Source organism: Macrobrachium rosenbergii, chromosome 8 (genome assembly GCF_040412425.1).
Source record: "Macrobrachium rosenbergii isolate ZJJX-2024 chromosome 8, ASM4041242v1, whole genome shotgun sequence".
Lineage (NCBI taxonomy): Eukaryota > Metazoa > Arthropoda > Malacostraca > Decapoda > Palaemonidae > Macrobrachium > Macrobrachium rosenbergii.
This window is the reverse complement of record NC_089748.1, coordinates 64,128,394-64,200,482: the sequence shown is the minus strand read 5'-3', so window position 1 is coordinate 64,200,482 and position 72,089 is coordinate 64,128,394. Positions and strand designations below refer to the sequence as shown.

The following is a 72,089-nucleotide window of genomic DNA, read 5'->3' as shown; positions in this document are numbered from 1 at the left end:
GCATAGCAACCTCCAAACCTCATTCACATATTCTCTTCAGAGATGTGTGTCTCAGCCATACGAAACTGTATAAACAGTTACAAAGTGAACTAGATAAAATATTTCACCTTTGATGACACAGAAACGAAGGAATTGTTACTGGGGATGTACTGGACGCACGCCCAGTTAAGCAATCACAGATTTCTCACTTTCTTGATCTAGATAGGAATGTCATTGAAGTCCCACTTCGAAGAGTTTAGTCATCATGTCTGTAGAGCTAGCATGATCAATTCTTACAAGCAGTCATAGAAAACTGTAATAAAAAGTTGGTATGGATACTGAGAATTAATACCTAAAAATTAGAGATATCCGTACCATGTGAACATTATTCCGTCTGTGACTGAACCAATCATAGATTAGTCTCCTAGTCCTAAGAACTGCAGCCAAGACATCAATATAACGAAATAAGAGAAAAAATACATAATCTTCATTATCATACAAGACTCAAAGGGAAGAAAGTGAATGATATAGTGAAAGGGCATGCAAAGTAAAATCCATCTATTATTAAAACAAATAGCTTATACCATACGATTACACTGGAATCTATATACAATCATAAAGCTGGTACCAACAAAGTAAGAATAATTAGGCCAAGAATCCTTCCTTGTCGTCCTGTTAACGGACTTTATTCTTTATTATATTGCCTCCCGTGTCGCAATTTCAACTATTGTTAAACGTTAGTTGAATTGAATATAGAATTTAGGCCAAAGACCAAACACAGGACCTACGAGGTCATTCAGCGCTGAATTGGAAATTGACAGTAAAAGGCCTGGTAGGTGTAACAAGAGGAAAACTTTGCAGTTGCACTATGAATCAATTGTTAGGAGAGGGTGGAATGTAAGATGGAAGAAAGATAATATGGAAGGAGGTACATTCGGAAACCACAACCTCCGACCCACCTAGGTCGTGCTCCGAGTTTATGAGCGGGGCCTTTCTGGACGGCGGGCAACGCCAACTATCACGGATTGCAACACACTCGAACACCTTTTGAACTCTTCCGGACTTTGCTTTGGGTATTTTTATTTTTGTGTTTTTTTAATGATTTTGCAGTATATAATGCAAAGTAGTCATGGTATGATTATATAGACAACACTGTGTTGTATCCTAAAACCTGTATAATATCGAAACGAAGAAAAAATGCCGAAGCTGCCGGGTTGTAGTTAGGAAAGGCGGGAGGGGGAGGGAAGGGTAGAATCTGTGTTGTGTGTGTGTGTGTGTGTGGAAATGACACAAGTGGACGAATCACAGCGCCGACCAAGCTAACGTAATGAGTAGGAGCTGGACTTGCCTTATCTTGGTTTAAATGTCTGCTGAAAAGGTAGTGTGCTCTGTCTGTCTGTCTGTCTGTCTGTCTGTCTGTCTGTCTGTCTGTCTGTCTGTCTGTCTGTCTGTCTGTCTGTCTGTCTGTCTGTCCTCCCTTACATCTTATGAGTGTTATGTATTTTTGTGGTCATTTAGAGAGAGATGATGATGATGATGATGATGATGATAATGATGTGAGAGAGAGAGAGAGAGAGAGAGAGAGAGAGAGAGAGAGAGAGATGATGATTATGATGATGATGATGATGGTGATGATGAGAGAGAGAGAGAGAGAGAGAGAGAGAGAGAGAGAGAGCCACCCACGCAGAGACCTTCCCTCCCCCTTTCCTAACTACAACCCGGCAGTTTCGGCATTTTTTATTCGTTTCGATATTATACAGATTGTAGAATTCAACAGTGTTCTATATAATCATACCATGACTGCTTTGCATTATATGCAGCAAAATCATAAAAAAAACACACAAGAAAACACTCAAAGCAAAATCCGGAAGAGTTCGAGTGTGTTTTAATCCGTGATAGTTGGCGTTGCCCGCCGTCCAGAAAGACCCGCTCAAAAACTCGGAGGACGACCTAGGTGGGTAGGAGATTGTGGTTTCCGAGTGCACAGTAAAAGGAACGAAAGGGGTTGCAGCTAGGGGCCAAAGGCTCGCTGCAAATAACCTTAAGCAATGCCTACAGTGCACCACATGAGGTGCACTGACGGCAGTACCCCCGTAAGGGGATATTAGTGCATATTATTTTATGTAGGTTAGACGCAGCCTCGGATATTATCCCATATAATACAGAATATGTTGACAGAGGTCATTTCAGTTTCTGTGAAACAGGTAATTTTTGAGTTAACTCAACACAAAATCTATTTCTAATTCAATCCGGTACTTCACATCAAATTCAGCATCACTTCACTATCATGTGGCCACTGTCCAGTAGTATTATCACCTTTATCATTATCTGGGCGTAAATTAGTCACATTCTTGGATATCATTACAGATGATCCAAGTTACTGTGTTGCTGGTCCTATTCACCTATCCTAATACAAGGCGTCATTGCTTCCCACGATCGTCACATATAATGACAGAATTAGCGCAGAAGAGAACCTAGTTAAGGTGATGCTCCACTCTCGAAAGCGTGGAAACGTTCTCCATGCATTTCATTTCTTGGAAAAAATCTTCAGGTTTCCACATGGTAATTAATGATATTCCTAACATTCGAGAACTCTTGAACTTACATCAAAGAGATATAACGAGTCCTTTATACTGAGCAGCACCGGTCGGTGGCCGGTAATAAAGTCACAGGAAAATAGTCATAGGAAAAAAGTCATAATTTTGTCTAGGAGAACAAGTCACATGTAAAAAAAAGTCACATTAATTTATGGTGGTAATTAAAGCAATTAAAGTTATAAAAAAATGATATTTTACATTTTTCCTAGATAGTGACCTCAAAGGGTTTTCGGAGGTCGTTATCTAGGAATAACATTTCTTAGGGGTCATTATCTTAATGATAATTATAGTCTTTATATTTTTACGGTAATTACCAACGGGCTTGTACTAAACACGCCGCAAAGGTGAAGACATACCGGGTTAAAACCCTTTGGTTGTCACTATCTAGAAAAGATTAATGTGATTTTTTCTCATGACTTTATTTCCTGGTTTCGTACCAGTCATGCCTCAAGCTATTACCATTCCACATGCATCCATTCAATTCTCTCTCACTACTGAAGCGAAACAGGTATGATGTCTTTAGCTATCAAGTAAATGGAAACTAAAATTGGTGCCAATGGTTTCTGAAAGGGAGGCACACAACATAATATAGATTTTTTCATAAAAAGAGAAATTTCTGTCAGCTGACTGACGTTTATAATGTTATCTGTGTAAGGTCCAGTAAAACTTTCACTGAAAGTTTACGTAAGGTCAACTGTGCGTGGTTCAGCATAACAGAAAAGCTAACTGGAGTAAATAGCAGAAATCAGTTTTTTTTATTCAGTTTATTCAAGATTGATAGAAAAGTAAGAAGATGAGAGAGAGAGAGAGAGAGAGAGAGAGAGAGAGAGAGAGAGAGAGAGAGAGAGAATCGAAACATTCCCCTTAGAGCTCTATTGCTTTAAAGACGTTCGAAAATTTCTACCATTATTAACAAAACTTCTGCTTTGAAAACGATCCATCCCACGTTTCCCCTTCAGGCAGGTCAGTTTCTTTGCTTGGAAAAGGAAATGAAATCGCACTACAAATAGGAAAATCAAATAGTATTTGAATGTCTCCTCACAGAATCGAGAACGTGTTCGGTGAAAATACATTGTATGTTTTTGCAGATCCATTTCATTTCTGTGTGTGTGTGTTTCAATGATAATATTAGCACATTTTATATTTACAAGTATTGTGAAAATGTATAGATCAAGGTAATTATTTACTTCCTTTGAAAGATGGCGAAAAATGAGACGAGTTTTCGTCTATTTACAGTGCTCAACATTTTTGGCAGTCATCGTTTTTTAATGGGCAAGAGTAAGACCGTGGTCAAAATTAAATTCTTCCATGAATGTATAGTTCCACAGCAAGATATGTTTCCTTCACCCTAAGGCATTCTCTAGCAAGGGAGGGGAGCAATTATCTTGGATTAACCTAGGTACTGGATTAACCTGGCTGAGACTGAGGACTTTAATAAGAATTACTGATAATCTTTGAGTTTCTTTTTTAAATCTCCATCGATCACCTCGTGATCACTTACGCCACAGGCTTCGCTGTATAAACTCATTTAAACACCCTTAGTTTAAATATCTATCACAATTAAAACAAGTAAAAATGCGCCGAAGTTTCGTTGGCGCAATCGAGTTTTCTGTACAGCCGCTACAGCCCAGGCTATAATCAAAGCCACCGAATACAGATCTATCTCTCGGTGGTTTCGGTATAATGCCGTATAGCCGCGGCCCATGAAACTTTAACCACGGCCCTCTGGTGGCCTATCCTATACCGTTACTAGAAACACGATTATGGCTAAGTAACCTTAAATAAAATGAAAACTACTGAGGCTAGAGGGCTGTAAGTCGGTATGTTTGATGACTGGTGGGTGGATGATCAACATACCAATTTGCAGCCCTCTAGCCTCAGTAGGTTTTAAGATCTGAGGGCGGATAGAAAAAGGGCGGACAGAGAAAGTGCGGATAGAAATAAGTGCGGACAGACTAAGGTGCGGACGGACAGAAAGCCGGCACAATCGTTTTCTTTTACAGAAAACTAAAAGGAAGAAACATTTTATCAACAGAAGAAAATTCTACAAAAGCTACAAAAATAATGGCCATAATGAAGTTTCAAAATAAATATGAAACTCGTCTACTGTAAGTGAATCAACTCAATTTCAGGAACAAGTTAGCTGTCCAACAAGAAACTTTAAAATTAAAACTTCAAAATTTTACCGATCAAACCTTTCGGTATCTTAACGTGCGAGGCAAGAGATTACTTTCATATGAAAATCATTATAGTATCTCTGTTTACTATAGAAGCCAAAGAAACAAGGTTTGAACGTTAGTTGTGTGAGGTACTTAATCCTTCTGGTCGGTCATTCGTTTATGAGATTGACTGTTCTACAATCGAATATTAAAGCCATGCAATTTCTTTAACTCCCTGTCTTTTCCCTGTCTTCAACAATGTCAGTTCCATCGCGAGGTCACTATATTTTCTCATGGTGACCATTTGCTTTATTCATGAGTAACCTATTACCAAGTTACCCTTGGGTGTAATTACTGTGATCTCCAAAGTACACCTAAGAAAGGAAAAAATAACGCCAAGTGACCACCTTTCTTCGAATAACTAAAAGCACTGCCAGAAATTACCTACTAATTCCCCTTTCCTACCATAAAATAATCCGCATTTTTTCCACGGGAAAAACGCAGCCGTGCTCTAGCTCGAGTCACAAGAAAGGACCTCGAAGGAAAAATTTTATTTTTGTATAGTTGACCATCAAAGGCTGGCGGAACTGAATCATTGGTACCACATTTCTTTTCTGAAATATTCTTTCTCCATTTTTCTAAGTTATTTACGCTTTTCCGACAGAAATCAAGGACTGAAGACAAACTTTTTCGTTCAGTACGACTAATTCTCAATGCACAATGTCATAGAGCTCTCTCTCTCTCTCTCTCTCTCTCTCTCTCTCTCTCTCTCTCTGGGCATTAGTCTCTTTCTCTTGGCATTAGTCTCTACACTATTTCTGCTTAAAAAAATGCATGGAAATGGCTTAATTTTTACCAGGTTTCCCGGAACACATTTGTCTCTGCAAAAGCTTTGTTTAATAAGATCTGCCGAACAATGCTTTAGTTAATAGTTAATGATTTTTACCTCGGCTTATCTGCTAGTTTCCATTTGACTTGGATTCTCTTCACTCAGTAACAAAGAACACTTATGGATATAGCGTCTAGATATCGAGCTACATTATTTGATTCTTAATTTTTTACTTGTTTTATGCCATAAGCTTTAGTTAATTTGAATTATATGTATGTTGTATTTATACATGTATGTTGTATTTAATATTTAATTAAAAGTTACATGATTTTTTTTCATAAAATTTACGCTTAACGATTTAAACGAATACAACGTTTGATATTTATAGAAAAATATTTTTTTATAAGGATGTGAAGACAAAAATTAATCAATAAATTCAAGCCACAACATTGCCAGCAGTGTTTTATGAATAGTTCGGCGATTGGCCCCGCCTCACTGGGTGTAGTGACACTACTTCAAATATTCTAAACCAAAACAGAGACGACTCCAAATGGAAAACCCGATTGTATATATAAAAAAACCACACCAGTTTGAAGATTTTGTGAACAAGATACACAATCATATGTGCTCGGTATGAAGCTCATTCAACCCCAAAACTGACAGAATTTGTAACTTTCCATGAAACTACAACGCCACCACTCACCAAAGTGAAATACTTCATTGGCATGGTGCTAGTAGAAAACCTGCAAGCCTAGTTCACTTTACTGGAGCAAGGTAATATGACATTTTAATAATAATTACAAAATTTACATGCCAAAAAATATGAGCAAGAATAACTACAAATACGTTTTAAGTACCAGGAATGAACAGCAGTACAGTATTAAATCTTTTAATACCCGGTTACCCAAGTCAGTGTGAATGCAAACAAACCATTTCCACTGCTATCCTGAGTAGTTGCTGATAAATCCCGTATACGCCATGAAATCATCACTGAAAACTAATTATGCCTTTAACTTTACCAAATATATTGGCCTATAGTTATATTTGGCCTATAGTTATATCTAAAGATGTTCTTCAAAATGAAATTTAAAAGAAGTTTGAATACATGCATAGATTATTCGATCATTCGTTCAGCTCTTACCGATAAGTCAGAAAATCACTTGTTAAAAATCGAATTATCTTAACCAGTTGTAGGGAAAAAAATACAAACAGCAGCTTCAAATCAAAACCAGTAACAACCTTTATCCAAAAGGATTTCTACAGTTTCCTCAAATTTAACTGAGAATTTTTCATTAGCCTTGAAAGTTTACACTTTACTTAACCCAAGACAACATTTTAATTTCCTGTAAGTTGCAATCATCAGCCAAGGACTTTACCATGACCGAACACTACGAAATTACATCATTTTGGTATACCTAATCGCACGTTTAAAACTAAATCAGGAAATAAAAGTGAAAAAAAACCGCGGTTTTTAATTTTATTCTAAAGACAAAGATACCAACTTGCAATACAGTTTTTCGAGGTAATCAGGGAATAGCAATAACTTGTAAAGTGATGGCACTAACCCCAGTGAAGAACGCAATAATTAATATTTTCGTATTTTGTTTCTCATTCGAGGTAATCAGGGACTACCAATAACTTGTCGAGTGATAGCACTAACTCGAATGAAGAACGCAGTAATTGATATTTTTGTATCATGTTTCTCATTCGTAGTAGACATTTATCGTAACGGCAGGCATAGCAGAATCAGTGCAGCTTTTGATGTTTGTATTAATCAATCGAGATTTTAAAATTTTCTTCTAAGTTCTGTTGGGGGAAATCGAAATTAAAAGCTTAATTACATTTCAGCCTTCATTTACTATTCAAGATTCATTTACTATTAAAGAATCTTTTTAAATACAGACATGCCCTACTGACTTAGCAGAAAGTACGTTTTCTAGGTTTTGCTTTTTTTGAAGAGCTACATCTGAAAGCCTAATTATTTACAATGTACATAATTTTGGCTTCATTAGCTCATTTGTTTACGGCTATCATGAGCATGAATAAATTAACCTATTGGAAGTCAAAATTTCAAACTTTATTTTTAAAGTATAAAATCATTTTCTAACTTCACGTACATGGAGTAATTTGTCTATATCTACTAGGCAGCAAAATACCATTCCCATTTTCAATTACTGCTATATTATGTCCAACATTTAATTTTATATTATTAAAGAACGCTTTCCTTACGCAGTTAAAATCCATACACACTTACCATAAAGATACTACAGCCTTCATCAGTTCCATAAATAAGACTAAAATTAACCTACTACAATAACAGATTCATCTAACACAGCTAGTTATACAGTTCTCTTAAGAGAAAATGGTTAACAGGACAAACTTTCTCCACGGTCGTACACTAACAAAAATAACCAATCTACTACAGCTCGGCGCCACTCACCCTTCACAAGTCCACATTAACAGCAGCATGACAACCATGTAGTCATTCTCAATTTATGGTCCACTAAAATTACACGCTTCCTACATTACCTCGTGCCAATCGCCCCGAGCCCCGCCGCCCCCCGCCCCCCCGTGATTAAGCTATACTTCCAAGAAACCACTAATTACTTGCTGTTCAAGAAAATTCTTTAAAGAGATCTCACAAAAACTGGTAGGGGAAAAAAAATTCGATCCATCTATACAAATCATTATTCAGTTTTTCTACAGATTCCCCCTCAACATAACGCAACAATACAGATACAACCACTTCTTGGAGGTAATGACGCGCCTTGGCATTCCTTGGAAATCAGGCCTAATTTACTGCCTACCTTTGTCTTTCTTCAGGATCACGGCTATAGGAATATGCCTTAACCTTCTTTGAGGCATCATAGACCTGGGAATTCCATCAACATTTCTTGGAATGGGAATTTAAAATTTAGGCCAAAAGCCTAACCCTGGGATCTATGAGGTCATTCAGCACTGAAAGGGAAATCGAGATTAATGGAGGATTTAAAGGTGCAACAGGAGGAAAACCTAGCAGTTGCACTATAGGAGAAGGTGGAAAGTAAGATGCAAGAACTGAACAGAGTAAAAGGAATTTAAAGGGTTGCAGCTAGTGGCAGAAGATAAGCTGCAAATAACCTTAAGTAATGCCTACAATGATCCGTGCGAGGTGCACTGACGGCACTAACCCATTATGGGGCTCAACATTCCTTGATCAAGGACCTAAGGATTCTCTCTCAAACTTCATTTGGGATCAGAGACAAAATTCCCTCACCTGGAGACTTTCTTAATGATCACTATTTCACGTCAGAAAAAAAAATAAAAACTAGGCAATCAGACTCAATTAGTTGCCGCAGATTTCCCTGGAGATCAAACCTAATGAAAACTGGCTAAAGGAACACAGACTTCCTCAGACAAGCTTAGGGATCATTAACGCAAGACTTTACCATCTGGTTTCCTTTGGGGCACAAGCATAAGACTTCATCCCAAAACCCTTAGGAAACACAAAAACTATATATCACTAAGACCCCCGTAGGACCACAACCAACCTTGACTTAGGGGGACCACAGACATGTCCTCATTTTACACTTCCTTGTGGATCACAGAACAATTACTGGAATTATACCTGAATCAGATGTTACACGAGTAAGTTTGGTTGTTTTTTAACGTGCTATACATGGCAGAATGTCTGCCATGTATAGACCTTGGGCCACCTTTGCTAGAGCAGCACTGCCACCCTAACAAAGGTGGTCCCATTAAGATATGGAAGGGTTTTAAGGTTTAGCTTCAAGATTATATTAACTCAAACAAATATCGTGAGAATATTTAAATTACATATAATAAATATTCTTCAAAAATATTTCTTGTCGGGAAAATCATTTAAAATTAGGTGAATCTAAACTAAGTTACGTACTAACGTAAATAAAATGCTTCCTATTTTCCTCCCTGTCAACATTTTTAAATGTAAATCGTAAAATATAAGATGCCAAGGGAAATAAGTTACTGGTAAGGTGACCAAGAAATTTTAGGCCGGTTAAGGACCTGTTTACTATTTAAACTGATTTATCCTATATTTACTAAAAGGCACTATTTTTTCCCCCAGTCTAGACAGTTCTAGATGTTGTAAACATGTTTTGTAAATGTAGGTTGCCAAAAGCCATAAAAAGATCATGGTTACTTAATATCTAACTGGAGTAAGGCGAAGTGCTGTAAGTAAGCAGATGAAGTAAAACTGAGTGATAAAATGAGTCAAACTGTGTATAATAGCTGACTTATGCTAATTTATCTGGCAGAAGATGGCGTAATATTTAAACGGCGGATTTTGAAAGTAACTAAAAGATGAGAAAGCTGCATTCCAGAGTACAATCATATTATGGCAAAATAAAAACTAAAAATGTTTCAAAACAAGATAAAAGGTACATGGGTCAGTGCGCATGGAGATTCGTCGAGCTGTAAATGAACCCCCTGGGGGGTAAATGGGTCAGCGCATGTACTGGGATTCGTCCGCTTGTTTATGGACCTCCTGCGCAAGTGTATAGCGATTTTACTAATCAAAATATTTCTGAGACTCAACTGCTATTAGTACGGAGAAGCTGTGATTGTCATCTTGTCTTTTCTCATGGAACATGGGCAGGAAAATGCGCTTAATGTTGAATAAAACAAATAAAACCAGGGTCCCAACGAACTAAAATCCTTACCTCACTCAGTGATTTACCCTCAGCCTTGTTGGGAAAGGTTAGTTACATGCAAGACCAATGCCAAACCACATACAGAAGTCATGGGCAGTTTTCAAGGACGTCATTCGCTCACCTGAAACCAAATTTTACATTAACATTTTAACTACCAAGTTCATCTAACTAACTGCCTGTGAGTATCTTCTGTGAAACTTGCTCTGCATACAGTCAGGCTATGCTTCCTTTGTTGTTATAAAGGACCTCAAAACTTCCCGCGTAAAAGAGAAAACTACTCAGCCCTGGCAGAAACTGGCGTTTATTAAGCAGTTCTCAAAAATCAATGAAAGTGCAGAACCAATGAAATACACTGAAAACTTCTGGTCTTCGTGCCATAAAGTTCTATGCAAAAATACTACGAAGACCTAATAAAACCTACTTTCGACAAAATATCAGGATTAAAGTAGACTGTTAAGGGTTGAACACGCTTATTACTTTAGCTAAAATCAAAAATAAATTCACTGTAAAATAGCACTAACCTTACAACCAACGGCGAATAGCACAGGAGGGAATAAAGGTAAACAGGAAGCACAAAACAAAATCACCAAAACACTCGCGACAAAATGAACACTGAACAGAAGTATACCTCCGCTACCTCCGCTAGCGGAGAAAACTTCCGTATTCACAATTTCTTTCAAGTCAAGGATTCGGCAGTTAAGTACATACAGGTCCTGGCATAGTAATACCCAGTAACGCTAAAACGAAAGAAAACACTGAAAACTTTTATTGTTTCAGAAGAACTCTCACTTTTAGGAAATCTGTTCATGTTACAGAAAACGTGGAATAGGAACCACGAATAAACTGATTTTAAGGGAACAAAGGCTCAGAAAATCTCTCTCTCTCTCTCTCTCTCTCTCTCTCTCTCTCTCTCTCTCTCTCTCTCTCTCTCTCTCTCTCTCTCTCCATACAGGTGCACTGCATTAGATTTAACTCAGAAGGAGACAAGTGAAAAGAGAATTAATTCGTGAAGGCTAAACTGATTTACTAAACGCAAAAACATTTTGGTACCAATTCTTATCGAATATGTAGAAAGTGGTGGCTTGATCGTTGGTACGTGGCTGCCGGAGTAAGAACAAAGAGAACATTAAGAGACGCTGCATTTGTTCATTGTTTGGTGAACGTATGTGCTTCCCTGTTTAATTAGGATAAAAAAAGTGACTGAAGTATTGTTGCACCTATTCCTATAAAAGCAATGGAAGATTTATAAAAATAGCAGTTTAACATAAGTTAATTTAGTGGAATATAAAATAAAATAATACAAAGATAAAATTACACTGTAGTGGACGGGCGACAGGAAAAACCGTCTTGGTAACTTGATCAACTTTCAACTTGTACGAGTTTCTCACTAAACGACTCCACTGAACCCATGTATGGTTATAACTAATATTATAACTTAGTTATAATATTAGTTATAACTTTCTTTCCGTTTTTAATAAACGTCCTGCGAATCCTCGAACTTTTTAATAGAACAAGTATCAAAAGAAGTTTGATTTTTGTTTTAGACTATATTTAGTCATTTATAGATATCAAGAAGAGAAGAAAAAATGCAAGAACATCACTTCCTTTCTGTAATGTTTATAAATCTCTAGCTATGTGAAATACGGCAACTAAAAAAAGAAAATGCATCTCTCGGAAATGATATATATTACCAGCAGCATCATTAGCATATTTTTTTTTTTATCTCTGCAGTTATTTTATTTAGAAACAAGACAGCATCTAAGACCATGATCACTCTCCTCCCGACAAATGTGCGCAAGATCAAAATATTCCAAGGTTTTCGTAACTGAAATGTCTTTAGGAATGACTGAACTGAGTCGAGATGAGTGTCCATTTGATCTCACTATGCTTGTAGTAGTCTGCTTTGCCATGTAGGACGCGAACTCGGCTTGTAATAATAATAATAATAATAATAATAATAATAATAATAATAATAATAATAATAATAATAATAATAATAATAATAATAATAATAATAAAATTCAGTGGAATTAGTATAACAAAGGTATACTGCTATACATTGTTATGTTTTTAAACAATAGGGAAAATGTATAATAATAGTAATATATATATATATATATATATATATATATATATATATATATATATATATATACTCTCTCTCTCTCTCTCTCTCTCTCTCTCTCTCTCTCTCTCTCTCTCTCTCTCTCTCCAATATCATGTTTTCAAGCAAATGAAGATGCATTACTTCCGAAATTCGTAATAGCGGAATCAAACTAATTTATTCTCAGCTATTTATCTAGAAAAAGAATAATATCACACTATAGTGTTAGTAAAATAATGTAAAAGGTTGTACTATCTTAAAAAATTTGAGTCTCTTGAGTTACCTAATATGGCTATTACTTCCCGAAGCCACCAATATATGGCATAAGTGAGGTCTTTTGGCCTAAAATCAATAAAAAAAATAATAATTTCAAGGCACACATTCACGGCGCATCACATGGTTGCCTGAGGCAATGCAAGATGGTAAGAAACTGGTTTGAACTAATCCGTAAACTATTCAAGTATTTTTGACAAATAAACGAGCTGTTAGCCTGTTGTATACACTGAGGGTAAGGTTCACACAAACATACACACACACACATTATATATATATATATATATATATATATATATATATATATATATATATATATATATATATATATATATATATATATATATATATATATATATATATATATATATATATATATATATATATATATATATATATATATATATATGTGTGTGTGTGTGTGTGTGTGTGTGTGTGTGTGTGTTTATCGTACGGAAGACAGTGATATGATCACATGATAAAACGAGGCGGTGTTCGAAATGGAAATTGCAAAATCCCTTATTTTCAATCTCAGAGGGGATTGGACTCTCCCAGTACTGGCCTCTCTGGTCACAGAAATTTGAATGAAAATGAACAATTTGAGTGAATTGGTGCTGCGATGTCTTAACATCCTGGTGCAATATAAGGATCTAGAAATGTGGTGACGCTGTTAACGATGGATGGCAAAACTTCACCTAAAGGAATGTGTACAGCTATAATTAGCGAACAAAAGAATACTCAAGCTTAAATGGCAAACCCAGAAATATTAGCTGTTCATAGGACTATCCTTGTCAGCATTAAGATCTGAGCAGACAGCAGTAGCTCGCTCTTATAAGATTCCTCCTTAAAAAAAAATAAATAAATAAATAAAAATTTGGCATTGAAAAGATGGAATGGGAGATTGGGTGCTCAGTACAGCATTTTTCAAATGCCTCTGAGTAGATAATTTAGCCAACAAGCTTTACTCGATGTCGGTCTCTCTCTCTCTCTCTCTCTCTCTCTCTCTCTCTCTCTCTCTCTCTCACTCCACACATACATACACACATACACCGCTGCATGAGTATATCTCCATGGATATGAATATGGCAGTCTTTTGTAGTTATCATAATCACAGAATACTTGTCAAATCTCTCTCTCTCTCTCTCTCTCTCTCTCTCTCTCTCTCTCTCTCTCTCTCTCTCACCCACACATACATACACACATACACCGCTGCATGAGTATATCTCCATGGATATGAATATGGCAGTCTTTTGTAGTTATCATAATCACAGAATACTTGTCAACTCTCTCTATCTCTCTCTCTCTCTCTCTCTCTCTCTCTCTCTCTCTCTCTCTCTCTCTCTTGGGAGGAGTGAAAACTTCAACGTCAAATAATTTGTTTCTTGAAATATTTTCTGTGTATAGTAACCATAATAAATTCAGGAAGGCCACAATCCTCCCTCTTTTCTCTTTCGTTTTAATCCTTCACTCGACCTTCTGGGGAATCAACTAAGTCGCTATTCAGCTCATATCTCTCCTAACAAAGCTTTTAGACAATAGGTTATTTAACTCTTCCCCTTCGTCCAACCGCAATACAATGGCCGACATGATATAACCGATTTCCAATATATTTTTGAATGGGTTCTGGTAAAGACTTCGTTTCCCTTACATGAAAGAATTCTACTGAAGCCTAAGTAATTCTTCAGTACAACATTCGCTTATTTTCTTATTTAACACCCAAGAAATTTTGAACACTGAAGTGAAAAGTAGTAGATATTCATTTGGTTGCTTTGCATGGAATAAATAACAATTATTTTCGCTCAGTATCTAACGAACTAAAAGTTTTCAGACACACGTTACTTAATAACCGTGTTTATTTGCCTCACTGCACATATAATAAAATGTGTACATTTGCGAAGGGGTTGTTAGATAAAAGATGAAAAATCACAATTTTATGCCAACGATGGTGGTCTAAAACCACGCAGTGACAAGCATTTTGTAATAACAATTTTCAAAACATGATCCAGCTGATGTTTACTACGTCAGTCATACGTCATCAACATTCATATAAACCTTCGGATAATCATTTATATGTTTGTAAATTCGTCAGTTATTGACGGGATTTACCACAGTGTCTATTCAGATGCCGACACTCTTGCTCACGTTCTTACGTCACAGTTTTGTAGATAAGAAAGTTTTCCATGATAAAATCAGATTAAGGCCATTTATTGTCTACCCGTTCACGCTCTTCGTATGTCAAAGTTTCAGTCAACATTTCGAGTTTATACAAACAGCTGTTTTAGAGCTTCGCAGTAGTGTGTCGTCTGTAGGTATTTTATTACAAATTAAATGAGATTTTATTATCACGCAAATGTACACATGCCGTTTCTGTATAGAACAGCGCTTTATTTTATATATATATATATATATATATATATATATATATATATATATATATATATATATATATATATATATATATATATATATATATATATATATATATATATATATATAGAATGGTGAGTGTAAATCGAGGGGATCTTAGTCATTCTGTAATGAAAGTTTTCCCATGTCCAGAGTAAAACATAAAGTAAAATAATGCTGCGTAAAGTAATAAGCAATTTTCAAGAATGAAATCAGAAAATATATTTGAAATGGAAAGATAAATACAGATGTAGAGGTTAAACAAACAATGAGATCTTGAAAACACCTAAACGAAATCAACTGAGGAACAGACAGACGGACGGATCATCACATAAGCATTGAGATAAACCAAGAGGTAATGTTAGAGGAGAAAATATTTTCCCTCAAAAGTATATAAACATATTCCACTCACACGTCCTAAGAGACAGAGAGAGAGAGAGAGAGAGTTAATTAAGTATATCTTAGTTTAACCAGACCACTGAGCTGATTAACAGCTCTCCTAGGGCTGGCCCGAAGGATTAGATTTATTTTACGTGGCTAAAAAGCAACTGGTTACCTAGCAACGGGACCTACAGCTTATTGTGGGATCCGAACCACATCATGACGAGAAATGAATTTCTATCACCAGAAATAAATTCCTCTAATTCTTCATTAGCCGGGTAGGAGAGTCGAACGCTGGGCCAACAGCGTGCCAGGCGACAGCTCTATCCACCCCTCCAAAGAAGAACTGACAGAGAGAGAGAGAGAGAGAGAGAGAGAGAGAGAGAGGTAAAGACTAAGAGGGAAAGACATAGTCTAATAAAAGGAAGGTCATCAAATGTCAGGCACTCCAGCAGAAATATTGAAAGAGCATAATGCTTTCCTATTTCTCTAGACGGAATCACTACAATAATATATTTTGAAAAGGTCCTTACAAATAACAACTATTTCCCACTTGTTTTTGTGAACGATATCACAGACGATTTTTGTCCAGGAAAGTATTTGATTGTATTCTCACTTTCATCAATTCATGAAAATTAATACTACAGCATGGTCCAATAGACACAGTTAATATGCACTCAAAACACACGACTTTTTGCAAAAACACTGCTAATATGCACTCAAAACACATTACTTTTTGCAAAAATCAGCATCTGTATAGATGTTTCTTTAACACTGAATTATTGTACTTCCTTTTATCCGCTTACTATTAAAAATAAAAAAAAGAACACTATTCGTATCGTACCTTTAACGGCGACCAATTATCTTATTAAACAAGTAGAAACCTTTTGTCTTATCTCCTAATGTTAATAGATTTTGGTTTACAGTGTCGTATATCATTTGCATATAATTTATACCCTAACGCAATCCTCACCAACATTTCGTGTTTATGTAAAATGTCGAAACATCACGAAGATACTGGAAAAATTCACGAACAACAATGTATAAGACAGTAAAAGAATATTACCAGTGATTAAGTGGAGTGCCAAAAAAAATAATTTGAATTTCCATTTCACTTCCAAAGTTAAAGTTAATTAGATGGAGAAAATTCTTCCTCTCCTCACGCTACTTGCAGTTGGGTTGATGGAGTGCTCGTGATCATTAAGAAACAATAAGTTCTGACGTAATGTTTAATACAGAGAAACTTCAGAAGTAATAAATTATGGTATAATATAATACAATAGAAGATATTAGCCAGATCCTCTGCAGTCTGGAGGAGGGAAACAAAAATCTTATGGAGAGAACAACACCATAAAATTCAAGAAAAGGGAAGAAATAGAACAACACCAGTTGAATTTAAAACCAGGTCATAAACTCTGGGCAATTACTGAAGAAAACAAAGAAAATTACTCTCAGAGAAATTGTAAGATAGACAGTATACCTGTAATGATTTACATATGACAATAAAGAGGTGATATATACAGTATAAATATGTATATATATATATATATATATATATATATATATATATATATATATATATATATATATATATATATGTACCATTATAATTGCCCGGCGTTATTCCCTCCGCGAATCATTTGTTTCCTGAAAGCTGCAACAGAAGACAGTATATTGTATTTGAATAAAAATATTTTATAATGTAAAAATTAATATCGTAATTAGAAAGTAGCTTATTTTATGACTCCTTTGCTTTAACTTTTTTATTAAGAATATCTGTCGTTCCTTTCATTTCTCAGGTTTTCGTTTGCAGCTACGTTATTTAGTTTTTCTACTACTAAACTCCACAAATAAGAAATAATATGCAGTTTATCTAGCTAACGGGATATTCATTTCTAATTAGTTAAAAATAGCTCATTTCAGGTAGTAAAACGTGATCATCTAACCATTTCGTACCTCTAAAAACAACTCATGATATCAAATTTTACATTTATGTATTCAATACAATTAGCAATAAAAAATGTAAAATTACAAGTGACACAACAATTACGCAAAGGAGCTTGAATAATATTATTTGAATGTCAATAAAAACACTGTAACTGAATAAAGGGCTATATTTTGCTTGGTAATAAAACCTGAACGACAAAGAATAAGATAAATCATGAAAGAAAATATAAGACCAGGAACCACAATTCATTCACTTCTGCAAAAAAAACTCCGTTTTACTTGCATACAAAAGTGTTTATAGAATCAGGATAAAGGAAAACCATTAAGGAATAGACATGATGCCAGTATAAGTTATTAGGCAGGAGATTTAGATATTCAGATAATAGAACAACTATGAATATACAGAAAATACATTATTCTTCTCCTCACAGAGATTAAAAAAATAATCTTTCTCCCCTGAATTACGGGAATAGGATTAGTCACCCTTCCTGTTAAACCTCTAAATTTTTTTGGGTGATTGTTATTAAAAAAAAAATTAATAAAACTTTGCTCACTCCTCATTCTATTATTAATTTTTCTATTTGGGAATCAAGATTTTATGTTTCAACTCTATACATTTCCTTCACTACTTATTTTTTTTTTTTTTTAGTGTGGTCTTTTTCTTTCTGATAGCAATTCCAGGGCTTAGGCCTATGTTACGTAAATTATTCCTTGTCATCATCGATGTAAAAATTACTCTGTAGGAACTGAACGAATGAATGAGGCTACTTACATTATGATACCCAGGACTTAAACATATCATCAGAAAACGAAATAGATAGATAGATAGATAGATAGATAGATCATCAGTTTTGTGAGAAGTACTAAAAATGTTCATGCTGTAATTAATTGTGTGTGTGTATATATATATATATATATATATATATATATATATATATATATATATATATATATATATATATATGTAATTAATGTGTGTATATATATATATATATATATATATATATATATATATATATATATATAATATATCTTCTTCATCTTTTAACGTGTTTTTATTCCCATTTTTGTATGGGGTAAGCACGATGCCTTCTTTTGAAGGACTTTTGATTTGGCTTTACCAGGGGTAGACCTGTGGTCTCGATCGGCTGCCCTGCCTGACATCGCTTAGACCCCGGTACGTATGCTTCATGTATCATACCCAACCCAACGCCCTTTCTTCCCAGCAGCGAGAAGTCATTGCGAGGGTATGGCGAGAGTTCGAGACGTGTGAGATGTCTGTTATGTTTTTAGAAGGTGTTGTAGTGGCTTTGTTTTTGTGTGTGTATTTAGTCTGTAACATCCATTTGCTTTTAGCAAACCTATCCGTTGATTACATATATAATCCCGGGATGTCTACACGGATAGCAAAGTGTCTGCCTCTCTGACCAGTCGGCTGCGGGTTTTGAACCCGCGCCACAGACCTCTACGAAGTCCGAAGCTGCTGCTGTAACCAACTGAGCCACTGAGGCTATATATATATATATATATATATATATATATATATATATATATATATATATATATATATATATATATATATATATATATATATATATTATATATATATATATATATATATATGAAATATCGTATCATATGCAGTAAACCCTAAGAGGAGAAAGAAATGAAAAGTTTCAGAGGTATATGAAAAATTGTCTTGCAAGCGTTACTAGGTTTGAGGGTATATGCACAACTCTTTGTATAAACCTGAAAGTTTATGACATAATTGATTGTCTTTTTATTTATATCATGAAAACGATAGGCTAGTGACATTCCAGGGTTATGAAGCATACACTTGTAACCATACAATGTGTTTTTACTAGTGAATCTGACACGCTGTTAGTATGCACTCTAAACAACCATAATAGTATCTTCTTGTTACCGGAAGATATTATTCATTCGCATTAATCTTCAAATGTACATATTTAATCTGTGTATGTTAATTATTCATTTCTCTTCCCACTAATGGGTAGAGTCTTTTCCAGTCACATGCCTTTAGGCCCTATACATTAAGCCCCGCATACTCTATCATTCAAAAGAACAGAAGCTCTCTCTCTCTCTCTCTCTCTCTTCTCTTGCAGTACATAAAAAGGAGTCATTTGTGAGTACGCTCCTAATCAATGAAATGAAAATAAGAGTGGCTAGTCAAATCTCGTAGTACTAATACTGTACTTGGTAATGAATAGAAAATATTGGAGACTGTCCTATCTGTTCTCTCTTGCATGTACTGTACACTTGCAAATGTGCCAGAGGAGTTGGAAAACTTCCCTCTGCCATCTGAGGATTAGTCGAATGATTTTGGTCAATGCATTATTGAGGCTGAGCAAACCTGGCAGTCTGGCTCTTCGAATGTGTAAGTTTTGGGGACATGGGAACTTCGCTCCTTAGCATTCGGGGAAAATAAGGAGGTGGGAATTTTCACTTAAGCTACCTGTGACATTCCGGAACTATCAAATGAGGTTTTCACGTCTGGCGTGCACGCTAGTTTTAGTTTTCTCCCAGTGACAATGTTTAGAATCTTCATATAATCCCGTATGGTTTATGCATTTTTTAAAAATTCAGAGTTTAGAAGAGTTTATAAAAAAATCCTGAATGATCTCTATTAAGATTTCCAGAGCAAAAGGCTTACAAATAAAAAAAAAACTGTTGATGACTTAGTTATTACTTATCTTTCTTATTCACTATTTAATTATCTTATGTTAACTTTATGCAACTGATCATAACTCTATTCATATATTGCTCTTTGAGTCACATAGATATAAAGGGCAACCATAGTCTTTTTCTATTTTAAGCTTCATCTCTTAACTAGAGCCCGCAAAACCCAAACTTTTATAATCGAATAACGTTCATAAAAGAGAGACAATGAATGATATTGCTACGTTTGAAACTAAACAGTACAATTTCGGGGTTACCCTGACATTCCATTTCAGAGTTCAGAGTAATACTCCATTTCATTATAAATGTGCATGCATGTACGTATATATATATATATATATATATATATATATATATATATATATATATATATATATATATATATATATATATATATATATATATATATATATATATATATATATATATATATATATATATATATATATATATATATATATATATATATATATATATATATATATATATATATATATATATATATATATATATACATATACGTAAATGCATGCACATTTATGATGAAATGGAGTATTCATATATACTGTCTATATGTAATATGCTTTACTTGCACATTTAAGATTGTACATATAAAATTGTATCAAAAGAGAGAGAGGAAGATATGAGATCGGAGCGCTTCAGGCTTCATGCAAGGAGCAAAAAAGTGTTTTGTTTTTACGTAATTATCCTTTGGGTTCATGATAAGACAAAAAAAAGCGTCCGTTTTCCTCAAGAGATCATATCCATTATCGCATTAGTAATGTTTTTTGTAAAGCTGTAAAATTCATAGCACCAGAAATAAGTTCGATTTCGACTCTTCCGAGCTACTTCGTCATTGGCACGAATTGCTTCATATATAAATAGATATTAAAACTTTGAATAAGAAGACACAAGTTTTTTTGTATTGAGTTCAGTGTATGTAATGCAAAATGAGGAAATGTACGAAAGTACAGATTCGAAAATATCGATTAGTGAAGAATAAAAATTCTAAACAGACTGTGTAATTATAACATCTAGTTTCTTTTCATAATCTAACTCACTAATATCCTCATTTTGCCAACATTAATATAAGATAAAGAAAAGAAGAGATCCGAAAGGAAAATATGATTTTATCTTTTTCTAGAGAGATTTCTGACCACCAGAACAACTTAATTGGACACGATTCCCAAGAGAGAGGCCGGATCCCAGAGTGTTCCATACGCTACCAAAATCTTGATTTCTTTCACCGATGTTATTCCGCCTCTGGAGACGGAAGAGAAAAGTTAATCAGGAATGGGAGAACCAGGAGGGAAAATTTGTAAAGCCTTTCTCTCACTTCTCTCCCAACTGAAAGGTAATAATTCATATTTTTTTATTGCCGTCTGAATATATTTTGACTAGACAGGACCAACTCCAAACGGAGGTCATTGTTTTTCTTCTCAGTACAAGTTCTAACGTACACCATTCTAGCAATGCTAACTAACATTACACCACAAAAAATCAAATTCTGTTCACGACCAATTTTATGATGATTGTGACATGAAATTTAGAGAATTGGCAGTTAATAAACATCAACTTTTCAAGAAGCAATTGGATTGTGAGGAAAAAAAAAAATTCAAACCAATGCAGGTTTCAGCGGCATTCCCCTGCTCCCAATAAACAATGCAAGAGAGAGAGAGAGAGAGAGAGAGAGAGAGAGAGAGAGAGAGAGAGAGAGAGAGAGAGAGAGAGAAATTTAACGCATCAGTATGCCTCGCAGTCGAAGAGCTCATCCCCAGATCCTTCTTTGTATACACAAGGGTTTGGTGGCTATTACAGGCCATATAGCTCTCCACAGCCTCCTACGGTAAAAAGTCTCAAACCCCCATGACAGATCCGCCCTGGCAATCCACCCTACGGCCATACACATGCAAATAGCAGCAGTGTTCACCGTTCCAATAATAGATGCAATTTTCGGTTAGTGCTATTAACGAGCTTCAAGTATTGGCAATGAAGGCGCTATTGTTAGCCCCATCTTGCGTATGACGGTGAGATTTATCACTTGGGATATCCCACGGTTCCCCAACGCTGCGCTTGTTTGGGTTTGCATTGGGGAAAAAAGAAGAGGGGAATGGATGAGAATCATAAAATCAGCAGCGAGCGAACGTATGAAGAAGTCCCTTGGAACTGAATAGTGTATGAGCATCCCTCCCACCCACAAGGAGAACTGTGAAGAGAGAAAAATGGTGAATTTTATTGATCCCTTCTATACTCTTAAATTTACGAATGCCTTAAGAAAATTCATATTAAATAGAAATTCGGGATACAGTGATAAGAAAAGTAATAATGAAAAAATAAAGATCATCGTCTCTCTTATTTCGGGGTGCATCATTCCTGGTACTGAATGACGTTTTCTAGAGATTTTCTTATAAGGCATCTTTCATTTGGATAAACCTTTTACTATACTAACCGTTACTGCTCTTGGTAACTATTTGCACCTTCACTCCTCCGATCACCGTAATGGCCTTCCAACAGTCTTCCCAGCCGTCTCAAATATCACAGAAGCTACCCACCGACGTGGCCTTAACTAAGACGATGGCTACAAATAATTGTGTTCTTCCTATCCTTGTCAGTGCTTATAACACTCGGTAAAAGTGCAACAATTCTATTATTTTTTTCTGATTTAATAATGTAATACAGTTAACTATTACAGTGTCACATATTTTCCACAGGAATGAATCAGAACCCACCTACTCCATAAACAATCCCACCTTCTCTCTCTCTCTCTCTCTCTCTCTCTCTCTCTCTCTCTCTCTCTCTCTCTCTCTCTCTCTCTCTCTCTTCAAATACTGTTTTCACTGCTGTTCCCAAGACTTTCATACTTCCAATATCTTTACATTTCACACAGGAAGAGCCAGCTTGCATGGATGAAATGAAAAATTCTTCATAAAATTCCAATATCTTTACTGTAATACAAACATACAGGAAGAGCTATAAAAGCATTGGGCTTTATCTGCCAGGAACAATAGAGAATTCTATATAAAAATTCTTGTACAAGAGAATATAAAAAGTATAAATTATATATATATATATATATATATATATATATATATATATATATATATATATATATATATATATATATATATATATATATATATATATATATATATATATGTGTGTAGTATGTAAACTTTCATACTAATTGTATAAATTTGTCATTAATGAGATCATCTAACAAGTGAGTAATAAATTTTACTTTTTCTTGTTACCAAGAAGACAAAGTCAAATGTTTTTGCGTAGAAAGTGCACAGGAGATTCCGACTGTCTTTGCGTGTCCTCAGGGACCGAACAAGCGAGATGTCTTGGGGAGCAGGTCTCTGAACGACCGTCCAGGAACTCAAGAACAGAAGTGGCTAGTATTAGGATAATTTCATTTCCATAGTAAAGAAAAAGTACGAAAACAGGCATAGTAAATAGAAACTAGTAAAAATGTGCCGAAATTTCTTCGCCGCAATCGAGTTTTCTGCATGAGCCGCGGCCCATGAAGCTTTCAGCCACGGCCCGGTGGTGGCCTGTCCTATAGAGTTGCCAGAAGCACCACTATGGCTAACTTTAACCTTAAATGAAATAAAACACTACTGATGCTAGAGGGCTGCAATTTGGTATGTTTGATGACTGGAGGGTGGGTGACCAACATACCGATCTGCAACCCTCTAGCCTCAGTAGTTTTTAAGATTCTTTTACAGAAAACTAAAATGGTATATCTTTTAGAAAGTTATATAAACAAATATTTTTTTTTACTTGGTTGGAACATCTAGGAAAAGTATTTTGCTAGAAAACTTAGCCTAACAGCTTTGATATTCGTTTACAAGACTAGAAAGATTCTACAAGCCTTAATGAGATTGCAAGAGCATAAAGAAAATTTCTATCTGAAAATTTGCCAGATATGAAGAATTCATAAATCTTGATAACTTCAGTTATCCAAGAAATGTTTACAGTTCATAGATTTATTATTTTATTAGCTGCTTTCTATATACAATAGTTTCTACTCATGATGTGTGTCTTACGAAAATGATCGAATTTTCTTATCATCGCCAAAATACTTCATAATACAACACAAGTCTTTTTCTTCTCTTCTTGATTTGCATTTAGAGTCATGCATGAGCTCGAATATTTCTGAATTGTTCCAAAAGAACGAAACAAAATTACCACGAAATAAACAATGATCATTGAGTATAAGGTTCTATTTCGTAGGAAGAAATCTACTGATATTATCCCACATAAAGTGGTATTGCAATAAATTCAAATATTAGCATTTTTTAGGGTTTAGCGTCTTTTCGTTGATAAGAGTTTGAAGAAATCATCTTTTTTTATACTCTTCATGGATCTCATAAAGACTAGGTATTTTTGTCACTATGAATGAACTTAAACGATGGATAGTTACGTAAATAAAAAGAAAGTAAACTAATAACCAGATGTCAAAAAAGGGAAAATTGGTAAAGTGAAAAATTACTCAACGGTATTAGTGAAATTCTTGCATATACGAATGTATGGAACATTTTTTTTCTGTTCGTTCTTTTTTTATGCTACTACCTTTACCTCTGTTAGTTTTACGCACGCTACTACCCAAATTATTTCTAATTTGGTTAAACCAGGGTATAATGAATTTCCTGAAGCTTCCAGAACGTGGATAATGTTAGCGAGTGTAATTTTCCGTAAAAGAATCTTCATCACTGCTCTGCCTGGACAGCATTTTTCCGACTATGACATTTCTAGATTTTCTCTGCGGAAATGTAACTATGCAATCTGTCGGTGATACCTGCGTTACAATATCTTACAAAAACACAAACCCCAGGAAGATGAAGTTACAGAGAAATTACGTACATTAAACTGGTACTGTGACACAGGAAAGGTTTAACTTTCGTAATAAAATCCCTTATTTAACGGTCAGACATCTCCCAAATGCATAGTGGCTTCAACACAAACATATAAACGGAATAAAGGGTGTATATCAGCCAACGTAAAATTTAAATCTCCTGACACTAACAGAGAATATGATAAGGGAAATAGGTTGAAGATCGAAGTTTTCCTTGATTCTCTCCGTCCTGTGCTACACCGAGTTTCGCATGTTATAGTTTAACATACAGAGAGAGAGAGAGAGAGAGAGAGAGAGAGAGAGAGAGAGAGAGAGAGAGAGAGAGAGAGAGAGAGAAATAATAATCATGCATTTAGAATCTCATTTTACTGGCTCTCCTCCTTTTAGAAACTGTTCTATTTACCTTTGAAAGTGATGGATAAGGAACTACAGAATAATAGAGCCTGAGAAGGCTTTGTCTGATTTAACATTTGAACCCCGCCGGGCTTATAGTTGAAATACCAGACTGACATTCTAACAGATTAATGAGGGTTAGTTGTCCTGAATTTTAAATAGTTTGTATGGACAACGAAATAATAATATAGTAATCTTATGTTAAACTGAATAGGATTGAGCTAAATTACTCTAATAAAACAGAAATAACTATATATATATATATATATATATATATATATATATATATATATATATATATATATATATATATATATATATATATATATATATATATATATATATATATTCCATTCCTTTAAGTCACCGCAATATTAGTGCAGATACTGTAGGTCATTAGCGTTATTCTGAAACATCTAAGGGTTCTACCTGTGATAAGGCTCTTGTACTCATTATCCAGGTCACACTCTTCCGGGGTAAGTGAAGCCTTCAGTCAAAAAAATTTACTCGTCGGTTTTCTCATAAATGACCTGAACCTTCTCCGGGAAACGTGTATCATACACGCGCTTGAACTAACTGGGATTATCTGCGCTTAACTCAGGAATTATACTTCTCTGGCGAAACTGGAGAAGTCTTCGCCTTTGTTGCCTTTTGTGGGAAAAGTTTGGCAAATGGGCACTCGATAGAGGATCAAGGACACTAAGCTATGAATGGATATGGTGATTTTAGGTGGGATTCATGAGGGAGTTTCTTTTTTTTTTTTGTGGTTTCCATGGTAACGAACTCATCGGTGTTTTGAGTGTGCATATGTCTACGCATTATGTGTGCACGCTCCGCTGTAGATTTCATTGTATACACATTCTGTCAATTTCTTTAAATTCACTTTATTTTATAATAGTATATACCCATATATGCATCAACAACGCTCTCATGCTTACATACATACACGCTCATCCACATGCACACACACAGTTACACATCCACACACACGCGCTCACACACACATATATATATATATATATATATATATATATATATATATATATATATATATATATATATATATATATATATATATATATATATATATATATATATATATATATATATATATACATATACATATATATATATATATACATATATATATATATATATATATATATATATATATATATATATATATATATATATATATATATATATATATATATATATATATATATATATATATATATATATATATATATATATATATATATATATATATATATATATATATATATATATATATATATATAATATATATATATATGTATATATAATGTAAGTAGTAAGCTGAAGATTCATCTCATAGATAGTCTATACGGTCGAGAGTAGGTGACCACTAACCCAGGATTGTCCCATTCAATCTTCTTTAACGTTTTATGCGGAAACATGTTTCGATGGCATAAGGACTCCAAGACCCTTCGGAGATATGTTTTCTTTTTTTCGTATTATTATGATATCTAATTTTTAAAGAAACCAGTAATTCTCATAAATCTATATTGTTCCCTGTAAGCAAATATCTTCTCGACCATATTTTTTATCCGCGATAAGTTTGCCAAAAGCAAGAAAACCTTAAGTTTACTTTTGGGGTTTGGAATTTGGTAAAAATTTAAACTTTGGCTTGAAGCTAAATCTCAGTTTACAATTAGAAGAATGGTAGAAGATGAATCCATGGCAATATCTTGGTATTCTAGAGTTTTTCCAGCCGCTGTTGGTGATTGAAATTATTTAGTCATTTGACTAAGTCTTCAGTGTCAAAAGAAACAGTCAAAGTTGGCTCATTTGTCGTCTCATACACATATAACGTGCACTACCATTCTAGTGAGGTAATTTCCTACCTTGATTTATAGGAATATTAGTAGTCAGTTTAATATTCACCATTTATTTGCAACCTTAGTAGCAGTAGGAACAAAGAAAGAATTCTCCGTAGTATGTCAGAAACCGGTTTCTTAACAGTTCTTTGATGCAGCACAGTACACCAATTGAAATTAAGTATACTCTTATTTATGAGTAGGCCTGCAGCATGGCCAGAATGCGACTTTATGGAAGTAGTAGAAATAATAGGAGAAATAATCGATATAGATTTTTGCCTTTTACTCAATCGACCGAATTATTTCAAAATGAAGCTCATCCTTCACCTTTATTTTACTTTTAGCTTTTGATGCCCTTTGGCATTCGTCGATGTTAATATTGAATATCAAGCAGAAGTAGAGATAGATTTGTCATTCAAATAACAGTGTTGACAACACTGCTATTTCGGTTGTCGGTGGATAATGATGATGAAAAGCTGTCATTACCTGTTAATACAACAGCTGGTCGTTATCCTGACTCGCTTAATCTGAGTTCATGGCAGCCGTTGCTTGGATGGATGACTTCCCTCGAGCCCCATGTGTGGCTGATGAATGACCTTTTGCTCCTCCGGCTAGGACGTGTGGCCAACAATTTGATCTCAGATACGAATTGTATAGACTTGGGAAGGTACCACATAACAATGCTATTCTTTCAAAAGGAAGTAATTGACGGGGTAATAGTTACATCAGTAATGATCATAATCAATTATGAATCTTTCTGATGTTTTTTTCCAGAACTTTAAAGAGAGAGAAAATTTAAATAAAAAATGAATCGACCTATTTAACGTATAACTTAGACCACGAAATGTTTAAGCAGAGACTAATGAAAAACTCATAGTCCCATTCAAGAATTTTACAATGAAAGAATTTAGTAACGCTAGCATATAGGTGACCCAGGAGAATAGAAAAAGGCTGATACAATCATAAGAACTGAAACAGAGATGACATGTTTTTCACTGAAAAGGCGTAAAAAAACGATATCGCAAAGTTCCTTTTAAAGTCTACTTGTCGCTACTGATACAGGAGTAACAGGTAATGGATGAATGAGGAAAACGTTGCCAGTTACAATGTCATAACTGCTCATTTATCTGGATTCTATAAGAAAGAAGTCAAAAATATATTTGATCGAAGAGCATTAAGGAAGAAAAATTTTAACTATCATCATTCCATAATATATATATATATATATATATATATATATATATATATATATATATATATATATATATATATATATATATATATATATATATATATATATATATATATATATATATATATATATAAAATATATAAATTGATAAAACCAAATTGTTTCATTTAGGTTTCTGTGGTAGATGTCACTGATGTAACGTTTTCTGATCATGCAATTCTTCTTTTAGCTTGATTCCCATTAGGGGTCACTGTTACTAATGAGCCTTTTTCAGGTTTTACTGGACTTGGTTGACGCAATCTGATATGACTTGGCCTCGCTCTCATTCCACTTGCTCATAAATGGTCGCAAGGATCGAGAGACCGTAATTTCGCAGTCTAGGTTTGTTTTGTAAACTATTTGTTTTAACCATCATAATGCTCTGGAAATGCAAGACTTTATTCAAGCTTCCTCTCACGTTCCTTTTGTTGTTCTGAGTCCCAATTTAACTATTACCTGGATGTTTGTATAAAAAAAATTGTTCAGTGAATGAACGCAGAAAAGAAGATAAAATAAATAACATTGATTTAACGATGGAAAACATGCTGAAAGGCGAAATACTTATCATTAGAGAGCTCGAACAAGCACTCTCTCTCTCTCTCTCTCTCTCTCTCTCTCTCTCTCTCTCTCTCTCTCTCCAGCACTGAATGATAAGGGAAGAAAAGTTTTCGTATCGAAAGTAAGATACGAAAAATTTTTCAAGTGGAGAGAAAATGAACACACCACATAATGCCGTCAAAAAATAAATGTCCCACATACCAAAGGAAACTCGTCCGAATTTCCTTTAAAATTGGGGGCCTTAACGGTGGCCGGAAGTAAAGGCACAGGAAAAAGAAGTCACAATTTTGGCTAGGGGAAAAAAGTCACTGGAAAAAAGTCACATTAATTTATGGTGGCGGTAATAAAGTCACAGGGAAAATTCACAATATTTCTTGGGGGGGTCATTATCTTTATGATATTTACAAGTTTTTGTTTATGTTTTTACGTTTCTCTCTCCTCTCTCTCTCTCTCTCTCTCTCTCTCTCTCTCTCTCTCCGAGGTTATTATTTTTACAAACTCGTCCAAATCATCTGTTTTAACTTACAAAAAGGATTAATTTATTCCGAAACCGCCTTGTTGTGGAAATATGATTCATAAGGTGCATTAATTACCGAAACTTGATTTCATGATATGCAATTTCCTTGTCTGAAACAGGAAAGAGAATTGCATGGATATTTTTGTAGTTCTAGGTGCTTAATGATGTGTCAAAGAAGAAAAAAAAAATATTGGATTAAAATTAATCACCAACTTACAGCATAATTCTGTCGACTGTATATCGATGAAGATGTATGATGATATGGAAACGCAAGCGTCAATGAACTGAAGAGATAAAATTACTAAGGTTAGTAAGAAAATTACTTGTTTTCCAAGTTATCAAAAAGCCCAAAGGAAAATATTTAAATATCTCTTTTCATCACAACAACAAATTTAAAATCAATACTAAGTATCACCATCACCATCACCATCATCCCCATAAGCGAATATCTCATCAACTGATTAAAAAAGCAATTGATACCCTATTATAGGATATCTCGAATCACAAACCCATAATGGAAAAAACCAAAGGCGGCAGAAACTTAATTAAGAAATTATTAAAAATTGACTACCAAAATCAGAAAAGGAATTATAGGTAGCCTGGAAATAAAGATTCAATGAGCAAATGAGGCCGAGCAATTAGGGAAATCAGTCACCCAGGAAAGCTTAGGGCATGAGGCGAGGGAGGTGGTACACTTCAGAAACGCTGGGGAGTATTATAATGAACACGCGTAGGTCTACAGACATGACCACTCATGCTCGTTTGGTCTTGTAGACTGGGTAGTTAGTTGCGTTAGTGCTAGCTGCCAAGTTTATGACAAGGTTTATGTTTATCAGATCACTAACCGATGGTAGAATACACACACACACACACACACACACATACACATATATAGAAGAATTGTCCCAACAGCGGTGGCGCCTGCATCTGGTGAGAATAAAAAGGTAATCGTGACATTTGCCAAAATGAAACTGAAAGTTGGGAGAGATCGGGGCATCTCTCCAGTCTTATTTTGGGAAACACCACGCGTCCGATAAAAACCATTTGATGACTGGATTATTACTGATGTGTTTTTCAACTTACTTTTTAGAAAATGCAGTATCTTGTCGGCGTACATTAGCTTGGAATTTGCGAACTTTTTCGTCAGTCTTTCTGCAATATTGTTTTTTTTTTCTTCCATGACCCGGTAAAATATGTAAAGATCTCTCTACTGAGAGACATCTCGCTCACAGAAGCGGAAAGTGTCTCGAGTTGATCGGCTCGACACGGATGGGTAAGATGAGTCAAGTTTCCAACGGGATCATCATCCTCGGCCCAGAAGGCTGCGCCCTTTCAGCCCCCCGCCCCCCCCTCGGAGGAAAATATATATATATAGTCACTTGTGCACGCGTAACTTTTTATATTATATATATATGGTCACTTGTGCACGCGTAACTTTTTATATTCACAGTATCCAGGCCTAAATATTTTTTAATATCCAGTTCACCAGTGGGGTTTGAATCGCTGCCTGGCTGACAAAAGCAATAGACCGTGGCTTCGATCCCCGGCTACAAATTATGCATCCGTTGATACACAGTGCAAGACATTGTGAGAGATTTGAGTGTTGGACATATACAGTGCAGTATATAACAGCAAATTCTCGTTTTATTTCTTCTTGTGTGCCAACCTCTAGATATAAAAAAAAAAACAAGTAAAAAATGTGTCGGAGTTTCTTTGGCGCAATTGAGTTTTCTGCACAGCATATAATATTGTATGAAACTCTCAGCCACGGGTCATGAAACTCTCAGCCGCGCCCCAGGAATATTTCAGCCACGTCCCGGTGGTGGCCTTTGTTGTTGGCACATATAGTGGTGCCAGACGCAGGATCGTGGCTAACTCTAATCTTAGATAAAATAAAAACTACTGAGGCTAGAGCACTGCAATTTGGTATGTTTGATGATTGGAGGGTGGATGATCGACCTACTAATTTACAGTCCTCTAGCCTCAGTAATTTTTAAGATCTGAGGGTGAACAGAAAAAGCGCGGACGGACAGACAAATAGCCATCTCAGTAGTCTTGTTTTACAGAAAACTAAAACTAACACTGGAAAGTGAAAGATCATCACATCTCAGGAAAGCGTAGATGATGGCATTAGACGCTCATAGGTCCAATCAATAATTTTAGGAACACGATAACAGTTCCATCATCAACGACTAAGTTTAACTTTGGGCGTTCAGTGCCATTTCATATTGAGGAACTGACGACAAAGTTGACATATTATTATTATTATTATTATTATTATTATTATTATTATTATTATTATTATTATTATAAAACCTGATGCAATGAAATAAAGTGGAACTGGAGGAAGATCTTAAGATTTTATACTTGTATGCTTAATCTTTTTCTTGTTTCACAAGTAACGAAAGTTAGAATAACCCTTTTATATTTGGAACAAGAAATGGACAACCTTGTGAATGATAACTGGCATTGGTGGGAAAATGAAAATATGACATTTACCAATTTCATTTGAAATACTGTGATCCTAAATTTATGGAGATATATACACAGCATTTTGCACTAATGTTATTATCTGTAAATGCTGTGGAAGTCTTTTCTTTATATACAATTTTTCCGGAATGGATAGATATTTAAAATGTTGCAAACTAGATATTTATAGACTAGGGAACAGTACTAGAGCAGCTGATCAATAAAGGCTCTGTTTTGCCGAATCCACCATTCCTTATACATTTACTGCCAACGTCAATTACTTGCTCGTTGCAAGCTTCTGTGAGGAAATATGGCTTTAGTATAGTATTATATATTTCATTTTTTATCTAATTCTTTCTCATGATCCTTTTTAATCTGAAACGTTTGCAGCTTCATTGCTAAAAAAATATCCATTGTTAAATTTTTGTTTTTGAGTCTCATTAATTTGTCGTCCAAATTTCTTCGTGAATACTTTCTTTTAACTTATTCATCATCGCGATTATTCATCAGGACTCGAGTGAAAAGCAAGTAAATAGAATAAGAGTTTCGACAAGGAGCGCTCTTAATATCGCATAACAAAATCTGGAGGAATAATTTCTTCATGTAGGCGGTTCTTACCAATCAAAAATTCTTTATAGGTGGTCTTTGCTGAGTTCATTAAAATGATGATGATTTTTAACTTCAAAGCTTGAAAGTACCCTCGTTAACCTTAAGGAGAAATGACTTATTGCTAGTGACAGAAATTATGGATTCTATAGCTGATAATTCCAGGAGGAGAAATTTTCAATCTTTGAGGTTTCATGTTACTTGGTTTCTCTTCGTTAAAATGGAATATACTTTAAAGAGATGTACAGTCTTCTGATTTTACCTCCATTTCTATTCCTACAATAACATCGTATCTTCTGCTCCAGACATGAAAATGATGCCGACCTGAACGCAATAAAACCAGATGGAAAATATTTCTTGTCGTTGCCACTTGTGTTAATCGAATCGGATCTTTCCTAGATAGTGATCCCCAAAGGTTTTCGGGGGTCGTTGTCTAGAACTAATATTTCTTGGGGCCATTATCTTTATGACATTTACAGTATTTTGTTTATGTTTTTACGGTAGTCCCCAACGGGCGTGTCCTAACGCGCCGGAAAGGTTGATACATACCTGGTTATGATCCTTGGGGGTCACTATCTAGGAAAGATCCATCGAATCCAAATGATGAATCCGAGAATTCCGTATCGAAGCAAAGTGGCTGTTATGATGTTAGTCTCCCCGCTTACGACATAGACGATTACCATCATCAGACATGGAAGTAATGATGCTTTCTGGGCTACAGCTTCCAAATAGCAAGAATACAGAAACTCCCCACTTACCATCGGGACCCGGAAAGATGAAGAGAGTTAGGATGAACTATGGCAAGGAAGATGAAGCACTTTGGATTAAGATATACCCGTGTAATGAAAGGATAGAATATGATACTTCTTTCCATGCAAATATATATCCACATGCACGAATTCCTCATACCTAATAAAGGGACATGGAAAAACTTAGTCCAATTCCAACAAAAAAAAATAAAACCTTTTTTTGATGTGTGAGAATTGTATGTATGTATGATATCATAATAGCCTCCTAACATTTCGGGCCTTCACTACAAAAGGAGTTGAGACAGAAAATCAGTTGATGAACTGTATGAAAAATATCCGACAGAGTTAAAAACGTTTCCATTAGACATTTAAAAGCTCTCAATAAATCCTCATTGAAAATACTAATCTAAAGAACGAATAAAATACGGGCTAACATGTAGTGCATCTATATATAATTTCATTGTATGTTTATCAATGTACAATACACAATTTTTCTTCATAACTGGTGAAAATTTTCAGTGTCATAATTTTCATCTACTATAAAAGGGAAGCTTCGCATGACATTTAAAGAAAGCTTTTTAGTGAAAGTCAAAGGCCTGCATGAAAAATAAAAGAACATGGTACTCTAAAAATACTTTGAATATTTTTCAACTCTTTAGTTTTAGTTGGTGAGGCTTCATGGGGCTGCACATAAAAGTAAAGTCCTTTAGATTATCTACAAGTAAACAGTCGTATATTTTATGGAAATGCCATTCAGAGGCCTATCAATACCATATAAATATTTAACCTCTGAAAACCATGGTGTCAATTACCTGTATCCATGTTTCCCCAATCAGAACTAATTACCACGCAATGTATTCCTTTTATTCAGCTTGCTCTATTTGTCATGTACTTTCTCAGTAGCTCTTGCAAATGAACCTGCCCCTCCTCAGTATTCACTGGCAATCAGTGCTAACTACTCTGTTTATTTTGTAACCCTCAATTAGCATATAACAGAATTTGCTAATATTCAATGTTTACTAAGGAATACAACAGTAACAATTCTACGTCAATGATGGCTGGTTACTGATTTTAAAATTTGTTCGAACGCCATGATTGGGCCGTTTCACAGCAACCCAATCGCAGTCAACGTCTTAATATCTCTAACAAAATTTGGAGGAATAATTTCTTCATGTCTCTCGGTTCTCAGCACATCAATCATTACCAGGTGGCTTATTTGATGTTTTGTCATTAAAAAATGATGGTTTTTAACTTCAAAGCATTTTATTATCAGATTAAACCTTAAGGAGAAATGACTCTTTGCTAGTGACTGATTTTTGGATTCCATACTGAGAATTCCAGGAGGAGAAATTTTCAACCACTTCTAGGTATCCATCTGCACTGGTTTATATTTTGAAACAATCGGATCTTCAAGAAGAATTATTTTCCCATTTCTGTTCCTAAATAAGAAAGAGCCGTCCAAGTCATGAAAATGTTAACGCTTCTTGAGGGCAAACCAGATGGAAAAAATTTCTTGTCAAAGCCCTTCACTTTGAATTATCTTTCTTCAGAATAAGACCAAAGTCTTTTTGTTCGTTTTATTGCAAATTAATATTTTAAATTTCTCAGGAGAGACAGCCACTTTCCTAATCATTCATTTTCAAACGAAAAATGTCAAAACTCATTGTGGAACATAAAACACTTTCCTTATGGAAACTTCCATTATACATAGCGCTCGTGGTTATAATTCGCGGGTCACAATCTCAGTGAAAGATCCATCGATTTCAAAATGAATAGAAAAAAAATTCATGATATTAGTCTCACTGGTTACGAAAACAATTTACAGGCCACCATCAAGGATTAATTACTAACTGATGTTAGAGCACAGCTTCCAAAATTTCACGAATACAGAAACTCCCCACTTACCATCGGGACCCGGAAAGATGAAGAGAGTTAGGATGAACTATGGCACGGAGGATGATAGCATATATATATTAAGATATATATATAATAAATATAGAATATATATATTCTTCCATATATATATATATATCCACATGCACGAATATATATATATATATATAAATACATATAAAAACATTATATAAATTCCATATAAATATATAAAATAAAATATATAAATATTGAATCATTAATTGCTTGTGAGTCTGAGTTTCCTCAGTAATAGCCTTAACATTTTTCAGGGTGTGAGAGACTCCATTTCATGAGACAGAAAGCTTTTGTTGAAATGTTTCGTTAATTTTACAGATATAAAGTCTAGTTTTGTAACTCGGCGTTTTAATCCAGTAAGCGTTTGTTTGAGGGAACAGAATAAGAGAGGAGTTGACGAGAGAAAGTTCTGAGAATCTCATAGATATAAGATGATATGATATTGTTCTTACAACAGATGTAGGAATTTTTATGTCCTATTTTCATGTTTAAAAGGGGCATAATACATTTATAGCTTTTTAGTGAAATCAAATATATGAAAATATAAAGAACACTGTATAAATATATTTATATATTTATCAATTTATATATATATATACATATCTTTTGTTATAAATTTAGAAATGACTGTTTATCTACATAGTAAACAGTAAAATTTATATCTTCATCAGAGGCCTATTTATATTAAATATTTAACCACTAAATGTGGTTTTAAAAATAAATTTATCCATGTTTCCCAAGTTCAGAGATAATTAAAAAATGCTTGCTTTTATCTAAAGGATGCTCGATTACGATGACATGCATTGTTTATCCTATCTTTCTTTAATGAATTGTTCCTCAGTATTCCAGAAAACAACTGACTATTCTCAAAGTGTTTATTTTGTGAAAGCCTTGTAATTTACATATCGTTAGCTAATAGGCATCAGACTAACAACGCCAATTTATGTTATTTCTGGTGGCGTTCGGAAATTAAGATTCTAAGGATGATTATCCCCAAAGAGGCTTTGTTTCTTCCTTCCGCATGTTCATCTCTCTTTCATGGATCTGTGGGTTTAGACTTGAATAAGTCATTATATATGACTGTATTTGATGTTTATATATATATAAATATATAGTATATATAATATATATATATATTTTATTATTAGATTAAATATATATATGTATATATCCATACGAAGAATAATATATCCATATCCTCTGCACTATATATATTTGAAACAATGGATCTTCAAGAAGAATATATCATCCCATCCTTATATTTAAAGAAGAAAGAGCCGTCCATGTATATATGTATATATGTATATATATATATATAAAAATATCAATATATATATTTGATATATATGATATATATAGAATATATATATATATTATATATACATATTAATATTTATATGTCATATAGACAGCCACTTATATATAATCATTCATTTTCAAACGATAAATGTCAAAACTCATATATGGAATATAAATATATATATATATATATATATATATATTTGTTTACTTTTGTAGTTTTCATAACAGTTTCCCATAGATTTGACGAGAAGTCAATGCTTTCAAAACGTCTTGCAAACGGACCCTTAATAAAATCAATTATTATATCGGTAAAACAATTTAATAGCCCATGAAAAGCAGTTTCTAACTGCATACGAAAATCACCTAAACAGCTTTGTAGGAAAGCATAGTGTGGTAGTGACCACTGCCTTTATTTTGGGGTCCACCCCTGTCTGTGATATAGCTTGATTACAAAAAGGAGTAATTCACATACACATAAATACACATATATATATACATATATATACACACACACACACACACACACACACACACACATATATATATATATATATATATATATATATATATATATATATATATATATATATATATATATATATATAACGTGTATATGACCTTTTCCTTTTAACGATCATGGCACCAGAACGTGTTGGTCATCTTTTCGAATACGTTTCTGTCCTGTGCTCCTGAAAACCACTCTTCCTCGCATCCGCCTCATTTCGCTTTTCCCAATGAATTGTGTTCCAAAGAGCCGCGTGGTTTCCGATTTTTAATAATATATATAATTCAATATAATCGTTGTTTACGAAATCGTGTATCAGACTGGATTTTTCAAGTGGATAAATATTTTCTTTTACTAAGTTTCACCTAATGGATGAAGACATGTCCCTGGATTCTATAGCACGGATTTACTACGTATTTGGAGACAAAGATTTAAGGGCTTCAGAGCATGCCTTGTCATGAGCTATATTTTCATATATCAAACAATACAAACAAATAATGGATCATATTATATTGCTTCAGAAATATAAAGAAATGCTGTTGCTCCGTGGAATTTTGCTCGTTGAAAACAAATACAAACAAAATATAAACAAAACTAAAACATTAACTGTAAGCAGCATATTACTCTTAATCACATCCAAATGATGTAATTGCTGTAAGTGGAACGACGCTTGTTCCAATGCCCTCCAGAGCATTAAGTATAGCGAAGCCTGAAGGCTCTTAAGTAGGCTATTAACTGCCGCACCATCGTCGTAAGTTAGTCTAAATGTCAGCTTTAGCACCAAACTAACAGCCAATTTGAGTGTTAACAACCGTATCCTCTTGCTGCAATAGATCACTGTCACTAATAACGATTAATGGTCGTGGTTTCTGTCTAGGAATGGAATGGTATGTAGAATTTATGCCAAAAGACCAAGCGCTGGGACCTATGAGGTCATTCAGTCCCTAAAGGAAAATTGAGAGCAAAAGATTTGAATGGTGTAACAGGATGAAAGCCTCGAAGTTGCACTGTGAAAGTAAGATGGAAGAAAGAGAATATGAATGAACGGAGGAGGTACAGTAAACTGAATGAAAGTTGTTGCAGCTAAGGGTCGAAGGGACACTGCAAAGATCCTTAAGTAATGCCTACAGGTCCGATAGGTCGGAAGTTCATTAAAATCTATGATTTTTATGGTTTTAACACATTAGTCAACATTTTACTGCCATAATTATATGGGCGAGATATAAAAGTGGGAGAAAACGAAGATTAAAATCATGGCAAAAATGAAACGGTTATAAGGTTGCTCCCATTCTTATTTCGTTTGTATGTTAGCACACTGAAATTCAAAAAATGAATAAGCACAATAAAGTGACGGAATTTATCACAGAACTTATAAACTGGAAGGAAACGTAATAAATAAAAAAAAATTTAAAAAATCAATACTACATCATCGTATTAACTCATTTATCCTCATAATCTTTTTAATTTTAAGGTTGACGCACGAACCCTCAACTAAACTCAGTCAGGAAGCAATGAAGTGATATAGCATTTACACTAAGTCACCGGATGTTCTGTTTACCACTAAATAAAAAACGATCTCCTTTTGATAATGTGATTTTTTTTATACACACTCTCACATTAATCTTTTAAATGTTCCAAATCTGCAACAGACTTCCAAAGATGAAAACAGCGAGCAAATATCTTAGTTTATGCATTTCATCATCATGGAGCATAAGACACTTGTTCACTCTTCTATTCACCAGTCATGGGTCACTGAACGTGGAAATTGAATATCTGTCTGCTCTCTTATTTCCAAGTTCACATGCCTCAATAAAGTTCAGAATTCCAATTATCACCTTGGAGAGAGAGAGAGAGAGAGAGAGAGAGAGAGAGAGAGAGAGAGAGAGAGAGAGAGAGAGAATATTAGTAAAGAAATTTGGTGCGTTTAATGATCGGCTTCAAGAATACTAATATTATTACAACATCGTAAAGTTTGCTGTACACTTCTGCCATGTTCTCGTACACAAGGATGTCAATATAGATAATAAGGATGGTTAGTTATATATTCAGTTTGTGACTTAAATGTTAGACTTCCACACAACTAGTTATAATCCAAAGTGTTTTTATGCAAGCCTTCTTTGATATTCCCCGGAAAAATGGTATCCAAAGCAATTTGGAGATCATAAAGTGTGTAGGCAATAAAAAAAAATGAACTCGATGTCTCAGTATTGAGTTATCATCTGTTTAAAAGCATAAGAAACTGAAACAGAAATATAATTTCTCAAGAAAATGGTAATTCTAAGCCGGCTGTCCGCAGTAAGCTAGGCTATGGCAATTGACGTTTTCCTGTTATTTTACTTGCTTTACAAGAATTTAAAGTAACATTTTGTCGGCCGGCTGTAACTAAACTGTAATTGACCTTTGAAGACTACACTACTGACAGGGTAGATTTAAGCCGGTATTCCGCGGCGAGCCCCCCACCCGCCTCCATAGCCAATACGGCAAAATTGTAACCAGTAAACACCCCTAAAAATACCAACCTAACGTACCGTAGGGGTGTTTTTACTGGTAAAAATTTTGCCGTAATAGCTTTGGAGCGGGGTGGTGGGCTTGCCGCGGAATGCCGGCTTAGACCTACCCCGCGTTGGGTAATTCAAATCGTGTACTCTTCAAAGGTCACAGTTTAGTTACAGCCGGCCGACAAAATATTACTTTAAATTCTTGTAAAGCAAGTAAAATTACATAGGAAAACGTCAATTGCCTAGTCTAGCTCACCGCGGACAGCCGGCTTAGAATTACCTAAGAATATTTACATATATCATAAAAAAATACATTTGAAATTCCCTTGGATGAAATAGATACGAAAATTAGCGCATATATAAAAAAAGGATTGTGACAGATAAAAGCAAGATAATATAGAGTCTTCCATCTTTCTTAATCATTTTGAGTATTACAATATCAGCATTCATAGGCTAAGAATATGGTTTCATTTGTTTTGCACTTATAACAATATTGCGCCATATCTCTTGAGTAATATGTTAGTATTCTGTTTTAAAGTAATTTAGGAATTGGATTCTTCATTTATAATATTTCACTACGACATCGATTATATCCAACGCTCTGTCTGTGTGTCTGTCTGTGTTCGGTTGAATATAATTTTCCCTCTCCCCTACACCCCACCTACAAATAATAGGCCTACTCCATAGACATGAAAACGATTCCAATAAAACTGTGCTCCCTCTCATGCTTCGTCTAGCATTTCCCCTTTACAGCTGACCTTAACTAACACATAGGCCTAGGCCTACTTCCAAACTTAACCAGTCACAATACCTCTTACCTTAGCAACTGGATGAATGTTTTATTAATGCTTTCTAATAGACATATGTCTCCATACATACCTATGGTTAATCCAGATATCCAGAAACTAATAATGACAGGTAATTCAAACTAAGAGATAAAAATGTTACAGATACCTTAATTTACAGCAGCACTCTTGGTAAAGAATGATTGTATTATCTTTTCCAGTGTCCTTTCATTTGAAGTTCAGTGATTAAGTAAATCATGCCAAATGCTTCGTCCCAAATAGTTGGGCTTTTAATGAGCCGAACAAAAGCGGTTTTAGGTAAATATTGTCAATGCTAAAGGCTGAGAAGCGATGTATCTTGTTACCTCTACATGTAATAGATACTTTTTCACCACTAGCATTGTTCTTTCGCGAATTAGAGCAACCACATATAACGTATATCACCGCAACAGCTAAGTAATGCACAATGGAAACATCACATTTTGTCGCAACACATACTGCATGCAAGACTGAAGACGATACGGCCATGTCAACTAGACGAGTAGATGCAAACTACGCTCGTCAGTTTGGTTTAGACGGTGAGTGACGTCAGTCTCAGAAGAATTATAGAAAACGGGAACTCACCGTAACTCACCTATTCCAGCTTGTTCTATGCTAAGGCCTAACATTGAACTACGAATCTCTGAGTGGAAATGAATAGTATAAACGAGGCTGAATGATTTTGTATGAAGTTGATGCATCTCATCTAAAACAAAATCGATACTTATGAATAGTCTTGCATGAATTTATCACACCGAACCTCTTGACGATTAGACCTATGTTGATGTCCCTACCAGGTATAAACTGGAAGAAACACAATATTTTATTTTTTTCCCTCTAGTATATGGATGCATGAATAGAAGCCTGAAGTTTATTCAGCTATCAGCAATATTATAAGTAACCGGTGAACCATACTAAAGACAAAATATTACAGATACCTGTATTTATACAGTAGCACTATTAAGACAGATTTAGATACAGGCTCAGTATGTCATCTCCCTTCAGTTTTCATTCATCTGTATAAACTAGAGATCAAGTAACTCTTGCCTGAGGTTTCTTGAAAAATTGTTGAGTTGGAAATGAGCTGAACATAGCGTTTCTGAGGTTGATATTACCTCTGTCATGTGTTCACCCAATTCCTGCATTGTTCGTAATCACCACGAAAACAGTAGAGGCTAAACCTTTTCAGCACCAGCATTGCTCTTTCACGAGTGAGAGGAACCATATATGGCACCACAAAAGACACGTAATGAACTCTAAAAAAAATCTCATTTTGTCACAGCACATACTGCTTACAAAACTGAAGACATACTAGCTTGCCAAGTTTGCAGACAGGATCTATATTACCCACGTCAGGCGCCTAATTCCAACTCGGCTTAGCAGGCGGCAGGCCCTATCATTGAACTATGAAACTATCAGTGGAAAAGGACAGTGTAAACGAGGCTCTATGATATTGTATGTAGTTGATGTAATTTATTTAAATAAAAAATCGACGTTTCTGAATAACCTTGAATGAATATACAATGCCAGACTTCTTAATGACTAGAATACTGATGTCCTCCGTAGGTATAAATCAGAAAATATCGTGGCTGTGAAACAGACCTGTCGAATAACTACAGCCCCTTGGAGATAGATGGTTAGTGGCTGTCTTGAAATAAATGGACGGTTAATCATCTCCCACTATGTTGAAATAGTGGACGAAGTTTTGTTTCTATCAGTGAGGACGGTGTAACCTGAGCCCGAGTGCCCAAATGGTGTCAAGATAGTTTAAAAAACATGAATATTAAATTACCAGCAGAATCTCCTGACCTGAATCCAGTTGCAAATGTCCAGGACTGCCGGAATCAGAAATGGAATCGTAGTCAAATGAAAACTAAAGAAACCTTGATTGTGCATTCAAATGCTCTTAAGGGAATCACCTCGGTCTAAATGTCATATTATGAATGTGTGCAAAACATCTTAAGTTCAATGACAAGAAGGTTAGGTACAGCAATGGACAAGAGGGGTTCACATACAAAATGCACACTCACACTCAAACAGACACATACACACACATACACACACACACAGATTAGCTGACGTGCATTCGTAAACATTTTTTTCACCTTTGACAATGTCTCATTTTCAATTCTCTAATTTTCTATTTAAACCATGAAATTATGCAGTGCAACTAATTTATCAAAACAAAACATCCTTCATATGTCCGTATCGTCTAAAATTCAATCGTGCCAATATTTTGCTCGCCGATGGCTACCACTGATATTTAATACGTACCAAAAGGTTTTCGGGAAAAATAAAGTTCTTTTCATATGATTTTCTGTCCCTTTGATTTACTAGCTTATTTCTTATATAAACCTGAAGTATATATATTTTTTTTTATCAGGCTAGATTTTTATTTATAAAAATGGATATCATCCTGAACACCAGCGATTAGTAAACTCTTGCTGTGTAGCGCGCAGGTCACCATCGGGACGATTTACCAGTTCGTGCTATATTTGCAGTACGTCAGGTGTTTGCATGAGACTTCAAATGTTATCGATCTTAGTTTTCTGTAAAAGAAAATGATTGAGATAGCTATTTGTCTGTCGTTAGCACTTTTTCTGTCTGCCCTCAGATCTTAAAAACTACTGAGGCTAGAGGGCTGCAAATTGGTATGATGATCATCCACCCTCCAATCATGAAACATACCAAATTGCAGCCCTCTAGCCTCAGTAGTTTTTATTTTATTTAAGGTGAAAGTTAGCCATGATCGTGCGTCTGGCACCACTATAGGTGCCAAGAACACAGGCCACCACCGGGCCGTGGCTAAAAATTCCATGGGATGCGGCTGAGAGTTTCATGAGCCGTGGCTGAGAGTTTCAAACAGCATTATGCGCTGTGGTGAAAACAATTTTTACTGTTTTTTTTATGAATTTCACCTGACTCACATTCTCGAATCAACCATACCTTATTTTTTTATATAATTGTGTTGATTCTCGCACTAAATCCGTCAATTTTGTGACAACGTGTTGATGTGAGTCTGGATGAGTTCAAATGTAAAAGTAAACTTGGAAGGAGATTAGGATAATGGAAAGCATTAAATAGATGGCAGGGGTTGCGGATATTATGCATATTCATTACATTGCCTTTAAGCTGAGATATAGTTGCAGAGATCGACATTTATATACTCCTCAATGAAAATATAATTTAGAAAAATATAAAACGCAAGCAATGAATGTATATTTGCATGCGGATGGGGACAAAGAAAGTTTTATATTACCAAACCCAAGATGTACAATAATTATATGTCACTTGGAAATGACAGTATTAATAACGACTTAGAGCTTCTTTAATAATGTGCTGTTTTTTATTGTATATAAAGACAGACGGGAGAGTAACTAACGCCTAATAAAAGAAAATAAATGTGAACAAACGCAAGAGTACAGCAAAATCCCAAAGTGAACCAAGTCAGTGTTAAAAAAACAAATAATAAGGAAATAATATGGGAAATAAGACGCAAGTAAATGATTCCACAGATATAGGGAAAACAGAAGGATAAAAATACCAAACCATTCGCACTTTGACCACATACAGCGCTTCTATAAAGCAATAGCAGTACAAAGATCGTTGCACTGAAAGTGGTTATAAGAACGATCTATGAAATCTTTTTTAAGAAATGTTAGGGTAGAAATTTGTAATTAAGGTTTGCGTTTGTTAATGCGCAAAGGAAAAATTCCATATTCCATACATTAAAAGAATAACAGTTTTAAGCTAAATCTCGATAGTCAAATGAAACAAAGAAAATATCTCATAGACTCTAAGGCATATTTCCAAACATTTCTATTACAATAATATTGGTATGCCTGAATAATCCGTAAATACTCGTAAGAATTATGAAATCATATTTCGAAATGCATACATAGCTTCAGTTTCTATCTTCCTGTACATGCAATTTAAATTAAAGACCTTTTTAGGCATTACCTCATCAATATGCATGGTAGCCAAGCACGCAGATCATTAAGAATTCTTTTCGCTAAAATTAATTACCATTTCACCCACTTAATGATTCAGTAGGTCAAGGTATTACCAATGGTTTCAGGCTAAGTGATGAAACGTCTATTTTCAATTAAACGAAAAATAAGATGCAAAAAAATACAGTTGTATATTACTTTCAATGATATCTCTAAACAAATAAAAAGTGAGCCGAAGTTTCTCCGGCGCAATCGAGTTTTCTGTACAACATACAATGCTGTATGAAACTCTCAGCCGCAGCCCATGAAACTCTCAGCCGCGAGCCATGAAACTTTAAGCCACGGCCCTGTGGTGGCCTGTGTTGTTGGCACCTATAGCGGTGTCAGGTGCACGATCATGGCTAACTTTAACCTTAAATAAAATAAAAAATACTGAGGCCAGAGGGCTGCAATTTGGTATGACTGATGATTGGAGGGTGAATGATCAACATACCAATTTGCAGCCCTCTGGCCTCAGATAAAACTTATTACGAAATAAATCACCATCTTCGACAAAATCGCGACAATCTATAGTATATAGCGCAGTTATGCACATATATTTCGAAACGGACATTTACAGTCATTACCTTTTAGCGATGAAATTGTCACTGAAGGTGCCCAGAAACTGAAAAGCTCCTGAAAATCATTCAGAATGCTCTAATATATCAGCTAAATCCTTAAACTGTCAATATTTTTCCTGCAAAATCTGAGAATCAGTAAACAGACCCGTATATCCACTTCTATAATTATTTTGTAAATGGAGATTATTCGTCTCTCCATATTGTGGACAGTCAAACCTTCATTAATTAGCTGTTTTGATAAATTTGTGTTGAAGTACAATATTTTTACAAAGTTGAATAATTATTTCTGTTTGTTTTCAAGTTTCAATAGAAATTCTTATCAACCAACAAAAACCAAAGACAAGGACAGTTTCAAATTTTCCTTTATTCCAAAGAAAGTTTCCTACTATGATTAACAAAATGAAATGAGCAAATAATTCTGTAGGGAAAAAATTACAATTTTTAGTTTTTTCTGTTAAAGAAAACTATTGAGATAGCTTTGTCTGTCCGTCCGCACTTTTTCTGTCCGCCCTCAGATCTTAAAAACTACTGAGGCTAGAGGGCTGAAAATTGGTATGTTGATCATCCACCTTCCAATCATCAAACTTACCAAATTGCTGCCCTCTTGCCTCAGTAATTTTTATTTTATTTAAGGTTAAAGTTAGCCATGGTCGTGAGTCTGGCTGCGCAATAGGACAGGCCACCACAGGGCCGTGGCTGAAAGTTTCATGGGCTGCGGCTCCTACAGCATTATACCGAGACCACAGAAAGATGGATCTATTTTTGGTGGCCTTGATTATACACTGTACAGACAACTCGATTGCACCGAAGAAACTTCGGCGCATTTTTTAATTGTTTACATTAGTCATCACGTACAAGCAAAGACTTTGTAACTGAATCTTGAAGCTTTGTTGTTTGAGATTAACCGAAATTTACAACTGATAAGATACATTTCTTCGAAGTAAAACAGGGTTTACTTTTCTGTCTGTCTGTCTGTCTGTCTGTCTGTCTCTCTCTCTCTCTCTCTCTCGTCGAGAGACTGTTTTTCTCTTTCTTTTCATATTGACTTCATTATAACAGGCATACAGTATTCGCAACCTGAGTGTTAAAGGCCTTTTGAGTACATACAGTATTCGCAATCTTTTTTGTTAAAGGCTTTTTGATTACTTACAGTATTTTAATCTTTAGTGTTAAAGGCCTTTTGATCTCACACAGTATAAGCAATCTTTGGTGTAAAAGGCGTTTTGATTGCATATAGTGTTCGCAACCTTTAGTGTTAAAGGCTTTTTGATTACATATAGTATTCGCAATCTTTAATGTTAAAGTCATTTTATTACATACATCATTCGCAATCCTTAGTGTTAAAGGGTTTTTGGTTACATATAGCATTCGCAATCTTTAGTAAAGGTCTTTTGATTACATACAGTATTCGCAATCTTTAGTATTAAAGGCCTTTTGATTACATATTATACAGAGACGTGTTTAGTCCTTTCGGTTTGTCTTCTTAGGCAGATCCCATTCATCCTTTACCAGTCCCATGTTTATGACACTGATCTTCTTCTACTCATCCTTGTGACTGACCAGCTTCCCAAACTCTCTGTCTCTTTTTTTATTTATTTATTTTTTCATCTATTTATTCTTTGTTAGGATGGCACAGAAGAGAGAAAGTTGCCATGGTGAGTGCCAATTTTTATTAGAGTAGAGGTGAGAAAAAAGAAAATGTAAAAACGCAAAGAATGTACAGTACGAGAAACGAGTGGGGCATACCCAAATGAATAATTTTATGATACTTTAACGTTTAATAACAAATCAGTTCATACTGTAACTAAAAAACGATACTCATATTTTCTCAAACCTCTACCAAGGAAAACAGATTAATGTTTTCTTAATTAATTTATGAAATCTGTGCGTGTGTGTGTGTGTAAGCTATATTGATGTCTTTAAGGATTACCTTTATTACCACGAGTAGAGGAAACCATAGTAACAAAACACCAATTAGCGTTGGAATGGCCCAACGAATAGTATATTGAAAAGTCAAAATTTAATTACGATGACCATTTTTTTTTTAAGATCAAGTGATTCATTAGAAATCCGACTATGGTGCTAATTGGATTCTATTCAGTAGTTAACGAGTCAATCCATGCGCCACATAGCATCGACTAACTATATTAACACCTAGGTTTTTAAGTGACCGATCCGTTTTAAGTTAAGACTTAAAGGTGGAGCGAGTATTCCCATAAAACAAGCATACTAAGAGGCCTTCAACTTGCTTAAGGTAGCATAAATATATTGCCTTGTTGCCTCTTTTTATCATATCAATAGAAATACTGCCCTTTCCCTTAATAAAGCAAATGATAATTCTAGTCAGTACTGATTATATATATATATATATATATATATATATATATATATATATATATATATATATATATATATATATATATATATATATATATATATATATATATATGTTGTTACATGGGTCATTCGGCTGATGAGTTTAATTATTAATTACTGTGAATTATATAGCCTTGCTTTACCTAAGACCACGTAATCCTATCAATTAAGGCTAAAAGTTACCAAAAAGACAGATAATTAGCAATTAGATTCAGTCACCAGCTGAAACTAGGTTACTGAATATACTGAACACATGAATTAAATAAATCACATTACTCAACCATCTAGTTCAGTGGTTCTCAACCTTTTTACTACCACGCCCCCTGGTTGGTCATTCCCTCCACGCCCCCCTTGCATCTTCAGCCAAATAGATAAAATTCCCACCCAACTTATATTAAAAAAAGGAAATATATTGTTGCTTTTAGTCATTTTATTGAGCATGAATTCTGTACAAACAATATAGGATAGGTACATAACATATTCACTGAGGTTATTTCTTAAGTTAATGAAATGCTTGACACTGCTTCTTAGCTACCAGATGTTGAATGCGTGGTCGAATGCCAGATAGTGCACATCATAAGTGCCCTTCAACGTTCTTCAGCCAGTTTTGACAGCGACGAGTATGGAAAACGCCGCTTCATAAAGATACGTGGATCAAACATAGTTAGAATCGAAGAGCCTGACGTGAGATCAGAGGGTAAACAAAAGATACTTGATCCAGAACGTCTCAAGATCAATTCTTTGAAGTCTTCCTCAGCTGTGGAGTTGAACTCTAACTCAAGAAACTCCTCTTGGACTTCCTCTGAAATATCAGCTACATCACAATGAAATGGATTTCCTGTGAATTTCCAAGTTTCATGCTTCTCATCTATATCTGGAAAGTATCTGATGAATTCTGCTTTCAAGTCAGTCAGATGAGTGATTATTCGTTTCTTAAATTCAGGTTCAAGGTGTTTGTTACTGAGAGCAGAAACCAAGTTACTAAAGCAGGCTGTATTTCCGTTCTGAACTCGACTTTTCCAGAGGTTTGAGTTTGGCGAAGAACGCTCGAATGATATTGTGGTGCATGATGTTGATGATGTTTTCCCCTGTAGTTTAAGGCTGACTGCATTCAGCGCTTCAAACATATCCACAAGGTAAGCTAGAGATAGCGGAAAGCCTTCAGACATGAATTTATCATGGAGATCTGTCTTGTGCTGCAAATCAGGAAATATTGCCACTTCTTCACATAGTTCATAAAGTTGGCCAAGCATGTTCCCCTTCGATAGGGACTGTACGTTTGTATGGAAAAGCAAGGCCTCATGTTCAGATTCCATATCCTTACACAACAGTGTGAAGAGACGACTGTTTAAGGCTCCAGCTTTGATAAAATTGACTACCTTAATGGCCACGTTCAGGACATCTCTCATTACAGCAGGTAGAGTCCTGGATGCTAAGGCTTCTCGATGAAGTATTCAGTGTGTCCCTACAGCAGATGGATTTTTTTCTTTCACCCTTGTGAACCCAGACTGCAGACCAAGCGACTCCCACAAAAGATGATTTTCTTGAAAGAATTTTGATACATCTTGAAAAATATCTGCTGCTGTTGTACAACCTTCCATGGGGTGGCAGAAGAGCATTTCTTCTTTAACTCTGTTACCTGACACAGAAACGAGTATACATCAGTAGCTGACAACACTGAGTGATGTCAGTCGTTTCGTCACACTGAATAGCACATACAGGAGAAGCTCTTACTTGGTCGAGAATTTGCTCTTTGATGTCTTGAGGCATTTCATCGATCGTTCTCTTGACTGTATCGTTTGACAGAGAAATTTGGGAAAGCTTGTTTCACTCTCTTTCCCCAGAAGAGTTCTGCTGCACAGATAAGCTTGGTTTTGAGAGACTCTCCAATGTTATGGATCCTCTTGCTTTTGCAATCAACAAGGCATTTTCATAGGAAGCCTCAACAACCTTTGAAGTCTGTTTCTGAAATGCTCCACTGCCGTCAACTTAGCTTGCTTCAAGAATGTCTTTTAGTTTCAAAGCCCTGGGTTTGTCAGCTAGAGCAGGATGTGTTGTCTTCAAGTGGTGTTCCAAGCGTGAGGGCTGCATTCCATCATTGCTAAGGGTCTTGAAACATATCACACACTGGGGGACCTCTGTATCCCCCTCCTTATGGACGGACACGAACCAAAATCGAATATATTTGTGAAGATACTTCCGTTTCTTTGCACTCATTGTGATTTTATAAATGTGCAGTGAACAAAGCAAATCTGTGAACAAAATATAAGGCCTGCGTAAGTTAAGATAAACATCACCACATAATCATAAACACCACAACTTGAACAACATGATGATAATGCAAACAACGTGGTCAGTAACAAACACATGATCATGACATAATCATTATCAAATATCATATGATATCCCAACACGGTCATAAGCACTACTAGGCTACACGACCATAGATCATAAACATCACAGAATGATGATAATTAGAAACACAAGGTCACAAACACGGTCGCATGATTATTATTAAACACCACATGAATGCTAAATAATAACAACAATAACATAGATTAATAAAAAGCATTTAATAATAAGAGACAATAACAATCATTCATTACTTAAAAAGAACACTCACTAATACTACAGAGGAAAAACATTCATTATTACTCAATAAGAAGATATTCATTAATAATACAATAAAAATACAATTATTTACCTATGTAAGGTCTTTATAAATCCCTGCCACTATGTAGCAATACGTTCACTCATTAACAATAACAATCAATAACTAACATACAATACAAAATTAAAGCAAAAGAAAAGACAATTAGTAACAACAAGTAGATTTTGAAAAGCGCATGACGCGCCTTCTAATACAAAATAGAGAAACAGAAATACCGCTCGGCGTGTCGTCCTTACAATAATTAAGTAAATATTAACAAACTCCCCATGTTGATCATAAAAAAAAAAAACATAATTATTAAGAAACAAGTGAATGCGATTATGGATACTACTTTACCATAACCAAATAAAGTACCACCAGTTTCTGATAAAATACCAGGAAATCAAAACTTGTGAGTAGGAGTGAGGAACACATGCGTGTTCACAATTTACAACTAAATTTCATTAAATAAAACAACTATGCCAAACATGCCTCAACGGGCTCAACAGAAGAACTGTGAAAGAGAAGTAATTATCACAGACAAGTGTGGAGGCGACTAACTGACTGGACTTGCGATCAGTGCTTCCACCAGCTGAAATGAAATTCCTTGTAGGGGGCTGCCAAAATTCCTTGATTTCCCTTGACAGCCATTTCATTTTCCTTGATTTCTTCCTTGACTAATTTTATACATTCATAAAGAAAAAAATAATAATTGAGTACACTAACTAATTTCAAGCACGTTACAGTATATTTCACGGAACAATTGGGGAAAAAAAAAAAAAAAAAAAAAAAAATATATATATATATATATATATATATATATATATATATATATATATATATATATATATATATATATATATATATATATATATATATATATATATATATATATATATATATATATATATATATATATATATATATATATATACTCGTATATATACATCTATTTGTTTACTCTCAGAAACAAAATACATGGGTATCCAATTTAAATTCAGAAAACATGAAAAAGAAAAAAAATCATGCAGCTGCCCTTTCTCTCACATGTAACTAATTATAATATTTTTTGGGGGGAGAGGGTGGCAATATGAAACCTATACAGATTTCTATCACTTACTCTCAGGAATATACCTGAAATTACTCAAAATATTTGTAAATAAGAAAATAATATATATTAGGAAAAGACTTTAGATTAAGAAATGAGATATCTAAAGTGAATCTTTCTGATTCATGATACAAACATAGATTCTTGAATAGCGTACTACAGAATATTTCTCAGATTTTAGCAGGAGTAACCATGCTAATTACTGGCAAACTGACGATATGATTGGAGGAGGAGAGGATAGCAAAAGATAGTCACCAGATTCTTGATTTAGCAAACCGTTACTGTTGTTTAAGGGCTTCAAGAAACTGATTTCGTAGCTGTTGAGTTTCTTCATCATCTGCATTAGTCTCCATTTTCTGGTGCAGGCTGATCATGGCTTTTGGAGGTCATAACTTCCTGTACGAGTTTTTTCCTTGGCCTGCATAGTTAGTCTTGTAGTAGAAGTCCTATCAGACTTTGTTGCTTCAGCTGATCGGTGATCATCTTTTATTAGTTGTAAATGGCTGAACACCCTCTCAACCGATGCATTAGAATATGGAAACAGCAAAAAGAATGCTAATAAACTTTCTTAACTCTGGGTATGTATGAGATCCGATCACATTTTTTTCATAAAATAATACATGCCAGTAATCAATGAAGCTCATGTTGGCACTAAGTTTAGGATTCATGTCTTGCTGTCGCCATTTCAAATCAAGTTCCTGAGCATTAACGTCATCACTCAGATATAGGAATCTTGTCACTATTGATGTTAAACTAGGTACACTCAAATTGTAAGCAACTTCAGGGTATAAGCAGGATAAAAAGTCAAAATATTCAACTCCGTCAAATCTTCCTTGAATTTGTTGAACACATTCGACAAGGAAATTTTTGCAATGTATATGAAACAACACAACCATATTGTGATCTTCTCCCATTTCTGTTGCTATACTTTGTATTGTAGCTGATCCCTTTAATCAAGATAAACCTTCTTTACAACAGTACATGATATTTTTCATTACTTGGATCAATATTCTTTATATCTGTACCACGCACATGGCTAAGTTCCATAAAATCAGAACACATATTCACAATGAGAGTGGTAAGTTCTTTTCTAAGTTGATGTAACATAGGCATTTCACTCTGAAATAGAAAATTGAATGCTGCATGCCTTCCGAGGTTGAAAGATAAAAACTCTAAATAAGCTTCAATGAACTTATTATTCAAACTTTTCAAAATGCTTTCATTGGTGTTGTGGGATCTTCTAATCCTACTTGGTGAAATAAAGTTTCAACTTAGTTCATATTGCTCTAAAAACGATCCACACATTTTCAAAGATAACCATCTTGTTCTACCTGCTCTCAAAATTTTGTTTTTCAACCTGGAAAAAATCTTGGAATTCTCGAAAGGCTTCTATTCTCTGAGATGACATGTGGACGTGGGAATAAATGTTCCTACAAAGGTCCTCCAAAGATTTTGGTAATTTCTGTGAAGCATAGGATGATCATAAATTTATCAGATGACATGAACATTTCACTGGTAAAATCCAAGGACAGTCTTTGATGAATAATTGGGAAACAAAATGATGTTTACCAAACATGACATTTCATGTATCGGCACAAAATCCAATCACATTTGTCATAGGGATGTTGCAGGATGTCATGCACTCCTTAATTTTACCATAAATAGTATCAGCTTTACCGTTGGGCAATTCAATGAGGTCTACAAAAACACATTTCATTTTAAATGAATTTGCATCAAAAAAAGTTCCCAAAATTGCTAATTGCGATGTAGTTGGCTTGTCAGTTGTTTCATCTATCACAACTGAAAACCTATGTTGTTGAAGTTTCTCTGTATTTTCTCTCAAAAGTGAAAACCAAGCACTTGCCTGATGATATTGGTAGCTTTTGCTTTCCTAAAGTTACCTTCTTCAAAACCTCATCTGCTGGAAACAAATCTCGAAGGAAGGTAGGAAATTTATTTTCAGCAATGAAGCTATATATCTTAATTTCCATTTTTGCTGCTGCATCCATTGATGGTCCCATATAACCACTGATGCTGGGCTGAGACTTTGCTAAACTTGCACTTCTTTTCCCATTATCACTATGGGTCTTGGTTTCACTATGACGAGATTAATGAACTTTATTACACGAAAGTTTTACACTGCATACTTCACAAAAACACGTTTTCCCCCACTGTCTTTTTCTTCAACCATGGTTTGAAAGCAGGACTTGCCAACCAAGTGTCCAAAACTTTTGCTCAAATTTCTTTTTCTTCTTAACATGCTTGCACTTTCCTTGCTTTTCTTTGTCTGTATCATAATCATTCTCACTACTACTGGCCATTTCATTTTGCCATCTGAAAGAAAGATTGTGGAAAAAAGGTAAATTCTCCATCCCATAATCAGGCAATGTCATTTTCACTTAGATCATGGCAATACTTAACAACAATAAAGTTGATTATGTAGTTGATCATATGGATCAACAGCCAAAAGATTTTAATTTTGCTGTTAGTAAGCATGGCCATTTCATTGTGTTCATGAATCACCTAAAATGCAAAGAGAATTTACCTCTAAGTAATAACCGTCTACTTTCGGAAAGAGGTAAAGACTAACTGAGACACTGAGTCAAGCTGTTTGAAAAGAGAGGCATATAACGTTCTCTGATGATAATGTAATTTAGCCAGTATAGGCTATACTTGTTTAGAATGCATTATCTATATTTCTATTCAATAGTATGAGGTTTTTAAGATAATCTTCATGAAAATTTCTGAAAAATTTAAAATTTCCTTGACAAATCCTGGAAAAAACATTAAAATTCCTTGAAAATTCCCTGAATTTTAAAATTCCTTGAAGTTCTCCTTGATGACCCTAAAATTCCTTGAATCAAGGAAAATTCCTTGAAAGGGGAAACACTGCTTGCGATGGGCCGGCCGCCGGTAACGCATAAGGACATTTAAATTCAATAATTACAGAAAATGGTTAGCCTGGTAGACTTGCAGAGTATAGAAAACTAAAGTTAGAACTGTAAAGGCGATAGTTTTGTATTTTCTTTTTTATAATAATTGTAATAGTAGCCCACGATCTTGGATAAATGGAATACAGAGTGGGGACTGTTGTGTATTAACCGATTTTTTTATAATAAAGATAAATGTCTACTTTTTTCCCCGGACTCACGCCCCTCCCCGAGAAATTACTCATTTCCCCTAGAGGCACGCCCCAGGTTGAGAACCACTGATCTAGTTGAACAAAAAAAGTGAGATGAAATGAAAGATCTTACGGGAGCTAATAATATCTCCAACTTCGTCCCACTTCAGACACACGATATTCAACATAGTTAGTCGATGACGCAACAGCTGATGAACTCTTGTGACGTGCATATAAGCAATTTCAAGCACAAGACTCGAGTATATTGTTGCTAATCCTTCTCCAAACAAGATTATGGCCAGGTTCAAGGCGTGCCCGATTCTGGAAGAGACGTATCCAGATAACACTTTGAATCCGGGACCTCTCACTTATCATTAATTGACTGCAAGGGATTTATCTTAGATCACGGATATTACGTAACACCATGGAGGATATGCTATGTAATCTCACTAGGCAACAACAATTGTACTTCCTATATTTGAATTCATAAATGGGATATGGTTTTACTAAGTTTCCTTAGTCAGTGACTGTTTAAGAAGAAACGTGAAACAGGACATAAGGGAGAGGTCTAAAGGAGGGAACTGGGAGTAATTGTCATCTTCAGACTTACCTTCACAAGAGGGATAAAGGGCAAAGGGAGGATGCTGAGAGACACACTGCGCTTGTGCACTCACTCAAGGGTATCCGCTGGACTGACAGGCTGGGTAAAAGTGTATAGGTGCTTGATTGGAAGACTCCTCCGACTTAATGGCCTGCAGGTAGCCGGAAAAATGACAAAAACTCGCCAGTGCGAAGGCCATAGGAAAGTGAGCTTAAGGTATACCCTAACTAAAGGTGGCCCTGGTTAAACCTACCCTGTTGAACAGGTCCCTAAACTAAACTTCAAATTCATCGACAACGGTTGGTGTTTTGAAAAACAGCCAGCTCTCTGACTTGCCTCCCTCAACTGCTTTACAAAAATGAGAAAGCTTTGGTGCTTTCTTTTCTTTGTTTTCACCTATATTTCTACTAAATCAAGGAAGAGAGAGTCGAACAGTATAAATATTTGTAAGAATATATATATATATATATATATATATATATATATATATATATATATATATATATATATATATATATGTATATATATATATATATATATATATATATATATATATATATATATATATATATATATATATATATATATATATATGTGTGTGTGTGTGTGTGTGTGTGTGTGTGTGTGTGTGTGTGTGTGTGTATTTGTGTACGTCTGAAGCTTGGGAGAGCGATACGCCATTAAATGCAGTCACAAAAGTTTTAGATATGACCATTCTTGTGATTGCATGGTGGGATGACTTACATAAATAGATAATGAAGCTCTAATTAGGGATAGGTTAGACAAATTCTGAGACTAGGGGCGAGACTGAAAGTGAGTGATGGATGGAAAGTTGAAACTGAATGGCATTGAGTAAGGTCTTTAAAGAGGTAAATGGTAGCCCGAAATATGGAGGGTGGTTGTTAACATGGATGGTCGAGAAATATATAACGCTGAAGTGTAAAGGCACCAGGGATTAGACCTCATGGATTTCTGTACAGTCGCTACAGCGTATAATCAAGGCCATCGAAAATAGATCTGTCTTTCGGTGGTCTCGGTATAATGCTGCATGGACCGCAGCCCCTGAAGTTTTAACCACGGAATAGTGGTGGCCTTTCCTATATTGTTTCCAGAAGCACGATTATGTCTAACTTTAACCTTAAATAAAATAAGAACTATTGAGGCTAGAGGGCTGCAATTTGGAATGTTTGATGACTGGAGGGTGGATGATCGACATGAAAACTAGCCTCAGTAGTTTTTAAGATCTGACGGCAGACAGAAGAAGTGCGGACAGAAAACAGTGCGGACGGACAGACAAAGCCCGCACAATAGTTTTCTTTTACAGAAAACTGAAAGGAGAGAAGCGGGAAAAGGAGAATGTAAAAAAAAAAAGTCACTGGAAATACTGGAATATTAAATTAGAAAAGTAAACACAGAAATGAGGATGACAATTATTGACAAATAAAAGAAGAAGCAAACATATGGGAGGAAATAATTTCTAGATAAAAAGAAAATGTGTGGCTGAAAATAGAGAAGAAATAATTTTTGATCAGGTAAAATCATGAGCGGCAGAAAAGCAATGCGAGCCACGATGAGCAAACACAAAGAATCGGAAAATAAGTTCGTCATCCTTCAGTGCTCTCCCAGAAACTTTCCGATATGTTATTCATCGATCGAGCCAAGTAGGTTCTGAGACGGAATATGTATCAACAACAGTTATTACAAACTAGTATTTCTCGCGCAAGAAATAAACTTTTCGTTGGGATCAGAGTTCCAGATGAGTGATAGAATTCTAATACAGGCTTCTTTATTCAGGGTGACCTCAAGTATTCCAGTAGCTCTTAAACCTATAATTCAACACTTTGATTTTTATCGTAAAAATTCTTACTCTAACACTGCCTTACTCGCTATTCTCAGGATAATGCTATGTGTGTGTATGTGTGTGTGCGTGTGTGTGTATGTGTGTGTGTGTGTGAGTCATCAAATTTAGGCATCGAGGTGTGAGATAAAAAAATTCTCATGAATATGAGTTCAGTGTTAGATGGCTGATATCTGCAGATATTGCAGTGGTGATTTGGAAAAAGGAACAGAAATTGCAGATACAAGTGAAGGAGTTCAGAAGTATTTATAAAATTATAAAGATCGGAATCAGGAAGATGGAAAATGTTTGGTTATATGAACGGTAGGACAACGGATGAGGATGGCTCGAATAGGTATTTGGGATAGCTATGTCACATAATAGGTAAAGAAAGGTACCATAGCCAAGTACCTGTGAAAAATATGGAAGATATTACAAATTTTCTTGGGAATCAGTGTTAGAAGAAAGGGAAGGATTGTTGAGCCAGCTCTCATTTATGGGAATGCAGTGTGAAAATTAAATCATAGAGACAAAATTAAAAAGGTGGACGCTGTCACATTTCTTTGCATGGTGTATGTAAAGTAAGATGGACTGAAAGGGTTAGGTTATTATGGAAATATGAAAAAAATGGCTGAAGGGCTATTGTGGCAAAACATGGACCATAGTGTTTTTCTTTCGTTCTTTTGTCATGAAGGACCACTGAGTTATAATTGGAAGGTATGGGCGAGAAAATACTTAAACAGAGAAGAAGTTTTAGAATAGATTTACCTTGATATCCAGAAGGGAGAGATCATATGTAACATGTGGGTAAAAGGATCCGTGTACAATAATGGGTTCAGCATCCTCTTGTTTCTTTTCTGTGCAAAATTTTAAGGTCGCTAGAGCCGTGGAGGCCTTTCAAAATAAAGGGTGACCCCTTAAATCAGCATTTAAAATATGGTTAGATATTTCTGTTATGTTTAATACTGGACCCAACACATTACACCTATTAGTTTACTGTTCAATAATGCGTGCATATATATTTGCATGATACACACTCAAACATACACATATATCTAAATACTATACGCTATAAGCAGCTTCAGAAAGAAACTAATATTCAAGAAGTTAGAAAGGAATATGAACTGCATGAAAAATGTTAAGCAAGTAACCAACAAAAATTCAAACATTATTTGCTTTAGAGGGCTAAAGAAGCAAAGAATAAAAGCCTTTGCATGTTAGAAATTACTTTCAAGCTGTTTACAATTCCAAGTTCCTTGGCGTTGCTGTATTAAAAGAATATCTCATCCAAATGTAAACCACCGGGCGATGCTCTAGCTGTATTCTCAACAGTCTGGCTCAGGCTATTTTTCCTGTGCTTAGTCTTCTCATATCTTTACCAGACCTTTGTTCACAGTGTCTTTTTTGATCTCACTGTACTGAGAGTTGAGCTACCAAATGACTATGAAGGCGGGAAAAATGTTTCATAACATAATAAAAATATTTATAATATCTCATTGTTAACAGTGAAGCTGTAGTTGTACAAGAAAGTATAAAGTGATTTTATTTTTTGATGTTTCTCTCTTTCATGCAGTAAAAAACTTCACATCACTGCTTTGTGAAACATGCTCAAATCAGACTTCCGACGCTTTTCATTGTTTTTTTTTTATCGCCATCTTCGCTCTCTTTATGTAATCCTTTTCTGCTCCTAGTTTCTGTTTCCCATATTTTGTGAAACTTTCTAACTACCGAATTCTGGATTGCCTGGAGGCAAAGAAACTTTGAAGAAACCAACCAGGAATTAGTTTCACCCCAAATTAGGTTTCACTTACAAATTAGATTTATAATCTTCTCTCTCTCTCTCTTTCCCTCCCTCTCTGTCTCTCTCTCTCTCTCTCTCTCTCTCATATTTGTCTTAAAATTCACTCTCTCTGTCTCTCTCTTATTGAGAAAACAGGGAACATAAAATTTACACACACGCCTTTGGCACATACTATTCTTATTCAGTGTAGTCTATATTTCAAATTTATCTACATTTCCATTTCTAATTCAGTCTAGTCTGTATTTCACTACTAGTCCTGAATAATTCAATGTTCCATCGTGTCACATCTTCGTCACCAGACCTAGAGAGAGAGAGAGATAAGTCAGAGGAGAGAGAGAGAGAGAGAGAGAAAGTTCGTCAGCAACTAGGTGCCATCACTTCAATGTGAAAGAAGCATCAGATGAGAGTTCATTACAGGTCGAGGCCAACTGGCCATAATAAAGAAACAGTCACAAATTTCTCCCATTCATAGCATAGCAGTCTTCTGTCTTTGTATCTTTAACAGTCTTCTCACACTGTTCAACTGTGGAACATCCCAGAGGATGTCATGCGATGACTTAGTATTTGAAGCATAACTTAATACTCTCCTTAGTTTTATACAGATTTATCTATTTATTAATTCTATTTTTCTTTTAATTGGGATCTTTTTCTGTATTTCCCTATTATCCCTAGTGAATTTCTTTCTTGAGTTTGTCAAATATTCATTCCAATGAATAGCATAATCTACCAAAAATAATCACTAAACTATCAAGGAACAATAATACACACATGGACAAATAAAATAATCAAATAAACCTTCATGTTTTATTTTTGATCAACTGTTATCTTTCTAAAATACGAATCTTTCTTTTACGTGTTATCTTGAATTTCTTTCGTTTTGACATAGTCATTCTATTAGTTCGAATATCTGAAAATTTATCCAGAAGAATGTAGTTTTATGGAAAATAATTTTATCTTATCCCCAGTTTGGTTTAACTCGTATTTTAACTTCTCACTGAGTTCACTGCTATTAAGTGATTTGTTTTTCCCTTGGTTTAGTTTTTATCTCCACGCTGTTACAATTTTCTAATCTGATTATAAATAGTATTCCCAAAACCGGATGTTCACCTATTAATCGCTTCATGATTTAATTTTCAAGTTCTAAAAATTCATTTTAACGATTATTCCAAATAGTTCTTCCTGTCAAAAGATACTGTTTATTTGTATATTCTCAGTTACGTATTACGCATTCTAATTACGATTGCCAGATTGAATTTCTTTATCATTTTACTGATTATTGTTTTAGAGACATCTTAGGGTCCACCATTTCTACAATTTCTTGAAATTTTTTTTTTTTTTAGTCCACTATGTTATAAATGTTACAGTTATTTTACCATGCATCCCCTAAAGCAAAAACATTTCCATTTGCCTATTTGCCAACCCAATCCCTCATTAGCAGGAAACCACAGTTGATTTCTTTCTAGGAACAAGCCCTCTTATCACCATAATTTGATATTGAAACAAAATGGTCCCATGAAACAATTCGTTCTCTATATTAACTGTATTTCAACCGTTGTGTGTAGGGAAAATACAGGAGGCAGACAGTGGTATTTAGTGATCATGAGAGAGAGAGAGAGAGAGAGAGAGAGAAAGAGAGAGAGAGAGAGAGAGAGAATGTACTTGGATTCTAGCTGGGCTACATAAGAATTCCTGACACGTTACTCAATTTCTAATTAAATAACATTTACGAAAATTCTTTATGACTTCTCTGTTATCAATGTACATTAATGATGTTTATCTGAGGCTGAAATTCTCTCTTGTTAACCCGAATGAAAAAGAGTGTATATTATATCCAGCACAATCTTTGAAACCTTGCTCTTAGTTTCCAGTAAAAATGGAAAATGTCGCGTTTGATTTGTTCCGACAGTCAAATACTTTACTTCCCTTTTATTGTATTTAAGTAATTAAGACCTGACACTTTACCCAGATGGAATTTATTTGAAACTATTTTCGTGTTGTAAGGAAATGTCTTTGATAATCTTAAAACTCTTATACTATTTTCATGACAATTTAACAAGGAAATATTTGACTCTCTCTCTCTCTCTCTCTCTCTCTCTCACACACTCACACTCTCTCACACACACACACACACACAAACACACATACGTTAGCACGTTTTTACGATATGAATAAAATGTAGAATAATATATTTTTTTTTCAGTAAAGTGTAAAAATGTTTAACAAGAAGATAAACACCAGAAAGAAAAAGTGTCGTGTCATCTGCCCCTTCTTAAAGATGAACGGTTGACTTTATCCCGTTGGGTCACGATTATCTACACTTTGTTGTAAATCTTGCTGAAGCATGAACTGTGCCAGAGAAAACATATTCTTCGCGTTTTCTGCCCGTTCTTAAAGTAAAGATAGCATTGTTTTGGTTTGTCATTTCGAAAGCAACCAACACGGTAAATGAAAGAATGAGTTTTTAAAGGAACTAGGTAAATTTTAATTGTTCTACAGGCAGTAAATTTGGAAAACCTAAGAAACCTATATAAAGGCTTGAAATTTTATCATTATACTAGCTACTGACGTAGTCTTTTTGATGAATACTGATAAAATAACGAACAGTGTAAATTGAAATCGCAATAAGATATTTGTTAAAACCTTAAACTAATATTATTTGCCATAAAACTAGTGCATAATGAAACCACAAGGATGGACAAATTAGTATGAAAAGAGAGAGGTTTAAAACACTAGATGTGGAATGTCCATTGTAGCAAAAGTTTTGAAGCAGCTGTAGGTGGGGCGATATGAAAAGTTATAAGTTGATCCATTTGATTAAAATAGAATTTTATTGTACAAAATAAGGTTATATAAACGCATGACTAAAACTAAATTGTATAGTCAAGATGAAAAATCAAAGGTTTTCTTAAGCGCTATCAGCCATCTGAACTTATAACTGTTTGTTTTAGCAATAGGAAGAAAAGAATGGAAGTTCACTGACACAAAACCTTAGAAGTTAAACAGATGTCATTTCATCCTTCAGCGAACCAGTGAACAGTTTAACCTCAGAACACTTTTGTGAGCCTAAATAATATTTCGGTCTCTTTCCCATAAAGTAAGAGTAAACATCAATAAGAGAATTTTGTTAACATCTTCTTATATTTTCACGGTATTCTGAATTTACAAATTTTCCTGGAAGATAGTTTATAAAGTGAATGTGTGCATAGGAAACAGAAAATACGGCAAATAACTCTAAAACTAAATTTATATCTGATAAAGAAGGTTTTCAGTCTTTGTTATAACAAAAGAGCACAAAAAGATTTAATGAGCAATTTTATAATAGACATTGTTTCCTATTCTTTAAGCTCCAATCTTAGAATGAGTTGCATAAGTATTTTGCGCAAAAGCTGATGTTACTTAACCCCAAATTACACCACGTTTGTCAATATTTTTTTGCAAAACAACAGGAAAGATTTGCGCTCAAGCCTAATATTATGTTAAAAGGAATTTATCTCTGAAACTTTTCAATGTACAAGTATATTTCCTGATAGGAAGAAAGAGATATTTGCCTTTAATCTATGAGATAGTAATTTATTATATGCCAGGCGAATACACGTTGCTATATAAGTAAATCGCAAATGAATGTTTACTTATCTTTTTACCTTTCCCAAACGTGAATATATTGTCTCGAGTATTTCACATACATCTAATGCCTTCGCAAAAGGACCACACGATTTTCATGCTGAACATCTAGAAAGGCAAGAACTTTCCTTTAGCTAGACAGCACAGGCAGCTTCAAGATTTGCAGTGATACTTAGTGCCGTAATAATGTTCTGCACGAATGCAGGTGGCTCTTGCCGTGAGTACTAGTCGTAAATACTATTGGACGCGATACTACGCGATGTTCAACCATGAAGAAGCAAACCCTTTCTTCTTCTTCTTCTTCTTCTTCTTCTTCTTCTTCTTCTTCTTCTTCTTCTTCTCAAGAGGCTTCACATCTGACCAAGACAGCATATTTTCCTCAATGTTGTCTTGATATTTATTTTTGCCTTGCATTTTTCTCGGAAGCGACATTTCTCGATGGTTCTAGTGATTCGGAAGTCCTTATACCAACATTTGGTCATCACCATATGTCGCTTTATGGTGGTCAAATTATAGACACGCTTACCATAAACCTAGAATCATTCATGGCGCTATATCAGCAAATGAAAACGGGATACTGGCAGACGGTTGAGTCGAAGAGCCATTACTTTGTTATTTCAGAGCAACAGTATACAAATATTGAAACGGCTAGAACAGCCATTTAAAAAAGGAAACATGTATTCTTCAATGCGATCGTTCTGTTACGAGCAGATTATTCGCGTGTATAATCATTGTTACAATTCTTTAAATCGTTTTTATATTTTTACTTTACAACGTCATTTCGACAACCGTGGGTCAGGTTTTAATTACAGGACGCATCACCACCTATAAAACATACAGACCTATGATAAAGCATTTCAAGATATTTAAAAAGTAATGACAGGAACGGGGGATTAATATCAGGTGGATTGTAAAAGTAAAACTGGCTTGAAGAATCGCTACAGCGTGACCTAGACCAAGATATATGTGTAAAGTAGGTTTTTCAGTTTTCTGTAAAAGAAAACTATTGTGCCGGCTTTGTCTGTCCGTCCGCATTTTCACTGTCCGTCCTCAGATCTTAAAACCTACTGATGCTATAGGGCTACAAATTGGAATGTTGATCATCCACCCTCCAATCATCAAACATACCAAGTTGCAACCCTCTAGCCTCAGTAGTTATTATTTTATTTAAGGTTAAAATTAGCCGTAATCGTGCGTCTCACAACGATATAAGACATGTCACCACCGGGCCGTGGTTAAAGTTTTATGTGCCGCGGCTCATACAGCATTATACCGAGACCACCGAAAGATAGATTTATTTTCGGTGGCGTTGATTATACGTTGTACAGAAACTTGGATTGCGCCGAAGTTTCTTCGGCGCAATTTTAACTTGTTTCTGTTATGCACAATTTCAAGTAACTCTGAAAAAGACAAAACCAAACGGAGAATGGTCCTTGGCATTCTCCATTCCGTGGCGAATTCACCCCGAGCAATATTCCTGATTTCAGAATTATATTTTCTGTTGCTGAGGCTAACGAAAATTATGATATTTGGAGGCAACGTTACAATAATAGAATTTCTGGAATTTCTCTATTCTGTTTTTTTTTATTGAGAAAAATAACGGCAAATGGTACACGTTGCAATCGACGGAAAGATATGCTGAAACTGGAGATTTTCGAGAAAGAATATGCATTCAGATTTATAAAGAATTAATTTCTTTAGCAATAAACATGAAGTCAGAAAGTTTATTCATTTTTTATGGTTGTTAAAAAGTAGCAAGACGACTAAATAGCCCCTAGGAGAGCCGTTAATTCAGTGGTCTGGTAAAATTTTTAACTTTTTTCCTGCACTTTACTAGAAAAATTTTTGAATTCTAGTCAACAGTAACACACAAGACAATGTAAATTTAGTACAGCAGGGTCATGGAGGGGGTCCAAAACTCAATACCAACGGTGGCTGAAACCGGTCTTTACTTGTTTTTAGATAAGATAAACCAGCAATGTTCTTAAAGGAAACCAAGTTCTCCAGGTTCTTCAGAGAAGCTAAAAATCTTGATGTGTTCCTTTGACTGACGTAAAGCCAAATACCTGAATCGTGACCCACAACAAGAATCAATCCTGGTGATTTCCATCATCATACATGTTTTAGAAGCATCTAGTGTCAAAATAAACACAATAAAATATTTTCTTCAGCAAGCATTGATTTATGTTCCCATATAAGAAGTAAAGATACATCAGCTATTTTTTCAGTGATATGTAGAGATTCAATTTACTCAGGAAGAGAAATCCATTAAATGCACGCTAAAAAAGAAAAAAAGGGTAAGGATCTCATAGCAATGAGAAGGTAATACCATGGCATTAATTAGGCCATGCTAAGAGTGACCCTTCTTTTCAGCGTCACCCAAAGCCATCCATTATTTCGTGAAGACTGGCCGAGATGTCCTTCAGTAATCCTATCCGGTGGAATTAAATTCTTCACTTTTCATCTAAGCCTGATAAAGTCCTGTTCTTCCCATCTCCTTTTTACATAAGATTATCAAGATAAAACCACTTCCTCATTTTATTTTTATTTTTTTTTGTTGCTTTATGGATTAGTTTTTCTTGATTTAGCATTTTACGTTGCGTAGTTAAATAAAAACTGATACAGTGAACATGCTTATGTGCTATTCAAGTGCTTTTAATCCAAAACATGCCAAATATTTAAACCTGAATGATGCAGAATAACATTTGTAAAACATAAAGTTATTTTCATCATACACATAATAAACTCTGTCTAAATGAAATTACATAGTTTTACTAATATAAGTTGGCCAATATTGTTTAGACCTTGTAAAAAGGATGACTACATCATTCATGTTTCTTGAAAGGTCTACAGGGCAGAAAAATTCAATCTAAAAGTAGCTTCCTATCTTAGTGGCAATAATATTCTGCGTTAAGGAGAACGTGCTTAGTAAGTGTTTTTATGTACACGAAACAGCAATATTTTCCCTGTAGTTTATTTTAATGAAAAAATTAAAATAAAAGTAATACATATATTTTTTATATATATATATATATATATATTTTATATATATATATATTGTTTAAATATATAATATATATCTATATAATATATATATATATATATATATATATATATATATATATATATATAATATATATATATATATATATATATATATATATATATATATATATATAACATTTTATTTTTATGCATTATTGACATACTATGCTAAAATCTTCAATTTTTTCCTTCATATTTTGCTTCGTTTAGTTGTGGTTTTTTCAATCGATTCTGTGTTGTCATTACCCGTCAAAATATTTGGACTTTGCTCCATTTCCTGCTCTTTTTGCCTCCATTCAGTGTCAGTTTGTCGTCGACTGTGAGGCTATGTTGTTTATAGTCACTGCCAGTTTCGCTTGCATTCCTTGGATTTCGTTGCAACCTTCAATGGTATTTTATACCTCCGTCCTATTTGCTTTTTCCTTCCGTTTCATGGAATTTTTGTTTTCATTTTGTGTTTTTTTTACCTATTTCTTGACATTTTTTCACCATTTCTTGTCTTTTTTCTGTCCCCTTGTACGTGGATGTATTCCGTAACTTATTGGCTGTTTATTCATATTCCGTGGCATCCTTTTCGATAATCTTCCTGGTTTCTTGACTTTTATTTGGTCTATTTACGTAACTTTATCTGTATCCGTTTCTTGACATTATAAACCTTCAATTTAATTAGTTTCCATTCCAAGTATCTTATTTCTCCTTCATTACTATGGTATTTTTATACTCATTCTGCATAGTATTGTCCTCTATTCTATGTCATTTCTGCATTGTTTTTAGTTGTTCTTCCATTTAATATTTTTTACCTCCCATTTTGCCAAAAGCACGTTTGCTCTCATTCCTGACATATCTTACTCCTTTACATTGAAATTTGATCTACATTTAATACCGTTATTGACTGGTAATTTATCCTTTTTTCCTGTAAATCTGTTCAGTTCTAAAAGCCATTTCTTTTACAGTGTTTCATTCTTGGATATAACACTTATTTCTTTAAGTTTTCCGACTTCATTTTCTTATCTTTCTTTCAATTTCATGGAATTTTATGCCTACATTTCAATGGTTGTTTTCAGTCTCTTCTCTATGAAGAGAGAGAGAGAGAGAGAGAGAGAGAGAGAGAGAGAGAGAGAGAGAGAGAGAGAGAGAGAGAGAGAAAAATATCTAACCTCCATAAAAACAGCAGTTTGGAATCATCCATCACTGATAAGGGCAGCAAATACCAGGATGTTTCTGGCTGAGGCGAAGGTGCCGTGATTTACACAAGTCATCATATCTAAAGATGGCTTCCTCCATCGGGATTTTCCCAAAGGGTCTCCCCACTTCTAGGAATTTCCTCTCCACATCTCTCTCTTGAGACTCTTCCTTCCTTTATTCTTTGAGTGCACCGGAAGAGGCAAGAACAGGTCAGAAATAATGACAGAGATATGAATGACGGGATACAGGGAGAAGATATGTTAGTAAGGAAGGTGAGGAAAGAGATGAAGGGCAAGAAGGGGGAAAGCTGAGGAAGGAAGAAATAGTTGGAGAGAGGACCAGGGGTGGGGAGATATAGAGGAAAGGTGGAAACAGAATTGGGAGGCTGGAAAAATACATAACATTCATAATCTTAACGGTCATGAAAAAGATTTATAAAATAAAGGCTGCGAACAGTTTCTTTCAAGCAAGGAATAAATATAAGTAGCTTGTGCGTTCGGGCAAGATGAATTAACCTTATCCCATTTTCCAGGTCTTTCACTTCAGTCATTAAACACAGATACTTCAAAGCCAAAAATTGTTCTTTAATGGCCAGCCTCTTCATGAGTTCACATTTTTTTTTGCTTCAAACTGTTCCAGATTTAATGCGCCTTTATAAAAATCTGATAAAAACCGTATCACTACAGTGCCTGACATGTGTCAAATCCTGCGTTATCCTACATAAAATAAAAGTATTTTTATCATAAAAGAAAGAGATCCGAAAGGCAAAATGCCCTGAATGTCGACTGATACATTACGGAATGACCTGGCGATTCGTTATCGTAGCTAGTAAAATCTGACACTGTTCACAGTTTTGTTCTGAAAGAAGAAAAATAAGAGAGTAAACGATCGCATATACCCCCTCGCAATTGCAAAACCTATTCGAGGTTCCACGTAAGTGCTTAGTGAATAAGCAAATACCAGTATACAGGCGACTTCGTCGTATCAAATGATATTGCATGTGTACCTTGAGTCTACAACCGTATGATGAGAAGAACTTCGGCATAAATAGTATCAACAAGCCACAACACTTCTCCCGGTTTCCAGTAACAGCCAACAGCAACAAACAAACTTATCTGTGATGAGAATAAAAAGAGAATCCTTTACCACTAAATATCTGAAATCTCTCAAGATTTCCTTCTGTTATTTTCTCTACCTTCCTATATATCCCGTCTTCCGACAAGAAAATATTTCCAGTCTGGGAAAAATTGGTACCTTCGCAGTCTTTTTCAGAAACGAGGTCAAACACATTTGTATTCTTTTTTTGTAGTCATCAGTCTTCCTTTCACTGAGATTCAAAGCATCGTGGCTTTGTTTTCATGATTGGTAAAACTTATTATTTCAAATAATCTTTCTCTGTAAGTCTGCCAACTTGCCTGTCCCGTCCATAAAGTCGTTGGGTAGAGTTATTTTGTATTTAAAACCTTTATGGAAGGTTTTATAAAATAGCTTCTGATAAGATAGAAATCAAGGGGAAAATAACTTTTTAAACAAATGGAATCTTCATTTGCAAAAGTCTTTATAATAAAACCGAAATAATTTTTATATATATCAACAGAGTGCTGTCCACCTTTACCTGGAGATTCAAAGAATATGTCTCCTTTACTACAGAGGCCAAGCTTTTCCTGGAATGTAGCTGTAAAAGCATGCAGCTTAAAGAAAGTCAGACCCAAGTACCATTTCTTGTACTTGTGGCTGTTTAAGCTAAACAGCTTTGCTGTTGTTTTGAGTGCTATTAGGAAGCTATCCTGTCAGGAAGAATATAATTTGCACCGAGACGAACAAACGGGGAGGAAAATCTTGTGCTAGAACCAGTCATATGAACAAAATCCCGTCAATTTAGAGGTATACGTTGAGAGGTAATTATAGTTTATTATTTCATTATATAATGTCTTTAGAAGATTAATGACCCTAATTTTCAAAAGAACTTTGCATGGGCATAGGAAGACTCTCTGGTTCATCATTAGATCAGTCATCAAGAAGAGGGATGAGAGAAACTTCCATCCTAGTCATGACTTATTTATGAAATGTGACACATCATCTTGTTCGTTTTGTTAACGACTTGACTTACATCCCCAAACATCTTGGCATCATCCTGTCCCTCCTCTCCTTTGCACTCCTTCCTCAACGAATTCCGCATCTGTTCTAACATTCTTTTCTGCTATATATTTTCCACAGAATAAACGCCTTAACTCACACTTAACACATTATATTACACACTTGTACACACACATATATATATTTGATAAAAATATATATTATCCCTATAATATATATATATATATATATATATATATATATATCAGTCTCCATTGACATAAGACTTGTACATAAAATCTAGTATCATTCAAGGTCTGAGGATAAGGCAATTATATGCTGTGTTTTTCCTATATAGGAGAGAGAGAGATATAAACCATATATCTTCATATACAGTGTAGTTCCATTGATACAAAAGATTTAATTACCATCTAAGCTGACACGATGACAGTAATTATGCCATAATATAGTGATTCTTCTCTTCCGCCGACTTAATTAATATTTCACTCGGTCAAAATCTCCATATTTGATAATCTATTTTGTTCTGGTTTTCTGCATTGTCAGAACGTTGGATGTGGAACTGCAGTGCCACGACCTCTCGCATTCACACGAGTAACAAGGATATTATCTTCCTTGCCATTCTACACAAAATGAAAAGCCCAATTGTCATCTAGGATCCCTGAGTCCTTTACAATGAGCCCCTCTGTCTTGCAAAAACACAATACCTCTGCCTCATGTAATGGCTAGCAGGTTAGAATGCTCATATTGGGATTCTAGCTATCACCGCAAGTAGCATTTCATAGTAAATAGACTGGCCTATTGTATGCAGTTGTTGGGTGTACTCAAAGAAAGGAGTTTTCTGTTTATTCACCTGTAAACTCTTATTTATTAGATTGTTTTGATAGTTTTGAGGGTAATTCGTTAATTTTGCAAAAGCAAAATCTTCAGGCTTGTAAGAATATATATGTTTATATATTTCCGTAAAATGAGATCTCCGCTTTAGATTGGCCCAGTAATTTCCTATTATTTCTCTCTTATCCGCCAGTTTCGAACCCATTGGGGAGGTTGGGCACATACGTTTGCCAATTAGGGAATTAATGGGTCTATTAACTGCTTCGTAGAATGCAAGATAACGTGTAATTACGTGCTGAGCCAAGCTGGCAACTGTAATGGTCCATAAGAGGATGATGGCCTGTCTCAGTTTTCTTTATATCCATACCGCTAGGTGGTCAATGTATTTGGAAACTACAATTAGTTTAATTTTTAGATTGCTTCAGATGCGTTATTAGATGTAAGTTTGTCCGTCATATTTCAGATTTTTTTTTATTCAATATAGTTCTATTTCACTAAATATTTGATGTATATATATAGCAATATAAAGAAACAATGGCACTACCATATAAATTTTAATTTAATGAATTATCACAATATATATATATATATATATATATATATATATATATATATATATAAATATATATATATATAATAATATAAATATATATATAAGACACAATGGGCACTTTGATATACTGACCTCAGATAATGTGACTTTTGATATAAATAATTATACCATATAGAAATACATGTTCGAGCTGCAGATTGCTTCCTGTATATTAAGTTTTATAGGAAAACTTTTTTCTCTGTGGTAAGAAATGCCAGAGTAATTTAATCCAATGTATTCCGAAGCTGGTATGATTCTGACAGGCATCTCAATTAGCACAGTACTTGGTACCCAAATTCCTGAAACCTTGTTAAATCAAAAAGGAAAACTACACATGAGAGATGTAACTTGAGTAAAAGGTCTTAAACAACATTAAATTCACAAGAGAAAGGTTACCCAACACTCGACTAAAATATTTAAGCCTTGATAGCAATCAAGAGTAAAATACAATTTTTATCTGTCTGTATGTGTATGTGTTTGATAACTGGGATGCACGAACGTCTGTTCAAGAACTCTCATTTAAGCGTCAACTCCATTGTCGCCCCTTTATGTATATTTATTGATAAATGGCATATTCCTTTTAAGTAACTGAATATCTTATGGGTATCTACTACGTAAAAATATATAAAAAGTGCATTTTAGATTTCCTTTATATTTACCAAATTTCATAACTCCTGAGTGTTGGTATAAATTTCCTCCTGATAATTGTTATAACAGACATTTGATGGAAGGAGTAGTTTTAATGTTTTGCATTTAATTCTGAATGAAGTGTAGAAGTCCAGGCTTCCTGCCTGTAATTTTATAACCTTAAATATAAATTAATTACCATAAAATAGCTTTGTCTAACAATTTCAGGAAAATCAACATGTTAAGGGAAAATGAATGTAGGAAGGTCAATATTCCGGACGATGCGAGGGCGAGGCAAGTGGAGAGTCACAGAGTGGATGAAGTAAGAGAGGTCACTGGATGAGCGCAACAAATCAGTGGGAAGAACTGAAGTGTCTATAGAGCCAAGGCTGGACTTTACGAACGTATTACGCCGACTCTCTTATCATGGTTCGTTGTTGATGTCGAATGCAATGAAAATAAAACGGGAATCTATGAAGATGAATTATAAATGTAAACTATATGTAACATAAGTCGAAGGAAAGGGTGAGAAAAGATGGATAAACACAGAGTGGTAAAATGGTGAAAGACTGAATCAGGGCATAAAATAGGTATATAATGTACGTTTTAGAGGTGTTTGGAGGAAGGAACAGAACCTGGAAAATGTTGGAGAGGCTAGATTAAGATGCTTTAGAAACAATAGAAATAAATGAATGCATGAGGAAATAGAAATAAATAGCAAGTGTCTGTAGAAACAATAACAATTGTGCATGTATTTGATGTCTAATTTCGTCGAAGTTTTCTGCACATCAAACTCATCAATGAATTCAGCAGTTAAAATATGAATATGTCAGTGATCATTGTCTTGTCTTTAGGGAGCAAACTACCCGTTAGGGGAAACGTTATTTTGAAAAAGGAAAGGCAGAATAGCCAAATACATAAATAGTGCATTAATATATATGAGTAAAATAAAACAAAAGATCCTTTCACCTTCAAGTAAAAATTCACCACTTGAAATGAAATCTTAAGAAAAGTGTAAAATCTGATATATTTGAAATTACAATTGGTTATAAATTCTTTAAACTTAAAATTTAATGAAGGAACGTGAAGTAATGACATGCAAATGGGAGGCCTAAAAAGTTTTAATTCCGTTCAACACAAGTGCTTTCATTAAAAAAAGTTGAATATTCATTCGAGCTGAAAGTCTATGAATAAAATGGCAAGGCATTTACATAAACTTCCAAATTAAAAAAAGATCAGCCATTTGTAAAAAAGAAAGAAAAAAAATATCACGCAAGATAAAAATAAAATGAAAGACAAAATTAGTTGGAGAAGCCACTTTAGTTTACTTCCTAATCTCTCTCACGACAGCAAAGTGTTTTGAAGGACGAATAAAAAAATTGAATTAGGAAACGAAAATACATAGAATATTTGATGGAGGGATGGTGATAACTATGTACAGGATGAAAGCAAAAACATAGGGAACAGATATTTCACTTAGGATAAAAACAATCAAAGAAATGATTGTCCGTCTCAGAAGTAAATTTAAAAATTAATGAGATAAGATGAAAAATTATACATACTGAATACTCTTTTACTATTTTGGACATTTACTGAATCCTCAGATATGCAAACGTTCTTGAACTTTATCTACTTCATAAATGACATGAGGAAAAGAATCTTTTCACTAATCAATAGGATATATTCC

General features: G+C 34.7%; 1 protein-coding gene across 1 annotated transcript; it reads right to left on the bottom strand.

Annotated features, from left to right (window-relative positions):
* Window positions 1-47,873: 47,873 nt before the first annotated feature.
* LOC136841163 (zinc finger BED domain-containing protein 5-like) lies at window positions 47,874-48,695 on the bottom strand. The gene has a single exon (XM_067108206.1). The coding sequence runs from the start codon at window positions 48,693-48,695 to the stop codon at window positions 47,874-47,876; it is 822 nt and encodes a 273-aa protein (XP_066964307.1).
* Between the last annotated feature and the right edge of the window lie 23,394 nt (window positions 48,696-72,089).

Bases quoted from the DNA above. Each gene is read 5' to 3' on its own strand.
- LOC136841163 (XM_067108206.1), bottom strand. From the start codon at position 48,695: ATGAGAGATGTCCTGAACGTGGCCATTAAGGTAGTCAATTTTATCAAA.